General features: G+C 28.6%; 2 protein-coding genes across 2 annotated transcripts; one reads left to right on the top strand and one right to left on the bottom strand.

Moving 5' to 3' along the window:
* Positions 1-326: 326 nt before the first annotated feature.
* Positions 327-9623, top strand: LOC107451428 (putative GPI-anchor transamidase; the record flags this gene model as incomplete). Its single annotated transcript, XM_043043374.2, is given in 6 exon segments — positions 327-438; positions 1548-1644; positions 3577-3694; positions 4508-4618; positions 5720-5898; positions 6937-9623. Coding segments are annotated over 6 exon segments (678 nt in total), but the record flags the coding sequence as incomplete, so codon positions are not given.
* A 7912-nt stretch (positions 9624-17535) lies between these two features.
* Positions 17536-46225, bottom strand: LOC107451427 (glycerophosphocholine phosphodiesterase GPCPD1). The gene is made up of 14 exons (XM_043043372.2): positions 45859-46225; positions 41001-41197; positions 39166-39329; positions 38066-38137; positions 37199-37309; positions 33001-33151; positions 31844-31982; positions 31105-31159; positions 30934-31026; positions 30386-30463; positions 27145-27275; positions 25499-25634; positions 25258-25418; positions 17536-17700 (listed from the first exon to the last, which is right to left on the bottom strand). Exons 1-14 carry the CDS (start codon positions 46017-46019, stop codon positions 17574-17576), a joined length of 1776 nt encoding a protein of 591 aa, XP_042899306.2. The 5' UTR covers positions 46020-46225; the 3' UTR covers positions 17536-17573.
* Between the last annotated feature and the right edge of the window lie 25864 nt (positions 46226-72089).

Below are 72089 nucleotides of genomic sequence, written 5' to 3' on the forward strand. Positions count from 1 at the left end.
ATATTATCTATTTTAATTTTTTTTAAAAATAAGATCAACTTAAGAGTTATAAGTTAAAAATAATACTGGATTTCGAGCAAAATATTTAACTTGCATGTACTAAAAGAAAATTTTCAAAAATTGAGTAAAAATTAGTTATTACAGAAAAATTTACTGCACATTTTTTAAAATTATTATTAAAATAAATGGTTTTATGGTATGGAAACATCACTTAAGTTTTTATTAAAGCAATAAAGTTGAATTTATTCACAGCAAGTAAAAGAAGTAACAGAAATGTTGGCACATCAAAAGAGCTTCAAAATAATATGAATTTTCTTTAATTTTAGGTAACTGTTGAGAATTTTATACGAATTTTAACCGGAAGATTATCTCCTAGTACTCCCAGGTCCAAACGCTTGCTTTCTGACGAACACAGCAATATTTTGATTTACATGACAGGTGAAGAATAATAAAAATTTTGGATTTATTTACCATTTATATTATTGTGCATAACAACCATGATTTTATTATACACGAAGCAAAAATGAAATCAAGCTAAAACACGATATTATTTTTACAAAGTCACCGAATGGCATACTAAGACTGTTTTTGGATGACCTAATTGGTTTATTATATTTCATTATAGAATTGAAAGAAATGAAAAAAAAATTTTTTTTTTAGAATATTATTTTGCCTATTTATTAACCCACATTTAAAAAACATTTTAGAACATTGTCTTTTCTTTTGGTGGACAATTTTTTGATATACTGCGCTTTTGTTCCATGTAAAAAGTCTATATTTTATTCTTGAATAAATAAGTGTTATACCTTACAATCTTATGTAAATGATAAATATCAATAAAAATTTTTTTCTTCTTAGCTTTCACATTGTTATTTTCAATTCTCGGGAAAAGATGACCTCTCTTTGAAGTCAGTCTTGTCGTAAAAAGTATTCCATAACAATTAAAACCATCTATAAAACTTATATATTTTTGTTCAAATTTTGAATAATAAAATTTGTTCAGAAGCATAATAATCTTATTGATTTAGCTTTTTTTAAAAAAATTTTTAAAGAACCTTTTTAAATATTTTTTTAAGGAAATATATTGAGTTTCTAGGTTTTATTTTTAGGATATTTATTGAAATTCTAATATAGTGCGCTCAAGAGGGCTTCCTAATCACAACTCTTGATATATTTTTGTAGAATCCTTGTTAAATTTTATATATATATTTTAAGGACAGTCATTACAGAACATTTTGCTCTTTGTTTAGTTGTAATTTTATTTCTGTGAAGTCAATATTTTAGCCACTTTTATGTAGTAAGAGCCAAAATATCAAAATTTGGTATTTTCCTTGCAGTTTTGATGACTTTATAGTTGGAGTTGTATGTTAACTATATACTTAAGTTCACTCTTATTAAAGCTTTTTTTCCTTCAATGAAATTCTGATATTTTTTTTTCCTTTACTTAAACTACATTACATTTGTGTTTTACTTTTTTCAGAACCATCTTTTTCCTATAATTATATTGCAGTTAACAATTATTTATTAGCTTGATTTTATTTTTGCAGGTCATGGAGGTGAAGGTTTTTTGAAGTTTCAAGATTCTGAAGAAATCACAAATGTGGAACTTGCTGATGCTTTTGAACAAATGTGGGAAAAGAGGAGGTAAGAGTTATTTCTTTATCGTTTAAAATTAAATTTGCTTATGTTAATTTTATGAAAGTTTTTTAGATTAATGAAAGTATTAAAAATAAAAAAGGAATAATTCCTTTTTTAATTGTTTGAAAAGTTTTTTTTAAAAATTTCCTCTCTAATTTTATTTAATTTCTCTTTTTATTTAATTTTCATATTGTTGATAAACTTTGATGAAAGTGAATAATTCTATTAAAGTTCTTGTGAAATTTAAAAGCTACAATTAATCTTTTTATGTTATTCCTTTTCTGTAAATCCTTTTATTTTATTTTATTTTATTATTCTAATAGAAACACTTTCTCACACTTTTAAATTCTCATCCTATCCATAAATCTATTTTTGGCTCAAGTATGCATTAATTAAAAGTAAGACATTTTTCCTTTACTTTTTGTGGGATTTAACCTATTTAACTTTTGTGGGATCAACCTATTTAATAAATCAATTGTAATTATTAATGTTTCCCTTTTTCCCTAAAATATAATAAAATAGAGGGAAATTCATTTTCTACTTTCCCTAGGATAAAAACTTAAGCACACAGTTTTGGAGTGCGAATTTGAGCTCCGCCACTGATAGAAAATGTTTTGAATATACCATGTGAGGCTAAATAAAATATATTTACCTTCCAACTGCTATCTGTGTGGCTCAACAACACTCAATCATGACTGTCACCCTTTCATATATATATATATGTTTTAAATTTGACTCTTAGTTTAATATTTTTCATGTGATTTATCTGGAAAAAAAATTTGTTTACTCACTTTGAATGCATAAATCATATAGCTCTCAGACTTTTTTTTTAAAAATGTTATGAATTTTGCTTCAAACCACAAAAGTATTATACATATTTCTTTAATGAAAAACTGTTCCCATATTGTAGAACTAAATTATTGTTTCATGTTGTTGAATTTATTTGCTTTTTCAGTAGATTTTAATTTGAACAATACATTTTTGAGCCAAATAAGGGCTTAAAATATCTTGCTCAAACCAAAAATTGAAAATTTCATTTAACAATCGGAAATACTAGTGAATAGTTTTCTGTCAACTGTCACATACTTCTTAAAATTAATTAAAATATCTTGCATGAATCAAAAACTAAAAATTGCATTTGACAAGTTTTCATTTAACTATTAAATATAAAATACTAATAGAAAAAGCAAGCAAACAATTTGCTAAAAACGTGTTTTATGATGTGTAAATGATTTTAAGAGTGCACATTAAATATAAAATCTTATTTACTTAAAAAAAATTAATATTTACTTATTTAAGTATTAAAAACTTTATATATTTTATGCCATTGAAATTTGATTAAAATATCAGCACTCATCAACAAGTATCACAAATTGTAAAGTCTTACATATTGTAAATAGTACTATAATTTTTTTTTTTTGGAAACTGTAAATATATATCAAGAATTATTTTGCTAAAAAAATATTTGCTCAAAGAAATGATTCATAATTTGCTATGTTTTTAAACTCATAGTTAATTGATTTATTAAGAAATTAAACATTGAAGCATTGTCTTATGGTGAAGACAAATTACCCAACTTTGAGGTACCCTTGTTATACCTTATATTTCTATTTTATTTGTTTTTACATATGTACCAGATTAATTTTGTTACACTATTTGATTTTTTTTAATGTTAAGTAATTTATTATTTAATTATTGAATAATGTAGCTGCTTTCAGTTCATGTACTGTTGAACTTCATATTTATTTAATATTATAAACGTATCACAGTGAATTTATTTATTTACGAACAAAGTAATTTATAGTTTAAAGCATAGTTCTCTTTAATGTTGTTCAAACATATATTAGACCAAATTGTTAGTTAATTTCAATTTTATGTTAGATTTTGATAGTAGATTTGTCATGAAGTTTTTTTCCTTACATTTATATATTACTACAGATATCGCAACATCTTTTTCATGGTGGACACATGCCAAGCAGCCTCAATGTTTGCACTTTTTTACTCACCTAATATATTAGCTGTTGCAAGTAGCAAAGTTGGAGAAGATTCCCTTTCTGTAAGTACTACAGTTAATATTAAGTTATTGTTCTGTAATATTTTGTTTTCTTAACTTCTATGGGATCAATTCTTAAAACACAAATTTCAAAATTTCATTTTTTAAGATGTAAACATTTTTTTTCTTTCATTTTTGTTTTACTTGATTGTCTTATTTATTTGATTGCTTTTTACAGCATTGTCTCTCAAATCTGAAAAAAACTTCCCTGTGCACATTATACACAATCAGGGGTCTGTCCAGGCCAAATTTTCTACCATTTAGCGGTACCTTCCCAAATAAAACTTTAGGAAAATTCTTAAAATTTTATTTTTTGTATCCCGCAAAAAAGGATAAATCCTTATTTTTACCATATTTTTGAGTTGATTTTTTAATATAATTTTTAATTTTCACAAATTATGTTTAAATTTTCACAAAATAGGTATCTTTCAAAGAAACCTAGACAGACCACTGACAATATATTAAGAGAAAAAACTATTACTGTGCTCCTGTGTTAGCTATTTTGGGCTAACTATAACTTTATATATTAGGCTAACTTTTAATTGCTGGAAAAACTGCTGAACATACTTATAATGCCATAGTGAAATAATTTAGTATAGCTGAAATATCCTTAAATGTCCCTTAGATTGCACTTCGAATAATCATCATTTTTCTGAAGATTAAAGTAAGGAACATAATTCACTGTATTATCCCAGTTTGTAACGGAGATTTTTTTAAATTTCCCTGTATTTTCCAGGTTTTCCCAATTCTTCCTGTGGAGGGGCAACCCTATTTTAGATTTATTTGATTTTTTAAAAATTTATTTTTATTTTTTAGCATCATGGGGATCCAACAATTGGTGTGTATGTCATTGATAGATACACTTATTATGCTTTGGAATTCTTAGAAAAAGTCCAAAAAGGTAGCACAAAGACTATTGGGCAGTTTGTAAGTATTTTATGTTTGTATTTATGTTGCAATTTAATATTTTATTGATCAAAAATTAAATTTTGTATTGTAATATTAATTTTGTAATGTAATAATTGTGCATGGTGAACAGTATGCAGTTTTTTTTCAATTTATCTGATAAGAACAAAACATCTTTAAATGAATAATATATTTTCTGAAATTCTTTTCAAACTTGTGTTAGAGTAGTTCCATATGAGGTTGATAAATATAATCCTTCTATTGTTCAATAACAGAATTTTTTGTTGCCTAAAATAATTTAAATTCTTATTTTATTAAGATACTTTTTTATAATTTTTTTTAAGATGGTAAGATTGTCAAAAATGTTATTTATAATCTCTTTTTCTATGTGGATATGATTTTTTGTATAATCAGTCAAACATATCTATATATAATGAAAAAGATACAAACTGTAAATTTTTGTAATAATTAGAAATATAATTTTTTTTTATAATTTCTTATTATAATAACATATAATAAGAAATTTTAAATTTTTTTATTATATGTTATTATAATAAGAAGTATAGTTTTTATAATTTCTTGTAATAACTGTATATTAGAAATATTAATTTAAGCATCTGTATTTAATGTATTAATATTATTTACATAAACACATTACACAATAAATATTTTAGGACATAAATTTTTTTAAATTTAAATTGATATTATTTTTTCAAATCTTAAGGCATGGTAACTGTATATATCATAAATAATAAACTTATCATGTCACAACACATTAAGGAATTGGTTTTTAAAAATTTTATAACTTACTGCATCAAGTAGTTCAATAATAAAATTATTCTTTTTAAAATCATTACCTTGTGTTCATTTACCAATAATAAATGGAAAACTTGAATTATAACAGATATTGATTAAACAATTGGGGAGATAAAAAAAGAACTGAATTTAAGAAAAGATAAATGGAAATGAAATAAGTGGGGAATATCATGCAGTACTGCAATTTTCCTTTTTGTAATGATTATGAAAAAAAAAACAAAGAAAAAAACACCAGTTTAATTTATTTTTGTATTATACATATTAGTTATTGTATGTTTTTATTTATTTTTATATAATATTTCACAGCTCCAAGTTTGTCCAAAAAGAGTGTGCATTTCCACAGTAACTTCCAGGAAAGATTTATTTCCTGCTTCTCCTGATAAGGTTCTATTGACAGATTTCTTTGGTAGTGTCCGAAATGTGGAGTTAACTAAAAACCTGGTGGATCTCTGGCCTATGCCTAACAATACAGCTTATTCTCAAAAGTAAATTTTTATTGATTATAAATTTGACCTACTTGAATTTGTAAGATTTGTTAAACCTGACCATTTTAGGAGGTTTAGCCCGAAAACTTTTAATTCAAATTAACCTAAGATTGATAGAATATTTTTGAGACCAATCCCTTTCAAGGTGTGGTGCATCCGTTTAAAGTTTGTTATAAAAATATATAAAGCCGAAATTTGTTTACATGTAATACATAGTTGTGATCATGTATTTTCAGATAAAATATCTAAACTGTTTTAAACTTTACCTAATTATTTTTTATATTTAATGACTGAATGAACAAGTTTTTATGGAAAAGAAAGTTTAAAAGTAAAAAGAAAGTATGTAGAAGTTTTTGAAGGAACCCGAAAACTTTTTCTAGCCAATAAGCCTGTCTCTCTGGAACTGGTACTCCGCATGTTTCATGTCTATTGTGTATTTATTATAAGAACCAATCCAATTTGTTAGGGTCCTGTTTTTATATTTTGTGCAAAAATAGTTTAGAAATTAGTGAAAACTATTCATCAAATTATGGGGTACTATTTCTATAAAACTTATAATTTTATGAATAACGAGGGAACATAAAAAAATATTTTTAAAAATAAAAAAGATTTAAGCTATTATTCTTACCTATATTATCCATATTTATTTACCACACTGCAATTGTTTGTCTCATTTGTCTGTTGTTGCCCTCGAGGGAAATTGCATGAAATTCTTGTGGATCGTTAAAGTGTGTTATCGATAATTCACTTAAAAGTGCTAATTTTCCTGCTCATAAAATTTACTTTTTTAATTTTTTGAGTTGCAAGAGTACAAAGAAAACGAAATATTTGTTACATGTTTTATAAGAATAGGTAATTGTACTGGGAAATTTTACAAATTTCTCACAAGTAAACTCATTTTTTTTTTGTTCTTTTATAGTTCCTTATAATGTTTTTCTAGTGATTTGTATTATTTAAATTGCTACATTTCTGATTGCTAGAAGAATTAATCATAGTAAAATAGAGTAATAATCTGATAAATGTATATTTATTTTTCAGAAAAATAGTAACTCCAGAACCTCACAAATGGACTTATGTAAAACAATTTTCAGTGGAATGATCTAGTTATTCACACGTAATTTATTATTTTTATCCATTGTATATATTTCAATAATAACACAGTCAAACTCTGCTATAATGACTCCAATATAAAGTGAAACTCAGTTGTAATAAATGTTTTTAGTCTAAACTGATATTTAACTTAAGTTATTTATGTAATGAATGTTTTTAGTTTAATTGTTATGGTAAATAGCTATGAAATTAGTAGTTAAAAATTTTCTTTTTGCAGGTATTTAAATAAACATTTAAAAAATGTTTAGCTTATGCGATAATTTAAAACGTCATAGTTTTACAACTCGTAAGTTAATTAAGGATTTTAATTAAAAATGAAGTAATACATATTATAGATAAATATTTAAAACCGAGTCATTTTGTTATAATGATTAAAGAAGTGCAATTTTCTTCAAGTATGATGAAAATTAAAATAATAAACATCTAAAAAATTCCAAAATTTGGATAGATATTCTAAAAAAACCAGTTATAGAGACACAACTGCCTTGTTATAAAGAGAATATTTTAATTCTTATTTTACATTCCAATTGAAATTTAAAGAAATTCGCTATTAGGAAACTTAAAAAAACTTGATAAAGCTAAATAATTATTATTTTTAACCATACGACAGCATCTAGCTATTTATTTAAAGGTTTTGGATGTAGTGAACAATTGTTAATAGTGGACTTATTAATGGGATCCCATTATAATGGGGTTCGATTGTATTTAGAAGTCAATTAATAATAATAGGAAAGAAAAATTATGACTTGGAAATAGTTATTTTAAATTATTACTGAACGTTTTTTGGACCAACTTAATTTTATATTGTGTACAAACTTTGTGTTAATGTTATTATCGATACAATATAAAAAATTGAGCATGGTAGTTACTTTCAAAAACAAAGTTTAACCCAATATTTAAATTTTTTTATGTGCTATTTATAAGTAATGCATTATCGTGAATGAGTTTTTTGTACAAAGAAAAGACAATAGCATGCAATTTAGTTTTATTACTTGTTATAAATACAATTAAACAACATTAAACTATATTTTTACGAATATATATTTAAACATCATAAAGAATTAAGCAGGGTAGTTATTTTCAAATGCATTTACATTTGATTATTGACAATTCCTTTGTATCTCTTTGCAATAATTTATAAGCAATTGTGGAGTTAGACTCTTATTTTAGGTCATAATTAGGACATAGTCTTAATTTGTGAAAATCTGGTTAGTGGGGATTAAGTTATTCAGGGTGTTCCTCTTTTTTGTGCAGTGTACATATAATTTTCTTTTTAAATATCACTTGCTTAATTTCAACTTTTCTTAAATATATCCATATTTGATACCTATATTTATATTAAACACAAATCATTCAGGTATCAATAGGGCAGATTTCTTGGACGCTATTTCAGGGTACCATATTAGGTGGGCCAACCTTGCTCCCACAGTAAGGAGAGAGAATGTAAGAACATCTATGCCCTGTCCGGGATTCAAGCCCAGGACCTTTCTTATGCGAGGTCAGCTCCCTGATCCCTACACAGTCTGGTCAGCACACTGATTATTATAAATACAAGTGTTTTTTTATAAATATTTTTAATTGTAAAGAAACATTTGGAGGCTTAATAGTTAAAGTGACAGCATTGAGTGTTTTTAATCGAACTGTAAACATTAAAAATTGTTTATTTATCATTGAAATAAATCAGCTTTAATAAATATATAAAAACAAGAAAAAAATAGACAAATTATTAAACTTTTTCTAAAGGCAAACATATCTTTGTCAATTTAAAAATAAAAGATTTTCTAATTACTATAAATTGTTTCTTCAATATTTATCCATACACCTTTTACTTGAATTAGCAAGGTCTCATACTTACACCTGAATACGTCTGGCAACCGTTCATGCCAATTTAAGTATAAGCATGTGTCTAACTTAAAAAAAGTTTCGAAATACATTCCTTAGGCTGATTTGTATCAAAGTCCTACGAGAGATTTTCTGTTTATGTGAAATCAAAGTATACATCAACAAACGTATTACTACTAGAATGATCACAAAAAAAAGAATTTTTGATTAACATTATTTTTAAAGTAAAATTTCTGTGAAGAGTTTAATTGTTTTGATAACAAGTTGAGTTTTTAATGGAGAAGTAAGTAAAATAGTTAACACATTCTAGGTTTTATATGGCGCATAATGAAATTTAAATATTGTTAAAATTTGTTATATATACCGACCTAAAATGTTTTTCGAAATATCCCATGGCTGAGGTTTTATTTATTTTTCAACATTTATGCAAAATTCAAGTGTTTTTGTATGATTATTCAATTAAAAGAAGTAAGATTTTGGTGGGAAAAAAAAGAGAATTAGTTTATTTGTATTTTGTGAAGATATTTTTTTAATACATATTCAAAATGTTATTTATCGATAATTAATTGCATTGATATTCTCCATGAAATATTCAAAATTTTACGGATACTGATGTTTTAGTAAAAACTTTCATTAAAAAAATAAATTTGAAAGTAAGCAGTTTGAGTTCAATGCAATTTCTATGTGTATTTTGTAAATATAATTTTTTTAATGATGGCAATATAAATATGTATCTTTCAAGTTGCTTGTTGAAATAAATATGTAAAAAAGGAGGAACGTTTTTATTTTAAAGCATCAGATAAGCTTTATTGAGAGGTAAGTTCCAATAGAATTTTCTCACTTAATAGCATCAAAATCAGTTTAAACTGTCATAAACCTAAGAATCAGTTAATCATATTGCATGTTAAGTTATTTCTAGTATTTTATTGAATATATCATAAACAATAATTATATTAAATATGTTTTCGATATAGAATCAGTAANCACGTAATTTATTATTTTTTTATAATTTTTATCCATTGTATATATTTCAATCATAATACAGTCAAACTCTTCTATAATGACCCCAATATAAAGTGAAACTCAGTTGTAGTAAATGTTTTTAGTCTAAACTGATATTTAACTTAAGTTATTTATGTAATGAATGTTTTTAGTTTAATTGTTATGGTAAATAGCTATGAAATTAGTAGTTAAAAATTTTCTTTTTGCAGGTATTTAAATAAACATTTAAAAAATGTTTAGCTTATGCGATAATTTAAAACGTCATAGTTTTACAACTCGTAAGTTAATTAAGGATTTTAATTAAAAATGAAGTAATACATATTATAGATAAATATTTAAAACAGAGTCATTTTGTTATAATGACTAAAGTGCAATTTTCTTCAAGTATGATGAAAATTAAAATAATAAACATCTAAAAAATTCCAAAATTTGGATAGATATTCTAAAAAACCCGTTATAGAGACACAAAAACTTTGAATATTTTAATTCTTATATTACAGAGAATATTTTAATTCTTATTTTACATTCCAATTGAAATTTAAAGAAATTGAATTTTTATTAAAAGAAATTCGCTGTTAGGAAATTTAAAAAACTTGATAAAGCTAAATAATTATTACTTTTAACCATACGACAGCATCTAGCTATTTATTTAAAGGTTTTGGATGTTGTGAACAATTGTTTATAGTGGACTTATTAATGGGATAACATTATAGTGGGGTTCGATTGTATTTAGAAGTCAATTAATAATAATAGGAAAGAAAAATTATGACTTGAAAATAGTTATTTTAAATTAATATTACTGAACTTTTTTTAGACCAACTTAATTTTATATTGTGTACAAATTTTGTGTTAATGTTATTATCGATATAATATAAAAAACTGAGCATGCTAGTTTCTTTCAAACTGCAAAGTTTAACCCAATATTTAAATTTTTTTATGTGCAGTTCTTTGCTATTTATAAGTAATGCATAATCGTGAATGAGTTTTTTGTACAAAGAAAAGAATGGCATGTAATTTAGTTTTATTATTTGTTATAACTATATTAAACAACAATATTAAACTATATTTTTACGAATACATATTTAAACATCATAAAGAATTAAACAGGTTAGTTATTTTCAAATGTATTTACATTTGATTATTGACAATTCCTTTGTATCTCTTTGCAACAATTTACAAGTAATCGTGGAGCGAGACCCTTATTTTAGATCAGAATTAAGATAGTCTTAATTTGTGAAAATCTGGTTAGTGGGGATTAAGTTATTCACTGTGTTCCTCTTTTTTGTGCAGTGTACATAAATTTTCTTTTTAAATATTACTTGGTTAAATTCAACTTTTCTTAAATATATCCATTTTTGATACCTATATTTATATTAAACACAGATTATTTTTTTCCAATACACATCACTCACCATTCAGGTATCAGTAGGGCAGATTTCTTGGACGCTCTTTTAGGGCACCATATTAGGTGAGCCAACCTTGCTCCCACAGTAAGGACAGAGAATGTAAGAACATCTATGCCTTGTCCGGGATTTAAGCCCAGGACCTTTCTTATAAGAGTTCAGCACACTGATTATCATAGATACAAGTATTTGGCAGTGTTTTTTTATAAATATTTTTAATTGTAAACATTTGGAGGTTTAATAGTTAAAGTGACAGCATTGAATGTTTTTAACCGAACTGTGAACATTAAAAATTGTTTATTTATCATTGAAATGAAACTAGAATAAATCAGTTTTAAAAGATAGACAAATTATTAAACTTTTTCTAAAAGCAAACATATCTTTGTTAATTTAAAAATAAAATATTTTCTAATTACTATAAATTGTTTCTTCAATATTAATCCACACACCTCTTACTTGATTTAGCAAGGTCTCATACTTACACCTGAATACGTCAGGCAACCATTCATGCTAATTTATAAGCATGTGTCTAATTTATAAGCATGTTTCGATATACATTCCTTAGACTGATTTGCATCCAAGTCCTATGAGGGATTTTCTGTTTATGTGAAATCAAAACGTATTACAACTAGAATGTTCAAATAAAAGAATTTTTGATTAACATTATTTTTAAAGTAAAATTTCAGAAAATGGTTTAATTGTTTTCATAACAAGTTGAGTTTTTAATGGAGAAGTAAGTAACATAGTTAACACATTCTAGGTTTTATATGGCACATAATGAAATTTAAATATTGTTACAATTTGTTATATATACCGACATAAAATGTTTTTTGAAATATCCCACAGCTGAAGTTTTATTTATTTTTCAACATTTATGCAAAATGCAAGTGTTTTTGTATGACTTTTCAATTATGAGAAGTAAGATTTTGGTAAAAAAAAAAAGAATTAGTTTATTTGTATTATTTTGTAAAGACATTTTTTAATACATATTCAAAATGTTATTTATTTATCGATAATTAATTTATTGATATTCTCCATGAAATTGAAATATTCAAAAGTATGAACTGAATACTGACTTTCTTTAAAAACACTTAACTAAGAAAAACTAAATTTGAAAGTAAGCAGTTTGAGTTCAATGCAATTTCTATGAGACTAATGATTTAATTTCATGTCTATTGTTAACAATTTTAAAGTGTTGCATATTTTGTAAATATAATTTTTTGTAATGATGGCAACATGAATAATCGAATATGTATGTTTTAAGTTGCTTTTGACATATTTTGTTGAAATAAATATGTAAAAAAGGAACGATTTTATTTTAAATACTGACTTTTTAGTGCACCAGATAAGTTTTTTAGCTTTATTGAGAGGTACGTTACAATAGAATTTTCTCATCAGTCTTTAGTTTCTGACGTAACATAAAAATCTGGTTAAAACAGTTAGAAACCTAGGAGTCAGTTAATCATATTGCATGTTAAGTTATTTCTAGTATTTTAATGAATAAATATAAGCTAATATATCATAAACAATAATTGTATTAAATATGTTTTTGATATGGCATCAGTAAGATTTTACCTTTCAATTGATTTGATGTAAAAGGGCACGTTTAATAATTATTTAACAGTTGAAAAAAAGATTTGTTAGTCAGACAATTTCTAGTCTTTAAGTAAAATTGTTTAACCCGAGCAAGTACCACTAAAAAGATAATAACGGGAAAACCAGTTTTCTGGGCAGGTAAAGCTTACAATTAGAATCTTTGAAGTTGTGTTTGCATTGTTTTCCTGCTTAAAATTACACATAACAATTTAATATTAATATGAAATAACTCAAGAAAAACAATTTATTTATAATTTAATTCTATAATACAAAACAAATGTTATTATATGTACAGTTTCAGCAAAATTTACAAAGCAGTGAGAGCCAAGAAAATTTTTTGAAGGAATGGATAATAACAAGATGAGAAATGAGGAAAAAAAGGACCATAAGTTATTAAACTACTTAAACACCAAGAACACTTAGTTTCAACAATTAAACAAACAAAAAATGCAAATAAATTAGTTAGTAGAGTTTGATGACCAGGTGCTCATATTCTCAGTGCAACCAACTAATTCGAGAAATCCCATTCGAGCTTTAGTTTCCATAAGAAAAATATTTTCATGACTTGTAGTGAATTCATCAACCCTAAAAATAAAATACAAATTACCATTAAAAGTTTAAAAATGGAATTGAACAGTGGTCTTCATAACTTTTTAATGACTGTTTAAATAATTTTTTTAGAATGGAAATGAATTAACCTCAAACATGCTCGCCATCTTGTTTGTCTTGCTGTGCTACTAGTAAATTGCTATAGGGTAGGGGTAAGGGGGCAAATTAGACATCTTAAATAACTTTATTGGTATAATTTCTTCTTTGAGATATGGTTCGGCAACACTGATACACTTCCGAGTGCAGCTACATAATCACATATGTGAATACCACAATAGAAATTTGTAAAAAGACATTGATTTTTAAGGTGCAAAAGTAACTTTCAACTCTTTTATTGACATATTATACAGTTTCTTACCTACTTAGATAATTTTTGAAGCTGTATAGTTTCAATTAACCAGGATTAGGTAAGTTGATTTTAAGTTTTTATTTCCTTTTAAAATGTTTATAGTATTTTAATTTTTAGAATTAGACCTTTTTTATTTTTAAATTTTACTTGTCATATTTGTTCCATTCATTTTGCAATGTTTAAATTGTTTGGTCATTGTTAAATTATTTGCATACTAACTACTGTTGGATATAGACCACCACTGGTCAATGCATATATGTTGATTATTTTGACTTCAGTTTAAATTGTCTGGATGGAAAACATGCTCAATTTGTTTTATTTAAATCTGAGGTCTGAAAAGGCCCTAAGTGACATTCATAAAAATGTATAAGTTTCTCATGGAGAGATATTAGTGAAAATTTTTGTAAACACTTTTTGCCTTAAATTTCGCATTTTAGTCACAATTTCCCATGCCAAAAGTTATTAAACACCTCTAAACTTTTGAATTTCTCTCTCTTTCTTCTCAAATGGATTTTTCTTCTTCAAATTAATTCCTTTATTTTAATGATATTTAATATTAGTAAACAAACTATATAAAAATTGCTATTTTGACCTAAATAGGGTCTTTAATTGATTTTAAAAAAAAAAAAAAAATCTAGGTTTGCATAATATTTTAAAAAATATGTAGTACACTATCTACCTATGCAAATGACCATATCTGCGGTACTGAGATATGTCACGCCCGCCGCCGGTATATATCATGTAGGGAACAACATCAGCATTAGTCCTATGCAAGATGCCATGCAAATCGGAGCTCTCTGATTTCGTAAAAGGTATAATTGTCGGGTATCACAAAAATGGCCGATCCTTGAGGGACACATCCAACGAGCTGAATTACCCAAAATCGACAGTGGCTTATGTGATTAAGTGGAAGGTGAGCAGTGAGTGTCCCGAGTCGGAAGATCAACAAAACAGAGACCGACGGGTGTTGTCCAGAGAAATTTGGAACTGCACCCAACTGATGGCCCACATACTCCAGGAGTTTCAACAGGCATTCTGGAGTGTTGTTTCAATTAATACCATCCGTAAAAAAGGACATCTGCTTGGTTTTCATGGTCGTGCTGCTGCTCATAAGCCTTTGATCACATAGTCCAACTGCACTGCTTGATTAATGTGGTGCAAAGTACATCGAAATTGGACCGTAGATAAGTGGAAAGCGGTTCTTTGGAGCGCCAAATCAAGGTTCACCCTCTACCGTTCGGATGGCAGAGTCTGGTGTATGACTGGAGAACGTCTCCTGCCAGAATGCATTGTGCCAACAGTCAAGCTCGGTGGACGTGTTTCTACTGGTATGGATTGGGACCCTTGGTCCCCATTCATGGTAAGCTCAACGCCGATGCCTACTGCACTATTTTGGATGACAATGTGCTTCCTGCGTTGTGGCAGTTATATGGGGTGGACCCCGTTACTTCCAGGACGACAATGCCAGCTATCACGTTGCGAGGGTCACCAAGGCTTGGTATGGTGCCAATGCGGTTAATCGAATGGACTGGCCTGCCCAGACCTGAACCGTAGAGAACTTCTGGGATGAGTCGGGTCGCCGAATTAAGGGGTGTACTACTCGCCCAAAATCGATTAAGGATCTTACACGTCTTCTCCAAGCCGAGTGGAAGAAAATACCACTATCCTTGTAGCTCCGGAGGGTTCACGCTGTAATTGCCTCTCGTGGAGGCTCTACCTACTATTGATTATAAATAAAGTTTGTTTTTCTTTTCAATCATAACATAGTAATCTATCTTGTAACTAATCTTGTTCATAGCAACTGGTATATTTATCTTCTATTCTTAAATTTTGGGTTAAAATTAATTTCATATGAGAGAGGGAGGTTTGTGTGGATATTTTTTAATCACTTAAAAATAATAACTCCTGAGATTTTTTTAAACAATAATTTAGTCATTTACCTGCATTTTGGTTTATACCTGGAATTACACTTGTTTCATTTCTGCTCAATTTTTTTTAAAGCTTGTTTTCGTTCACATTATTTACACTTAATACAAGGTGGAGACGACAAATTTGATAAGTGGTCGTTTGTTACAACTCAGAGAGGCGTATCTAAAAACAATGAAATTAATTTCAATCCAACTCTTATTGGAGAACAAATATATACAAATTTGAGTTAGAACTATTAATTTGCAATAGAGTATTTCACTATATTGAGAAAGACAAACTGTGCATAAATCAGTGCATTTGAAAACCATTATTCGATTTGACTTCCTTGAAAGCACAGAACCAATTTCAATAATTATAGTCTTATTTTGATGATAAAACGGATAGACGGAATGGACAATGCTGGAAAAATGTAACCAGAGCTTCAGTGGTTTAATGTAAACAAGTCACAAAAAAGACAGGACTATTTACTGATGTTCTATTTTAGATTAATGTAGGGTAAAAAATATTTATTAAAAACAATGTTTACTTCTTTATATCATCTTTTAATAACTTTTGAATTTTCTTAAAACCTTTAAAAAATTAATTAATAATGAACTTTTTACAGGTTTTAAGAAAATTTAAAGTAAATATTAAAAGATGAACCAAAGAAATAAATATTTCTTTTTTTGCCTAATATTAAACTAAAATAGAATGACAATGAAAGTTCAGTCTTTTTTTTTCTTCCCTTTGTTTGCATTACTCCAGTGAAGCACTAGTAACATTTTTCCAGCTCTGTCCATTATGACCATGTTATTAAATTTGATTAAACTTAAAATTGATTCAGTGCTTTCAAATAAATCAGATTTAATAATGGTTCTCAAAGGTACTGATTTGTGTTCAAAATGTCTTTCTCAATATAGTGAAAAGTTCTATTAAAAATTAGTATTTTAACTCAAATTTGTCAAAATTCATTCACTAATAAGGCTTAGATTGAAATTTCAAATTCATTTTGGCTTTAAATATACCTATCTGAGTTATAATAAACAAACACATAATTCGTTATCAAATTTGCTCACACTAGCCCTACTAGATGGAGCATGAACAAAAACAACTTTTTAAAAAAAAAATTGTGGAAAAACTAAACAGGTTTAATTCTTGATACAAATCAAACTACAGTAAAATATCCAAATTATTTGATAATAAAAATTTAAGATATTGTAGAATTCAATAACTTAATATCTCCCCTCGAGAAATCTTAAAATTTATGTAAAATGTCACTTAGGGACTGTCCTTTGCAGACTGAACACCTCAAAATTAAATCTAACAAATTAAGCATTTTTCCAGCAGTCAAAATATATGCATTAACCAGTCGTGGTCAATATGCAAATAGTTAAATAATGATCAAAACATTGAATGGCAAAATAAAAGGAACAAATATGGTGCCAATTAAAAAAAAAATTCTAAAAATTAAAATACAGTCAAACCCCGCTATAGTGAACCTTCAAGGGACCGAAATTTCGGTTCACTATAACCGGGAGTTCACTATATCCGTTACGCAGGCAATTTAACTAATGGTTCCCAAACTCCTCCCTTTTATTACACATTAATCAAATAAATGAAAATATTATGTAGTGGCAAAAAATATGTTATTTTTCATTACTCTTCGTCTTGCGTACAAAAAAAATTAGTAATCTTTAGCTGATGAGCAATCCTCAACATCAGATATGGAAACACTTCCCGATTCTCATATAATTTTTCCCGAATTTCTTGCTTTTTAAACCTGTCTAACCTGCCATTCGAGCACATAAAAGTAGTNCTTTGTTTCAACAATTAAACAAACAAAAAATGCAAATAAATTAGTTAGTAGAGTTTGATGACCAGGTGCTCATATTCTCAGTGCAACCAACTAATTCGAGAAATCCCATTCGAGCTTTAGTTTCCATAAGAAAAATATTTTCATGACTTGTAGTGAATTCATCAACCCTAAAAATAAAATACAAATTACCATTAAAAGTTCTAAAATGGAATTGAACAGTGGTCTTCATAAGTTTTTAATGACTGTTTAAATAATTTTTTTAGAATGGAAATGAGATATTTAATAAGAATGAATTAATCTCAAACATGCTCGCCAACTTGTTAGTCTTGCTGTGATGCTAGTACATTGCTATAGGGTAGTGGTGAGGGGGTAAATTAGACATCTTAAATAACTTTATGTGTAAAATTTCCTCTTTGAGATATGGTTCGGCAACACTGATACACTTCCGAGTGCAGCTGCATAATCACATATGTGAATACCACAATAGAAATTTGTAAAAAGACATTGATAGTGCAAAAGTAACTTTCAACTCTTTTATTGACATATTATAAATTATACAGTTTCTTACCTACTTTGATAATTTTTGCAGCTGTATAGTTTCAATTAACCAGAATTAGGTAAGTTGATTTTAAGTTTTCATTTCCTTGTGTTTATAATATTTTAATTTTTAGAATTAGATCTTTTTTATTTTTAAATTTTACTTGTCATATTTGTACCTTTCATTTTGCCATGCAATGTTTAAATTGTTTGGTCATTGTTAAACTATTTGCATACTAACTACTGTTGGATATAGACCACCACTGGTCAATGCATATATGTTGATTATTTTGACTTCAGTTTAAATTGTCTGGATGGAAAACATGCTCAATTTGTTTTATTTAAATCTGAGGGCTGCCAAGTCCCTAAGTGACACGCGTAAAAATGTATAGATTTCTCATGGAGAGATAACACCTCTAAATTTTTGAATTTCTCTTTTTTTTCCTTCTTCTCAAATGAAACAATGCTTCTAAATGGATTTTTTTCAAATTAATTCCTTTACTTAAATGATATTTAATATTAGTAAACAAAACTGTATAAAAATTGCTATTTTGACCTAAATAGGGTCTTTAATTGATTTTTTAAAAAAAAATCTAGATTTGCATAATATTTAAAAAAATATGTAGTACACTATCTACCAATAAGTATTTGGACACCAATACAAATGACTATATCTGCGGCTGAGATACATAACTCTTTCCGCCGGTATATACCGTGTAGGGAACAACATCAGCATTAGTCCTATGCAAGATGCCACGTAGTTCGGAGCTCTCTGACTTCGAAAAAGGTATAATTGTCGGGTATCACAAAAATGGCCGATCCTTAAGGGACATATCTAGTAAGCTGAATTACCCAAAATCGACAGTGGCTTATGTGATTAAGAAGTGGAAGGTGTGCGGTGAGTGTCCCGAGTACGAAGACCAACGTAACTGGGAGATAGAGACCGATAGGTGTTGTCCAGAGAAAGTCGGAACAACTGCACCCAGCTGATGTCCCACATACTCCAAGAGTTTCAACAGGCATCCTGGAGTGTTGTTTCAATTAATACCATTCGTAAGGAAGGACATCTGCTTGGTTATCATGGTCGTGCTGCTGCCCATAAGCCTTTGATCACGAAGTCCAACCACACTGCTCGGTTAATGTGGTGCAAAGCACATAAAAATTGGACCGACAAATCAAGGTTCACCTTCTACCATTCGGATGGCAGAGTCTGGCGTATGACTGGATAACGTCTCCAGCCAGAATGCATTGTGCCAACAGTCAAGCTCGGTGGAGGTGGAATTATGGTCTGGGGGGGTGTTTCTACTGGTATAGATTGGGACCCTTGGTCCCCATTCATGGTAAGCTCAACGCTGACTGCACTGTTTTGCATGACAATGTTCTTCCTACGTTGTGGCAGTTTTACGGATCCCATCCAAATCGGTGAAGCAACTTACGTCTTCTCCAAGCCGAGTGGAAGAAAATACCACTAACCTTCATACAAGGACTAGTGGAAAATATGTTCCGGAGAGTTCACGCTGTAATTGCCTCTCGTGGAGGCTCAACCTATTATTGATTATAAATAATGTTTGTTTTTCTTTTCAATCACATGTGTCCAAATATTTATTGGTAGATAGTGTAGTAACTGGTATATTTTTCCATTAATGTAAATTACTAGTATTCATAAATTTTGGGTTCACATTGAATTTCATATAAGAGAGAGGGAAGTTCATGAGGATATTTTTTAAACATTTAAAAATAATAACTCCTGAGATTTTTTTTTAAACAATAATTTGGTCCCTTACCTGCATTTGGTTTTACCTGGAATTACACTTGTTTCAGATCTGCTCAATTTTTTTTAAAGCTTGTTTTTGTTCACACTATTTACACTTTATACAAGGTAGTGTCGACAAATTTGATAAGTTATTAAGTGGTCGTTTGTTACAACTCAGAAAGGCGTATCTAAAAACAATGAAATTAATTTCAATCCAAGTCTTATTGGAGAACAAATATAGACATATTTGAGTTAAAACTATTAATTTGTAATTGAGCATTTCACTATATTGAGAAAGACATTCTGTGCATAAATCAGTACATTTGAAAATCATTATTCAATTTGATTTATTTGAAAGCACAGAACCAATTTCAATAATTATAGTCTTATTTTGATGATGAAACGGTCAGAATGGACAATGCTGGAAAAATTTTACCAAAGCTCCACTGGATTAATGTAAACAAGTCACAAAAAAGACTGATGCTCTATTTTAGACTAATGTATGGTAAAAAATAAATATTTATTAAAAACAATGTTTACTTCTTTAAACCCTTAAAAAATGAATTGATACGAAGATTTTGTGGTAAATTTTTTCATTGAGATACAAGTCACTATTTCTAAGGAATATCATTCTAATTACGAAAATAAATGATATCAAGTGTGTTAAATTCCTATCGCTTCCATCGGATGTTGAATGCGGCTGTTTAGACAACTTCCATTGGAAAAAACATGAATCGGTTACAAATTTAACACATTTGATGTCATTCATTTTCTTAATTAGATATGATATACTTTACAAATGGTGATTTCAATCTGAAAAATTTACCATAAAACTTTTGTATTAATGAATTTTTTACAGGTTTTAAGAAAATTTAAAATACATATTAAAAGATATAAACATAGTTTTTAATAAATATTTCTTTTTATTTTTTTGCCTAACATTAAACTAAAATAGAATGACAATGACAGTCCAGTCTTTTTTTTTCTTCCCTTTGTTTACATTACTCCACCGAAGCACTAGTAACATTATTCCAGCGCTGTCCATTATGACCATTTTATCAAATTAAAATTGATTAAACTTAAAATTGGCGCAGTGTTTTCAAATAAATCAGATTTAATAACAGTTCTCAAAGGTACTGATTTGCGTTCAAAATGTCTTTCTCAATATAGTGAAAAACTCTATTAAAAATTAGTATTTTAACTCAAATTTGTCAGTATTCATTCACTAATAAGACTTAGATTGAAATTTCAAATTCATTTTGGCTTTAGATATACCTATCTGAGTTATAATAAACAATCACATAATTTGTTATCAAATTTGCTCACACTAGCCCTACTACATGGTGCATGAACAAAAACAACTTTAAAAAAATTTTTTGGAAAAAGTAAACAAGTTTAAAATTCTAGATACAAAGCCAAACTGCAGTAAAATGTCCAGATTACTGTTAATATAGCGGAAAGGAGGCTAGTGTATTATTATAAGTTCAATTTGCATATATGAATTAGTAATGGAGTATAAATAGTAATTTACAACTATGTAGGAAATATACGAGCTATTATTAGATATCTAAAAGACATGTAATAATATTGTTAATATGAATATAAATGAATGTGATGATGTATATAGATTGATGATTATATATTGATTGATGAATATTGTTAATATAAAGAGCTTGAAAATATAAAATCTCCAGATAAAAAAAGAAAATATCAATCGAAAACCCAATTCATATTCGAATGGCAATTTTTGTATAAATTCTTTTATTAATATTAAATATCATTAAAGGAAGGGATAACTTTAAAAAAAATTAAAATTTTTATTAATAATTTTTGGCATCTTGAATTACAATACAAAATTTTAGGGGCAAAAAGTATTTACTGGAATGTTTACTAATTGCAAATACATTTGATAATAAAAATTCAAGATATTGTACTATTCAATATCTACCCTCGAGAAGTCTTAAACTGTCACTTAGGGATTGACTTTTGCAGACTTAACACCTCAAAATTAAATCGAACAAATTAAGCATTTTTTCAGCAGTCAAAATATATGCATTAACCAGTCGTGGTCACTATGCAAATGGTTAAACAATGATCAAAACATTGAATGGCAAAATAAAAGGAACAAATATGGTGCAAATTAAAAAAATTCTAAAAATTAAAATATTAACATTTAAAAAAACAGGAAATGAAAACTTATAAAAAAGGAGAAGGATTTTTCATGTTGTGATTATATAAATGAATTAAAGGTATTATAACAAAATCTTAATAAAATAGAATAAAATGGTAGTGTTTTGAATACATTTTTAATACTATAAAACCAATGCGGAAGACCACTGTTAATTTTCAAAAAATTAATAACTAACCAATCTAGATCAAGTCATACTCTATGAAAGCTGTGATGCTTTAAATGAAGTGCATTCAAAGTAATGCATGCACATGCAGTTTAGAAAACTTTTATTAACGACATTAAATTAAAATTATTTTAGAAATATTTCCCACTCTTGAAGTATTATTTCTTATGCATTGTTGTTAATCACCAAATCTTTTACTCTTGACGAATTTTTTCCCTGAAAAAAAAAGCAGGGTTTTTACTGAAAATATAAAAATGCTCCACACTTGCTCAGGTTTTTCAAGAAAATTTCAACAAATAATTTAAAACTGGAAATTTTTTTTTTTGTTGGTAACTACCAATATTTTGAAATTGGAAAAATTGCACTTATTTATTCATTAATTTTGAATCTCATCGGCTACTTAGTGTCAATGTTTACTTAAAGATGAGTTTCCTTATATTTCTTCGTTATGGTAGCAAAACAAAAAGCAATATTTCTGCTTTAATTCTTTTGTACTCAAAATTTAATTAACAAGAAATTAAGTGATTTATCAGTTTCAACTTCTTAAACAAAAATTTGAATTGTCAAAACATTGACTATACGCAAAGATTTAAGATGATCATCATAATTATTGAACTATTTTTCTCTCCATACATTGGTATATTTAATTTAACTCATTGTTAATTAGTTAGTAGATTAGTTAAAATTCTAACATTCTAAAAAAATTCAGCTTTGTAGGACAAATAACAAAACAATTCTTTTGAATGAGGGAAAACTTCAAGCTTATTTTTAGCTTTCTTCTTTCAAAAAAACATCTTTTTAAATTTTAAAATATAATGTGAAATTATTTTGAAACTGTAACTAAATATGCAAAACCATGCATGAATTAGAATAAAGAATAGTTTATGAGAGAATAAATTAAAAGAAAAATGCTGTTTTCTAATTAAGATATATATTATATAGTTAAATGGTCAACTCAATATATAAATATTTTCAAATTAAATCTTGGTTTAATAGAGACTTTTCAAAATGGTACAGCTCTCCCTAAATCTAATATTAAATGCTATTTGAGTTTCACAACACCTACACAAAAATTTTCCGTACAAAGCACTACTACCACTAAGGGGTAAAAAAATAAGGTTACTGTTACAATTAACAAATGGCAAACTATGCAAAATCTCTCTATTTTCATCAGTTTAATTCTTTATTCACGGTCAAGAATAATAAATTCAACCAGATCCCCAACAAGTTCAGTATTTGGTTAATATAAACCACATTTATATTCAAAGCAATTTATAGTTCAAATTCATTCTTTTTGAAAAGAGGCCAACAGGAATTTTAACTGGTAAAAAGGTATATGTAGTTACTTCAATAGCTTTGTTATTCTAAAACAAATAATTTAATAGGAATAATAGTTTTGAATCATAGTCTACTGATGGGACAAATCAATTTTCATTCAATTCTTCAATGTTGGGATTGTACTATGAGCATATTTATGAAAAGACTTTGATGTACTACTATTAACTGCACAACAATATGTAACTTCTGTCTGTAGAATTGAAAATGCTCAAATAATAATTAATAATAGGATACAGAGATTAAAGGATACAGATTTACTTCAATGTGCAACATACACGATTAAAAGTATAATTCAAATCATGTTCTCTAAATGTGTCTCTAAGGTATAATCTGGTACTACACTCAATCGAATCAGTAAAATAAAATTTTTGTCAGCATTTTAAAGAAGTTTATCATGATTGACAACTTATAAGTTTAATAATTAAAAAGAAAAACAATTAAATTTGTAAGAGTTTTTTTGAGCAAAATAAGGAAAAAAGTTCTTAGGTAAAATATGGAGAAAAAGACATGCAAAAACAGTTACTAAAATGCGTGCAAAAATAGGAATGCCTAGAAATCATAGCTTTGTTTGTTAACCTGTTAAGCAGCTTAACTGAGGAAATTGGAACCCTGCATCAGCAGTTTGATTTGTCCTTAACTGGAGGTTTATTAAGTTTTGTGAAACTGTAAAAAGTATTACTTTGTTATAAATAAAAATGCAACAATAGAACTGAGCAGTTCAAAAGAATTTAAAAATGATACAAACACAAATAAAACTGGCTTTAGTATAAAATTATAATAAAAAGGCAAATTCTAAATTAGCAAAAGTTAGGAACATTGTTAACATATAATTAAATTAAAAAAAATAATTATAAACTATTTTAAAATTTGATATTTTTAATTTGTAATGTAAATTTTAATTAAGCGTAATTATTGGTCTTAATTAGATGAAGTGTACCTTTGTATTTTAATCATGATAATTTCATATAAGGCATGTAAAATAATTAGAAATAGATAATTTATAGTTTGGTTCAAGAACATAAATTTGCTATTTGCAAAATGAACTAAATTTTAATGGTGAAATTTACAAGAAAAAAAAATCTAGGACTCAAGTCGTTTGATTATAGTGTTTTAGCTTAAGCTTATGAACACAAAAGATTCATTATAATGTATATCTTAGTATGCTCATACAAACTTATTTGTATAAAGAACTTGCTAGATATTTTTGCTATTGTGTTAGGAAAACGCAAAGAAAACTAAAATCTTACAAAAAGAGGAAAGCACAACTGAGTACCATGTGTCCGAAATCTTGTAAAAGAAAGCAATTATTTACAACTAACTAAATTCATTATTAAATATATCAAGCATGTCAAAGGCATATTCAATGATATTTCGTAAATCAATACAAATTCTAAATTATTCACCAAAAATTGCAAAAATGAGTATAGTGTTAGTTGGGCGTCTTGAACTATTTATCATATATTACCACATGCAGTCCTAAACAACATAGAGTGTTAATTTGTATTTTTGTGTTATTATTTATATATCACCACATGCAATCACAATCTGAACTATGTGAGTTAGTTTAATTGAGTTATTCTTTATTTATCACCACATACAATATAAATAAAACCAGTAATGTTAGTAGTTTGGATTTTTGAGTAACTCTTTACATATAAATCAATCTAAATGATTCAATAGGAAAAACAATTAACAAGTATTGCATAATAAGACAAGAATTGAATAAAACTCTTAAAACTTACTTATCGTAAATAACTCCATCAACGCCTTGTTCTTTAAATTTTCTTATGACATCACCATTATTGATATCTTCTCCCCAACAAAACAGAATAAGATTTCGATCTTTTACAAACGGTATGTGTGATGGGTCTCTCATCAGATCTTCAGCATGGACATCAATACCCTAAAAGTAATATATATTTATTTTATAAAAATCAAACTCTCCAACTTGATAATATCAGGAAAGGAAATGAAAATACATACTAAAAGACCAGTGTTCAGGGCAAAATATGTAGCCATTGGTATATTTGAGGTTCTGGTATCCAAGTAAGGTGGGTATTTGTCTGTCTCCCCTTGTGTCAAAAACAACAATGGGTACTTGTTCTGTTTCAGTCTTACCCTATGTGAGAAAAACAAATGATAACAATGTAATTTAAATTTTGAAACAACTGCTCTTAAAACTATTTCAAAGAAAATAATTTAAGATATCAACATTAAATATGTAAATAAATAAGGGGGAAAAAAGAAAGAATTTTAATCAAGTGTGATTAAAGGGGTATTTAACTCAATTTATCACTTTTATAGCCAGGTTGAACTGTCAACAAATTTAATTTTATTTAAAAGTTCAAGCATATTTAATAAATATTTTGCAAGGAATCACAGGTTTTTTTTGTACAATTCTACAACAGCTTGGCAATTTACAAGTTTATACATTTTAAATTTGGTACAAAAAACACATGTTTTGTGACAGGTTCCTTCTTTGCAGTATGCTAGTTTAAAGTATACCTGAATAGTTAAAATTTTTCTTATCCTTTAGTGGATATATAACTTAAAAATTATTTTAAAGCATTATTAGAAATCTTCAACCATATTTAGAAGTAAAACTGCAGTAAGTTTCCAAATTATGATTCATAAATATGTTGAAAGAATACATTGAAATTTTTTTCCTCTTAAAATTCTACACAAGATTGGCCATTAACGGGTTAATGTATTTCATATTTCAAAGAGCCAACTAATGCATTGAGAATTATTTCTTCTTTGAACTATGTAATTAAAAAAGTTTGACAAAAAAAACTGAAATTAGATTTTAGATAATTTAACAGCACATACAAGACGAGTGGCATTAAGAATCCTTATATGTACTTAATGCAGAACATTTTTCTAGCATCATATTATTTTCTTCTATACAAAAATTAAATAAAAATATACATAAAAGAAAAATTTGCAAAACTTACAACATAATCAACTTTTTAACACATTTTTCAATGAATTTAATATGTTACGATGGGATAATGATTTGAACAGTTCTATGCCATTTAGATATCATGTTAATTCAGAGAATTCAATAGAACTAGTATCGTAAACAATAGTATGGAAATTATTAAAATTAGAAATTATAAAATTTAATTAGACCATATTATCAAACTCTTACATGTCAAGAAAGACAAATTAAGTTGAAAGTTATAGCCTCTCTTACCCCCAAAAAGTATCAGAAAAAAATTAAATTAGAACTGGGGATTTTAGACTAGAAATTAACTTATAGTAAGTTATTAAGATTTATCAGTTAGGGAACTATTTTAAATACTAAGTTACTCAATAAAATGTAACTTTAAATAACTTCATTAATCATTAAGATACATACGAACTCAAAACACTATACAAAATAGAAATTTTAAATAGATTATGATGAACTAGATTAGGGAATTATTATATCACTAAATAATTTTCCTAAGAGATGACATATACAAAAGTCAAAAGTTACTTTTCAAAAAAGAAGTATACATGCAATATTCAATTTGAACTGAAGATTTATCAATTAACGATTTATTTTAAAGTAATACTATTAAATAATTTATAAATGACTATATTGTTAAGATAAAGTATCTTTAAAACTATAGTTATAAACTTACATGGTACAAATATCTGGATGGAAACAAGATAGTACAATGTAGCGATTACCAGCATTCTCTAATATTTCTTTTAGAATCACATCAATGTATTTGTTCATTTCAAATCTAAGATCCAATTCCCATGTTCCATCCTAGAAGGATTAAAAACAGCTTTAATGCACATAATTATGAAAGAAAAAAAAACTGTGTCCGAGAAACAAAATACATTTTTATTAGAGATATGGTGTTATTAAAAATAATAGTCAAGAATGAGAAAAAGCAAACTTAACCAATTTTGGCCAAATGTTGGATTTTGCCATTTAAAATGAAATAAAAATATTTATAACTTACAGTTTAAATATTTCCCCCTTATTATAATAGTTAAATAATAAAAATAATTGAATAATCTAAAGTTCCATTTTTTTTTATAAAAAGGGGGGATCACATCATCATGGATGATCATCACATTTCACACAGCAGAGCGATTCGTGGGAGTTCCTTGGTCGAGCATTATTGGGAGGCTCGAGGCCGAATGAGACAATGACTTTTTTTTCCCTGTTCATGTCTTTTTTCCCTTTATGTCAAGTTCTCTGCCATTGGAAATAAAAAAAAAAAATATGTATATATAAAAATACTTTTGGATTAACGAGCTTTACAATTATTTGTAAAATTTTTTTTAAAATTAACTAAAATAATTCCAGAGACATGCTGAAATATATTAAAAGTTATATTAGCATTAAGAAGACAAAGCTTTTGACAGCTCTCCTGGTTCAACTATTGGACCATACTTTTTCAACCATGGCTAATCTCCATATTTTGAAGGTCAAGATTCTGAATCCATAAAAAAAGGTATATTAATACAAAGAAAACATGTTTTATGCCTGATTTCTTAAGTTAAATATCACCTGCATCTATTAATTGGCATATTACTTTCTTTATTCATTGATTGATTGATTGAATGTAGGGTTTAGTGGCACAAATGAGGACATGCTGTGCTAAACAATATGGTGAAACATTTCAAAAGCCTAAGTGCATATAAAAATTTAATAGTAGCACAATTATAACTGATAAAACAGTACTAGTAAGTGAATAAAACGTACCAGTAAGTGAATAAAACAAGATTAATAGTATGAATAAGTACAGTATAAAATGTACAAAGTAAGTAAAATGTCCGAAGGTGATAAATATTTATATACTGTTAAAAATATCAATAGCACGTAAATATGCTATAATGTCAGGATGATGAATGTCGACCAACAAATCTAGCATGCATAAAATAGAACTTTAAACGATGTTGGTTAAAACATGTACACATTANTAGTATTTCTGACGAGTGCGACACCCCAAAGCCCGAGGTTGCAGAGATGGGCGTTAGCCATTCAACGCCATGATATTGAGGCAAGTCACATCAAAGGATCGAAACTTAGTAATGCAGATGCATTGTCCAGACTGTAAATATAAACTAAAATAAGACTCTGAACATTTTTTCCTATTATTATTATTAGGTGATTAAAGTAAATACCTAGTGTTAAGTTAAACCTAAGATTCAGTGAATATTTGGGTGAATGTGAAACATAGTTTGTTTATGTGTAAAGTGTGACCCTTAAATTATTTGCCATATTCGATCTTTGGATCTAATATGACTCTGGGGGGAAGGTGTCAGGGTCACGTGATGTAATAACACGCATTTTCTGATGTTGCGAGCTAAAAGCTTGATATTATAGATATGATTTTTTTTCTATTTGTTTTTGGTTTTTTGGACAATGGATGAAAAAGAATAATAAAATGGTGAATTAGTTTTTGTAGAATTTTGCGTTATTTCTTTTGTAAAAGGTTACGACTGACAGCACACTTTTGCATAATACATGGCAAAAAACGAGACTTTTATTGAAAACACAAAACTAAGCAATTTTTAAATAACACCCAATGAAAAAAAGCTCCTTTAAGGGCTTTTAAAAATCGAAAATAAGCACTTCTTAAAAACATAATGTGAATGAGCCATGAAACCATGAATGGGCTTATGAAGTATGTGCCAAACTTCTATGGCTACAGGGAATGATTTTAAGAAGAGGTAGTGAAATAGGTAGGAAGAATTCTTCAAAAATTAATCTACTTTGAAATATTTAAAAGCATAACTAATTAACTAGTAGATCATATTTCAAATATGTTTTTGAATTATTGATTTGTTATTGAAGATGAAACATTTTTCTTAATGACTTTTAATGTTTGTTGTGAGAAAACAAAAAACTTGAAGTACATTAAACATTGTATACACGTAATTTTTTAAAAAAAAAATTGGTCAATAAACATCAAAAAAGGAAAATTATTTAAGGAATCTACTAAGTTTTTTTCCTCGCCACATTCTTTGTTTAGCCTTTAAGTAGTTCACATAATTACAATTTAAAGAAAGCATGAAGTGAATTTTTTAAAAAAAGATTCACAATATAGTATTATATGCACAATTTAAATTTAGCAATTTCAATGGATTTTTTTTAATGAATTCGTTATTTTTTTTATTTCAAATAAAATGTAATATTGCAAATTATTTTAGAATTGAATATCTTTATAAAATGAAATTTAATATAGTTTTGTTTTGTTAAGATTACTTTATTATTAAAGGGGTATTGAAAGTTACACAACCCTGTTATGATTTTTTGTGACTAAATTAATATTAAGTATAAGTCATTAAAATAGACACTAATTATTGCAAGAACATTTATGCATATTTTTATTTAGGTTATATATAATAATTAACATCCAAAAACATAAATTATTAAACAAAATTTTAGAATTTCTATGTAGGGGAAAAATCACAAGAAAATATTTAATTTAAAAATATAATTTGATACACTGTTGCTGATCAACAAGCAACAAATTAAATTACTGGATATTAATTTTACAGCCTTTGTAAATAACAATATAAATGATAAGAAAGAAATAAGTTTGCATAACATTTATAACTTCACAAAATAAAATTTATTAGTTTATTTCAAATCATTATTATATAGACTATTTAAAATTAAAGAGCAAAGAAGTTAATTATTATGAATAAATAGATGATTTTTTTTCATAAAGCTTTTTTTACAATAGAAAATTTTAAAAAAAGGCAACTAACTGGCATTGGATTGCAAATATGAACTGAAATTTCATACGATAAGTTCATAATAAAATAATTAAAAAAAATTAGCAAAACAATAAAAACACAAAGCAATGACTATGCAAACACAAGCTTCATAAAAAAGATTGATAAAAGTGCACATACTTTTAACAAACGCAACTGTTGAGCAGTAAGATCTTGTACAGCTAGTTTAAGTAATTCATCTTCATTAGGGGTTCTTTTCTGTAATAGACAATACATAATTAAAAAAAATATGTAATTGATCATTTTATTTATCATTGTTAACAGTTCAAATATTTCATGACTTAGTTTACTACACAGTAAAACCTACTTTTTTTTAATGTTAATAAAAAGTTAGCTAACCAGTATATATATACATCCATATCACAGAGCTTGATAGTTAAAAAATGTATGCTTAATAAATTCTAAACAAATGTACATTTAGCAAATAACAACCAATTTATCTTTCTAAATAAATAAATACTTCAGACTTGGCACTATTAAGAAAAACACAAAATTTTAATACCTTAGTACTAAAAAGCTTTTCAGAAAATAACATGTTCACCAGGTTAAATGTGAAAGAGTTAAAAACTAATTTTGAGTTTAAATCACAGAATAGAAAACAATGTTAAATTCAACTCATGTACCAAACACTGATATATTAACATAATGCACAAAAAAGACATGCTTACTTTTTTCATGGATATACAAATGTAGTAATCGTGATATATTACTGGGACCAGATCTTTGGACAATTGTACATCTAGCTCTACCATATCAGCTCCCTAGAATAAAAATTTTAATTGATAAATAATTACAAAATTAAAGTACTTTAATGAATACACAAAAGTAATCTAACTTACATGTTTTGCAGCATAATTAAAAGAAGCCACAGTATTTTCAAGAACATTTTCAACCCTAAAATTAAAGACAAACAAACAAGTTTTAATTCAATATAGTAGATTTAAATAAATGTAAGTTATTTTTGGATGGGTTTAAAATCTATTAAACTATTTCAGTAAAATTTTATTTTATTTTAGTAAAGTGTTATGTTAAGCAAAATGTAAATTTTTTTCAAAAAAAGCTTTCAAGATTACCAATTTAAATATAATCGGGGGAATAGTGAGGCCGAAAAGCCTTGGTACAACATTCCAGGCAGAAAGCCATTTTTGAACATGAAGCTTAATATTACTTTTAACTTCATAAATCTGCACTTTCTAAACAGAAATATAAGTAGGTTTTATAAATTTGTCGATAAATCAAGTTCTTGTTTTCAAAGCAACCAACTCAGCATTTAAGCAACAAATAAATATTGAACTCTTGATGAATTTGAACAAAAATAAATAAATGAAAAAATTTAAGATAAAAATAGTTACAACTTTAAGATTAGTACAAAAACTATACTACTAATTTAATCAGCATTGATTCCAAATAAAATTAATTATGAATGCATAAAAGGTGAGACTTATTTAAAACTCTAAGACAAATATTAGTTTTTTAAACTAAGTTATTTCAAAATAAAACTTGCTTCTATGGTTAAAAGTATGTATTTAAAGTAATTCAATAAAAGTAAGTTCAGAAAAAATTCAGTTTTTTGCTTACTTGTCATTTCTGCGAGCATTTCCAGCCCCTCTGTGCCCCACATCTAAGGAGCGTTTTTCACTTCTTTTCCAATGTTTTGCATAGGATACACTGAGATCACACACAAAGTCTTTCATAGGACGGATTATCAAATAATCCACTACAACATAACATTCAGAATTAAGTATTTGGCTGAATTAAGCAAGATTGGTAAAGATAAAAACAATTTTCAAAATAAGCAAAATTTTGAACATATATTAGTTAGTAGAGTGCAAGACAGTATCAATGCCTAAGGATAAGGTTTCAGTATAAAGCAATCAGCTTGTTTTTATATTAGACAAGGAATATAATTAGTAGTAGTAGTTGGTTTTTATTTACGTCACACAATATACTATTATGGTCTGGGAATTCTACGGCCTTATGGATGATCCCCTGCAAAGGGGATGGCTCCCCCGCTCTGGTTATTCAATGACCTGCGTGTGCAAAGTCGAGCACATTGTTGGAAATAGACTAATCAGCCGGCTCATCCTTTGTATGATGCTTTGTAATGTAAGATTAAAGTTCAAGGTTATGTTATATTTCTAGAGGAGTAACATACATTTTGTTTAACTTTAAGTATTAATTTAAGGATGCAGACAACTAAACTTGTTACAGTTTCCCCCCCCCACTGTAATGATATGCACAACACTTAGGACATTACGAATCAGTTCATGGCTCAACCGTACTATATATAAATACCTCGGATGTTGTAATATCATCTATAGTGTTCTGGTTATTGTTTATTATGTCAAGCTGCAGTGTGCTAGCTTGTCTACCTTTTCCACGATAAAGTTTCCTAGGTAACTATGTGCTCCAGCATGTATCTGCTTTTTCTCCTTTACAGTCATTTTCATATTTTGCGGAGATTTAGAAAGAGACAAATTTAAGAAACAATAAATCAATATGATACGAAATGGGACTCGTTAATAAGCCATCCAATTCAATCCATTGCCAGCCACATAAGTGATTACAGAATTATTGTGAGTGATTACAACACCCTCTTCTGGTTAGGGAGAAATTCGTAACAGTACATGCCTTACCGTGTCTTGAAATGGAAATGAGGTTAAAAATAGCATTTTCTCTTAATATCTTATTATAAGAAATTATATTTTAGAATTCCATTAAACAGTTAGAAATACCTGATAATTGCCCTATTGGCTGTTGCCTTTTGCCAGATATGGGCATGTTACACGTACCAGACGTGTCTCTCATATTACTGGGCAAAATGTAACAGAAGCCTATGTGTTCTGGAATGTCTGTTTCATGAACATAGAAATCTACCATATAAGCCTGCAACATAAGGTAATACAACAAATTAATAAAATTTAATATAAATAGATTTTATTTTACTACTTTTTAAAGAAGTTATTATTCCAAAAATTTAAGATCATAAATAATAGAACAGTTATTTAAATCTATAATATATTAAACTGACATTAATGATTGAAGTACAAAAGCAGACAGTTTATTTAATTTTGTATAAACAAAAGCTATGCCAATAAGTATAACAAGAGCAATCAATTTAAAGAACCTTAATGAATGAAAGATACTACAAAAATAAGAAGACTAAAATAGAAAAGAAAGTATAAACCAAAGAATTCAAACCGAAAAAATAGTATTGAATTTTAATAAAGGAAGACATTTTATCCTACCTTTTAAAACAACAATAATGGAGCGAAAAATCAAAATGAAACTCTCATGATACTTAATGGCAACGAGGAAAGACAATGCTAAAATGAAAGCAAAAATTATAACTGGAACAATTAGGAAAATAGATACTTTCAGGAAAGGATAAAAAATGAGCAGGGTAAATATTAAAATATCAAGAAAGGAGTAAACTTTTAGATATTTTTATTTTACAACCAGATTCTTGAACTCAGAAACATATTTAGAGATTTATTCCTTACAAGAATGACTTAGAACAGTCTTGACATAAAACAACTGATATAAATCCAAAGAAAGGCAACTAAAGCAAAGAAACAAAATGGATTAAAACAAAGGAAAATAAAAAGGGAGACAGTTAAACATCAAATGAAGGAATGGAACAAATAAACATCAAAGGAAGATAAAATAAAGCAAGTTAATATCTAAAAAGCCTAACAGAGAATTGTAAATAGAATATAAAACAATGACCAGTTGGCATGCTTGAATTTTAAAAACTAGCAGTGTAAAATATATGCATTTTAAACTCAAGATATACTACGTACTAAAAATATATTCAATAAATAGTCAAAAGAATATTCAATCTATTTTTAGTACAAATTGTATGCAATGATTTTGGAGAAATTATTATAAGTAGTAACAATAGTAAAACTAAATATATTGATGCTGAATGTAATAGTTAAAATGATATACTAATAATTATTTAATACTAAAATTCTTTCGAAGAGGAAGAACAGGGTAGTAATAATATATTTTCAATATTTATTAATAATTTTTTTTTTTTAACAGTCATAGGAAGTTTCCAGTTTTCTGGGTAAAATGGCTTTATAATAGAGTAAGGTAATATAGCTTTATAATGGAATAAGGTTGCTTTATAATAGAACAAGGTAAATTTACAAAAGTTAATCCAGTGTGCTTCACAAAAAATGCATAAACATTTGTTACATAAATATCAAAAAATATTTTGAATCAGAAAGAAAACATTAAAAAATAACTTTTAGACCAGCAAGATGCTTAGGTAAGAATAACTGTGAAAATGCAAAATAGTTTGAAAGGGCAATGAACCCATTGTAGGAGAGGGGAAAAAATGTGATTTTTGAGAAAATAATTTTAAGCACTCTCAGTGCATGCAAACAAAATTTTAATGAAAACTTAAAATCGCTAAAAATTGATAAATAACTAAAAATTAACGCTTTCTAGTAAATAAAATGATTTACATCATAAAACTTGCAACAACAAAAAATACAAAACCTGAATCTTAAATTTTATACAATCTTCAATATATTTCAGCAAAACTTTTGTTGATTATTATTTTTTTTAAATTTGACACACTGTAATCACTCCTTAATAAATCTTTTAAATTTTTTTTCACTTTCATATAATAAATTGCAAACAAAATTATTTCTCTTTAAATGAAAAAAAAAAAAAAAATTTAGATCTCAAGAACATGGTTGATGTAACAGATAAGAAATATAAAATATTCCATCAATAATTTCTGCAGCACAAAAGCAGACATAATTCACATTATCAGATTAAAATAAATCAATGAGTTTATATCCACTTAATGAAAATAAAAATACTTTTAAATAATAATTCATATTCAATCTTCAAGAACATTTTTCCAGTCACACTTTTAGTCATTACTAGTTTTAAAATAATGTCTTTCAAAAGATTTTTCTAAGTAATTACTAATAACACTAGAGTACCAAATAGATAAAAGTTAAATTGAGAGCATAAAAAATTTGACAGAACAGTCAACAAAAAACTAAACTAAACTCAGCGGCGCAACAGCCCAAAGAGGGCCAAGGCCTACTGTGCCCATCTCAGTTAACTTGACCTTTGGGCTCTGGGGTGCAGGAGCAGATATTCCGGTTAGGTGGTCAGCCGAACGCGAAACCCCCAGTGTTTAGTTCCCAAGCATGCTTGGTACTAATTTATCGACCCACTGAAGGGATGAAAGGCTGAGTCAACCTTGCCCGGCCCGAGGATAGAACCAGGGACCTGTGGCACGACAGCGCTACCGCTCAGCCACCGGGCGTCCAACAAAAACATTTTTAACTAATAACAAAAATGTACTTTCTTATATATTTTTTGACATTATAGGAGGAATTTTTATTTCAGACATTGAAAATCTTTTAATTAACACTGATTAAAAAAAATTGATATAAGTTTCATATATTTGATTCTAATTCTCTTTTATTGTACATTTTTTTAAAACTTAAAATTTTTTTAAAAAATTTTTACATAAAAAAAACTAATCTTTTTAGAGGTGTGAGAAGCAGCAACACAATTAAAAATCTCACAATCTATTAAAATCATTAAGTCATTAAATAAAAATAATAATAAGGCATGGTGCCTTCGAATATTTTTTCTAGCTATGTTTTGTTAACTGTTATTGAAAAGCATTTTGAAGCTGGAAAAATTACAGGGATATTTTTTTAATTAGCTTAAAATCTCATGAGTGATGTAGCGGAAGAAGTTGCTAAAAACATTCAATAGTAAATCTCTTGCACAATGTTAAAAAAAAAAAAAAAAAAAAAAAAAAAAAAAAAAANAAAAAAAAAAAAAAAAAAAAAAAAAAAAAAAAAAAAAAAAAAAAATTCACACACACACATGCACCAAAGAGTGAATAAAACTTTCTGAGAACTCAATTTTAATCATTATATAGTTAAAAAAATTTATTCTGAAAAGTTGATTCCTTTTCGATTTATGATTGGAATAATTAAAATAAAAGTTATATTAAGAAAATATCAAAAATTGCAATAAATAAATTGAAGCACTTATACAGAAAAATGTCTATTACATCAGCATCATAATTTTAAAATTAAGATAATTTTAATTTAATAAATTATTTTAAAACTATACTTTTAACAGAAATATTCGTAATGTTGGTTATCACTAAAGTAAAAACAAATGAGCAAATAATCCAGAAGTAGAAAAATTGCACAGAACACTTTAGAAAATAATCCATGAAAAAAACACAAGTTGAGAAAGATTAAAATATAATGGACTACTTACAAGGAATGAATTATCTTTCGAAGGATTAGAAAAAAAGTAAAATAAATTTCATTTATTTTTATATCTTTCACAACTTGGTAAAAACCATGGTTCTTCAACACCAAAAACACCTAGCTTTAAGCTAGATGCACCCAATCCTCTCTTCTTGCAACACTGGAAACATTTAAATCAAATAAGCAAGTCCAGTACAATTGAAAGTCCAGTTCCAATTCCAGGGGCAAAACTAAAAACAACAGATGTGCAGCTTGCTGAAGGAAGAAGACAGGTTAGTTGGTCGTGGCATAAGTAAGATGGCTGCAATTGATATTTTCTTCGTATGTCCATCTTTAGGGTGCGACAGGACAATTATGTCCCAGCACACCCCTTGTAAACCTTGGCCTGTGAATGACAATAAAATGCGAGAATATTAAATCATCAAATCTAAAGATAGAAGCCTGTACTGGAAAAAAGCCAGTTTATTATAAAAGCTGTTAAACTTTGATATGTAATATGAATGTTAAGTCAGTTACAAGTCCAGAGCTCCTAGACAGCAATTCAAACTTATTTCTTTTTAACTGAATAATAGAGTAGTTAACTGTTAACATTCATACAGCAATTGAACATTCATATATAATTTTAAAGGTTGAAAAGAAATGATGTTTTCATAATGTTACTTACAATAGTTTCTGGACTTAGCATCTGCACTTGAAAAATAGAGTAATCATTTGGGTCATAATTAATTCCGAACTGGCTTTGAGGATTGAATTGCCAACCTGTATCATTCATTTGCTGAAATAAATATGTTACAATCAATTGCTTATCTTTCACTGTCATAGCAGTGAAGAAATTTTTTTTAAAAGACAGATTACGAACATTACCCAATGCAATATTTATATACACAGAACTTTTGTTTCCTTGTACATCGAAATTTAATGAAATGAACAATGGATTCATAATATTTCGTGTTAGAAATTATTTTTTCTACTTGCAAAGAAATACATATTTTAAAAAGATATAATTACTACCAATTTACGAAAGTTAAAAAATAAAATTATTTAAGCTTACATTAATAGTGGACAGTTCTAATATACATTTCCCTTTAATTGTCTTTTTTGCAAACATAATTATCTTAGCATAACTATTAAGAATTTAATAACAAATTCAAGAGTCAAATTTTTTAAAATCTCCAGCTAATTATATTCTGATGTTTATGCATGTTTAACATTTATCTTTATGTTTGTAGGTATAAAGTGCAACCAGTGATTGTTTGTCAAGTTAAAAAATCTAAGATCTGAGAAGTAAAAAAAGATCTACAACTTTTTTTTAAACCCTATACTATTTTATAAATCAACCTGCTTACATTCCAAAAACCTAAGGAGTTATTCAATATAAAAACAAAGCATCAAGAAAAATAATCAATTCTATCAAAACTAAGAGAAAGAATGAGCTGTTTAAAATTTTGAAGGTATAACTTTGCAAGGGAAAAAAAAAAAAGGAAAATAGTTTTCTTATGAATAGAGAAGTTATAAAAAAAGAGAGACTTACAGCAACTTCAACAACAGGCCAACTTTGAACAAGAGTTTCTGTTAGAGTACTGTCTTCTTCGAATCCCAAAAGCTAAAATAAAAATATTAAAATAATTAAATTTACACAAGTAAATCTTAAAAGCAAAGAGGTACAAGGAGAATTTACAAAATTATTTGCTTATGTGGTTAGCTCTATATCCAACCAAATACTCACTGAAATTCTCACTCTAGGAAAATATTAATTACAAAAAAAAAAAAAAAAAAACGTTGTTGTTTATTCATTGTTATTCCGAGAAACTAATTTTAACCCAATTCAAAAATGTATTACTGCAGACTAGATTTTTGGGAAGTCTATCACATAAAAAAAAAAAATATATTTTTAGTTAATGACTCTTCTATCACACAAACTATTTTTCTTCAATATATTAAAGTCTTCTATTCTTTAACCTACCACCATTCTCTTTTTATGTTTAATGGTAGAAGACACTACAAGTGTGCTTTTTTCTGTATTGGTTTTTCCATTGTTTACTGATGGAACTACTGATGTATCTTTAAGACTTAACTCTCTTTTCCCCACAGACTGATTTAGTTTAGTTTCTTCTAGTCATTAATAACTACTTTTTTAATTTCTCTACATTTACTTTACAATGAGAATGATACTCAGCTATGCTATAGCACTGTAACTAATATGCTTTTTTGAATTATTTTAATATTACTTGTGATTTTTAATGATAGTTTTCGCCTTTTAATCATATGATCACAAAGTTCTTATTCTTACTGATATTTTAAGATTTGGCAGTATTAATAAGGCCATAGCAAGTATGTTTTTTAATAAATTAGCATTAACATAGTTGTGAGTGCAATTGGTAATACAAATAGTTTAATTCTGCAAAAGAAACATAGTACATTAGCCATAATAACAATAAATTTCTTTTCAAAATGCTACAGAAGTGAACACAGACAAATCATTTGTTAGTTAGGTTAAATTTCAATAAATAAAAAAAAAACATAGAAAATGTAGAAATCTGTTAAAAGTTAAATTGCATGGAGAAATTTTACATTTGAAGTTAATTTACACAAATTTAATGTTCCTAAATAATAAAAAAAAAATTAACTCACAGCAGCGGTAGAATCTTTTCTGGTAATATCAATCGTAGAAACATGAATAGATATTTGTTTTTCTTTATAGCGGCGTTTCCAGATGGTGACTGGATTATTGAACATTTTTAACTGAATTATGGTTTCTGCGGTGAGCCAGCCAGACGAAATGCTTTCAACATCATCTAAAAATAACATCAATATTGTTACAAAATCATTATATGTTTTAGCTAAAACTACTTAATTTTCTAAATTTAAGATAAGGTATTAGCTATTTTTATTGAACATTTTCTCTTTCTTCATTCTTCTTATAAACAGAAAAACCATCAAAAAGTAAAGTATGATCTGATTAAATTAAAGCCCTTTAATTGTAAGAGGAGAAATAGTTTTTATAGTTGATATCAGGGTTGGAGTTTTTATACAAGAGTAATTTTAATAAATGAAATAATTTTAATAATGAATAATAAATAAAATAAAACTGGCAGCTACTTTAACATAGATTAAGGTTTTTTAAACTTCTTTTCACAAGGAAAATATTAATGTAATCCATCATATACAAATAGTAAATTATACACAGACTTTATATTAAATAAATACACAATAAAAAATAAGTTACTAAACATGTATAGTCCTTCAGTTTTCAATAACAAAAGAACAGTTTATAGTGTTAAAATACATTCTTCATTAAACCTACCTGTTGCCTAGCAACTGTGGAAGAAAATCTGTCAATTTTGTGAGAATTTCAGGAAATGATAAACTGCCTTATTTCAAATATGAAATCACGTTGCAAGACTTTAATATCTGTAAGAGAGGACCATTAAACCGTTCTTTTTTGGTTTATTCTGCAACCACTGTTTCATACCTTCTGACTCTAACGAGTGTTTTACATGAGTGTGTATTACAATTGTTGAATGGTTATCTGTTTTGTATTGTATCAATGTATTTACATATCAAATTTCATTAAAATCGGTTCAGTAGTATTTGAGATAATCGCCCAAGTCTGCGAATTCTCTTAATTTCTTACACCAGTGTAGATTGGAAAGATATTAAGAAATTTTTTACTTTACATACAGTGATGAGATTCATATTATTCAAGAATGAGTACATTTAAATATAAAGTTTGACTTCCATCACCAGAGCTCATTCTAGGCACGGTAAACAGGGTGCAGCACCCTGCTGCCCTTTTAGTCAAAAGAATCAACTTTGTTGCCCCTGAAGTAAATTAGTGCCCTGATTTAATAGACTCCATATCCTTTTTGCCCTTTCTTTCCTCAACCCTTCTTTATTTCCCCCCCCCCCAAACTCTACAATGGATTTCTTAGACTTTTGTTATTTTCAACTTTTTTTTAGTTTGTCATTGCTGCCAATACATAGATTTATATGGGAAAGAAAAAATAGCCATCACACCCCCTTGCTGCACTTGTCTTTGTTACTTGTCTGAGTTTGCAGTTACTTCCACTATCATTAAATCATAATTATTATTAATCATTTTAATTATTAAATCATAACACACATTTATTATTTTATTAATATATGTATGCATTTTAAATAAATTACTAAGCTCATTAACTCGATATATATGTTAATTTATTTATGAAAATTAGTAATTAATATGATTGCTTTACTACTTTTAGTAAAGTAAAATTTTTTCCCCTTTCTTTTACTAATTGACAATGTTTTTTAATAGAATGTGTAAAGTCCATAGAAAGAAATTATTGCCAATATTAATAATAGGATATAGAACATAATAATAGCATATATATAACATAACAGACACTATTTGATTCAACAAGATTATCATTAAAATGGTGAAACTTAATTAACATTACAAAACTACCTGCATATTCATGACATACCTTTATATCCAAACACATCTAAGTCACATTTTCCATCTATATGATTAAGAGGAGTCAATAAACGAGGTCTTAAATGGCTCTCCCATTGCTGAACAATATTTTCTTGTTTCCCATCATTATCCACAACTGAGCAGATGAGATAACGGTATTGGACATTTTGAGTTTTAGGAACAGTAATAACGCCTGTCCATATGTTTCTAAAAGATTAAAAATAAAATAATGTCATTTTTTTCATTTAATTATTAATTCATAATTTTTTTAAAAACCTTTTCTCACCATACACGATAAATTTTTTAAACCATTTTTTTAAAAAAGTAAATTTGTGACAATTTCATGACCAATGGCAATGTGCAGATTCAAAGCCAGTCCTGAACAATGACAGTTCAGTGCCTTAACCATTTTAATGGTTAAGGCAGTGAACCATAACAGCTTAACCTTAATGTAAATAAAAATTTATGGAATCAGTTTTCTTGAAGTCATTTGTATGAATATCAAAATATTTATTCTTATAATGAATATATTAATAACCATAACCTTTACAGATTAGTTATTACTAAGGCCCGGATTTTGATGACATTTGCATTTTTTGTCCTTTTTTTGGCATTTTTTAAAAATTTTGGTGCATATTTTGCATTTTAAAGCATTTTTTAAGTTTTTTGTTAATTTTTTCCAATTTTTATTATTTTTTGGGGGCGTTTTCATTACATAAATGCAAGACTTGTCTTGATGCAGAAGATGCTGCATCAATTAAGATAGGGCAAAACGTGTTGGCCTCTGACAAAATCGAAGGAAACATATCATTTATCAAGTCTAACTTTGCTATTGTGTCCTCCACAATTACAAGATTGGAGAAATATGAATTGGAACTTTGCGATGCAATAAATTACATTGACGTAGTGAGTCAAGTGCTGCAAAAAGCAAGGGGAAAGATAGCACAAAGTGTAGCAGCTAAATTGAACAAATTTTTTGATAAGAACACTGGCTTCCAAACAATGAAGAAAATTTCTAGGATATTAACAGGTGAAGCAACATCTTTTCAAGTTGAAGAAGAATTGTCAGTAAGTGAGACTGTCTTTTTCAAGTAGGCACCAATAACATCACTAGACGTTGAAAGAAGCTTCTCCGGGTATAAGAATTTACTTTCAGACAAGAGACGCTCGTTTACATTTCAAAATATCAAAAATCATTTAATTCTGATATTTAGTAATATTATGAGATGGAAGTTGTTATATTATTTTAAGCTTCCATACAAAATGAAAATGTTTTGGAATCAATACATTTTCCTTTTTTTGTTGTTATTTTAGGATATAAAACATATTTTTCAAACTTTAATGACCGTAAAACACGTATTGCATTGCTTTATATTTTTTTAAATGACTCATAATAATTTTAAAGAGTAAAACATTGTTTTAGTTCAATATTTTTACTTCATTTAAGTCATTTCATAAGGCTTTTTAGCGCAATTTTTGTATTTTTAGCACTTTGTAAGGGGATTTTTTGTACTTTTTAAGGGCGTTAATTGAGATTTCGTAAGTCATCAAAATCCAGGCTCTAGCTATTACAGTACCTAATATTCATCAAGAAGTAATTCGATATTTTTTAAGAATNCAATTAATGAAGAAAATTTCTAGGATATTAACAGGTGAAGCAACATCTTTTCAAGTTGAAGAAGAATTGTCAGTAAGTGAGACCGTCTTTCTCAAGTACGCACCAATAACATCACTAGACGTTGAAAGAAGCTTCTCTGGGTATAAAAATTTACTTTCAGACAAGAGACGCTCGTTTACATTTCAAAATATCAAAAATCATTTAATAATCCAAGGTAATTCTGATATTTAGTAATATTATGAGATGGAAGTTGTTATATTATTTTAAGCTTCTATACAAAATGAAAATGTTTTGGAATCAATAAATTTTCCTTTTTTTTGTTGTTATTTTAGGATATAAAACATACTTTTCAAACTTTAATGAGCGTAGAACATGTGTTGCATTGCTTTATATTTTTTGAAATGACTCATAATAATTTTAAAGAGTAAAACATTGTTTTAGTTCAATATTTTTACTTCATTTAAGTCATTTCATAAGGCTTTTTAGCGCAATTTTTGTATTTTTAGCACTTTGTAAGGGGATTTTTTGTACTTTTTAAGGGCGTTAATTGAGATTTCTTAAGTCATCAAAATCCAGGCTCTAGCTATTACAGTACCTAATATTCAACAAGAAGTAATTCGATATTTTTTAAGAATAAAATATAGCTTAACAGTATTTTTTCTATTTATAGAATAACAAAGCTATTTCTTTAAATATGATTGATAAATATTGATATTGATAACTCTTTAAACAAATTAGAAACTTATTTTAATCTCATGTTGGTTAAATGAACAGACTTTTTAGTTTTAAATATGGTTTTGTAGACTTTCAAAGGCTTATTTTGCAGGTAACTAAGCTTCTGGCATTTGTTTGAATGATATTTCTAAATATAAGAATATTCTTTTACTAATTATCTTATTTTAATTCTAACTTATACATTCATAGGTTAGAATTGAATTTAGAATTATGAAAGCAGAAAAAACACAAATTTAATAAAAGAGAGATCTGAAACAGCATTTACATATTATCTACAACAAAAATTATACTTATATATTTAAGCAGTAGTCTGTAATTTGGCAACAAAATTAGATATAATAGGTAAAAAAAAGTTCTAACAGAGACTCTCTGAAAAATCCTAAATTTACAGAAACAGCATATTTACAGAAATTTAAAGAAAATGTATAGAAAAAGAATTAAATCAGAAAAAAAGTTTCCTCTAAGGTTTTTTCAATTTTCCTGTGAAAAGAAAAAGGATTTTGGCCTCTGTTTTTCCCAACCATGATCTGAAGTAATATTAAATCAAAATTCAGGAAATTTTCAAAAAAAAGATAGTATTTTATTTGAAATGTGATATAGAAGTGCATTTGAAAAATAGTACAGTAGGGAACCGATTATCCGGAACGGTCGGGACCATCGCTATTCCGGATAACTGATTTTTCCGGTTTTCTGAATCGCTACAAAAAGCCGTTTTTTTTACTGTTAAACCCTACTAAAAAAAAAAAATATTTGGAAATGATCTTAAAAATAAGAAAAAACGATGAAGTAATACATTAATGATTATTTCCATAATGATGGTAAGGTAAACATCTTTAAAAAAAGAAAGAAAAATCGTAAAATCTTAAGAGGAAAAAAAATTTTTTTTAAAAAAAATGGCGAGAAAATTTATCGAATTTCGTTCCGGTTTTTTGGTTTTCCGGTTTTCTGATTTCCGGATAACGGGTTCTGTACTGTATAAATAAAATATTGAAAGATTGTTGCATGCTAAGCAGTTTATTTAAATAAAAACTTAATAGTTTCGAGAATTAATACTGTCTAAAGTAAACTAAAATAATTATCATGAAAAGCAAATTAAAGTATACTTATTAACTGTATAATGGCAAAATATAGAATTTTACGAAAATTTATATTATACCAAATAATTTTTTAACACACAGAAAAATTTCCTTCTTATGACATATCAGGATATATGATAGGATATAAAATTAAAGCAAAAATTTTAAATAAATTTTTTACCAGTAATTTACCATCAGCATTTAAAGAAAGTTTCAGAGGCTTTAGTGTCTTAGAAAGTCAATAATTTGTTAGTAAAAAAGATAAATATAACAATATTTGCAATGGAAAATTCCATTATTAACAAATTGACATTTCAATTTGACCTAAAATACATATTATATAAAAATGCTTTTTTCAAGCAGCATATTGATAATTAAAAATATAATTTCTTTGATTATTGTCACTTTAACCCACTGGCAGTAAAGCAAAAGGGCAAAATTGGGAGTATGTTTCTCCATTGTACACTATTTTCTTATCTAATAACATGGAAATACTGGTTTTGCTATGTGGAGAAGACAGCAGGTTAAAATGTCGGTAACCAAAACTTTTCCCATAAATAATTCATTTTTAACTAAATTGAAGAGTAAGATCAGAAGAGTTTACTTAACAATTTTGACAAAGTTACTGTCATTCTGTAGAAATATAAAAATTAAATTAAAATTAGTTTTAATTATAAAGGGAAGACAATAATATTACTTTTTAATGACACTAAAGTGATTTAATGACATTATAATAGAGAAGAATAAGAATAATCTTAAGTAAACAGAAATCGGTGATTATAGTTTGAAATAAAGAGCTAGGAAGAAACAAAATGCTTACAAAGTACCTAAGCTTTGATGAATTTAACTTATTAGAAATATAAAAATTAAATTAATTTTTTTTAAATAAAAATAAATCTAGTTTGGAAACTATCGGCACTACTTAGTTACGCGAAAAGTTTTTGTAGCATTAATAATCATGAATATTTTTTGACTTTTAATTGATTAAATTATCTGACAAACATTAATAGTTAGAAGTATTTGTTTTTATTTAATTTCTCCTTACTAAGTCATATAGCTTTAAAAATACATTTTTAATAACGTAATACTATATTAAAATTAGTTTAATAAAAATAGTTTGCAATCAAACTTGCTCACAATTTAATTGCCTGTATATATTCATAATTTATTCGTCGGTCATAACCTTGCCCTCAATATGAGAAATTTCATTCAATAATATCATTCAATTTCCACACAACTTAAATGTTTTTAATTATATCTAACATATCATTTTCAAAAGGGGAAAAAAATGTATCAAGCACAATAACATTGCTATTATAAATCTCGTATCGGTCACAAAAAATTTGACATGCGAGCGAGCAAATCGTGTCAGACATCTTTTAAAATAATTTGTTCATACGTATTAAAATATTTTTTAAAAAAAAAATTTATTCACTTACCCTTCGGGCGATACTTTCATTAACATAACAGCATCTGATACTTTCCATGATCCTAATTCAGGTGAATTTCCTGAAATAAAAACTGTCTCGCCAGGTTTCGTTTCCGCTCTGACCAGCACCACAACATTTTGAAAACGAAGTTCACTATTTAAAGTCCGCATAGTTAGCGAAAAATAAGGCAACTTTGGTGAAAATTACAGAGAGATAATGTTTTAACTTCGACGAAAATTTCAGATGAGCATCAACTATCCATCTTCTAAATAAAGACAAGGAAAAACAAAGAAAAAGAGGAAAGTCAAGAAACTTCTTCTCTTGATAAAGTCGAACGATGTCTACCGTATCTTTTCTAGTTCAGTGCTTCAAGCTCGGTGGCGCTCTTTTCTGATAAAAAATAACAAAGCATTTCATTGGCTCGTTGATCTCACGTTACGTGTACGTACATAAGTTTCTTACGCAATTTTGCACCTCGTAACTTGAGGTAAATTAAAATAGTGTATTGTTTAATAAATGATGATAGATTTATAAATACTAAAAAAATTATTCTTCATCCACTATATTCATCTTCCCACGAAAAAAACTATTGTTCGCTGTCGTAAAGGTATCATTAATTCGCACAAATTAGTCACAATTTTTAATTTTTTCGTGGATTAATAACTTTATTACCATTTTAAATTTTTAAAAATGTTTTCCCATTTTTTTAAAGATAATTAAAAATTTTAATTTTATTTGATCCTTATTTTTTCCTTGAAACCAGTAAAAAATTGACGGTGAAACTTCACAAAAACGTCTTAACACATATTATATCATTTAAATACATATTCAGGGTCCTACTTAGCCTAATCGGGGCCCGGGGCAAAAACTTCTTTGGTGGCCCACCTCTACTTCACTACTTCAGTAATGAAGAAACGAACTTTATGGAAGTGTTTAAATTTTTCACCTCATTATAAATAACAAGAAGATTGACTAGAACCTAAAATAGCTATAAAGTCCCCTTCCTTCCAATGGTCAGACGAAATATCATTCAGTCCATTTTATTGATTTTCTGACAATTCTATGTCCATCAGGGCGGGTGCAGTTTTCTGCTTGTTAACTTAGTCATCTAGCTGCGGAAAATTCATATCCTACATAAGGGCGGAATTAGCTAAATTTTCACAATTACGATGGCTCAATCAAAGTTAATCAAAATTCTGTATATTTGTAAACAAATCGCATTTTGCGATATGTAAAAAAAAACAGGCTTTTGATTGGCCCAATGCGTTCATCGTGAGCCGCGATGGCTCAGGGGATAGAGCGTTCACCTTCCAATACGGCTAACCGGGTTCGAATCCCAGTCGATACGAATTCCGCATCAGGCTTGCACCGACTACAGTGCTGACGTGAAATAGCCTCAGTGGTAGACGGATCATAGGTTAGAGTGCCCTTGCCGTAAGGCTAACCGTGGGAGGTTCTCGTGGTCTTCCTCACCAAAACAAATGTCGAATTCTGCCTCAGAAAAGCCATGGATTTACGAAATATAGATTGTGTTCATACGATAGATTAATGAAGAAGCTAACATAAAACTGACGGATTCTACACTATATTGACATTTTGTTTAAAAGAAGTTCATTAAAGAAGGAAACGTAAAATGAACTTTCTATTCGATTTGTGGCCCCACTCTGATGTGGGGGCCCGGGGCAATTGCCCTGTATACCCCTGCCTTAGTCAGGCTCTGTACATATTGAATTCTTTTTATTGATGTATGTAATTCGGTAATGTTCAATAGAGTCGACATACTATAAAGATGGTATAAATGCTACTTTTTTATTTCCGTTTTCATTATACGAGTATTTTAATTTTGCTTGTATAATTCCATTATCAAGATCGGGACTGCACCATGTAAAAAACCCTGAATATTTGATGAATTTTAGTAATAAATTTAAAATTATTTATTTGCAGGGTTCCCACTGTCTGGAAATTTTTTTAAAGTGCTAGCGATAGTGATATATATATCTAGAGGTTTTAAGATATCAATAAATATTTAGCACAAAGCAAACATGTATGGGTGCAGAAAATAACTTGCGAATAATTTTGTAATTCGTGAATGAAAGATAAAAATTTTCAATAGTCTTGAAAAATCTTAGTTTCCGTTAATTTTTTTTTTTTTTCAGGTCGTGGGAATCCTGTTTTAGTTGTTGTAATCTTATGATAAGAGTTTCATTGAATGAATTAAAATACTTTTTGAAGTTATACTTCTTAAGCGACTTCCAACAAGGTTGCGTTAAACGTTTAACGCTACATTTTTATTGGCCGGGAAATCACGTGGTAAAGTTTTCATTGGCCATTNATTTAAGGTTATGTCAAGGTACGTCTCTTGTGAATATCAATTGATTGTTTCTCTTCTGAAATTACATTATGACGCATTCACATACATTATTAATACAAATACATTTTCCAGGGCGAGACGATGAGGCAACCACAAGCACTTCCACTGGTTCAAGTGGTCCACGAGGGAAAAATGCACAATATTACCGTGATTACAGAGCACGGAAGAGAGCGGAGCAGGAAAAAGAGTCGTTGAATAGAACTAGTGATCTTTCTACGACTGCTGATTCTTCTACAATTAACGTCGCAGGTTGCGAAGTTTAACTTCTTCCGCGAGGAGGGACTTCACGCACTATTTTTTTAATAATTAAGTATTGTTTCAATCCTTGACAGTATTTTATAGTCCATTTGTTATATAAGCATTTCAAGTTTTATTCAAAGTTACTATGGGCCTTAGAAAAATTTAATAGCGGTAACGGAAATGGGATGAACTTCGATCATTTGAAATATTTGTGACTACCACTATATATTATTTTGTAAGAAAAATATCTAAAAAATTTGCCTAACAGATCTCTAAATGTTAAAGTGTAGTCTTGAAAAAAGTGATTCCTTTTCCTTTCTGGATAAAACGTAAATTTATAAGCCCGCCTAAATTTTTTAAGCCTATCTAAATTCTGTTCATTGTTAATATAATTACTGCTCTACAAATAATTTTTCCTTTGTTATTTTTATAATTGAGACTCAAACTTTGTCTACACTAATGAATTAAATGTTTGTGCATATGGGTCATATGTTTTTCAGACATCATGATGCATATTTCTTCATGTGCAACATACATTTGTGCACAACCTACTTTAAAGATATATACTACTCCAACTAAAAGCTTCTTACCGAAATTAAGATACATAAAGAATGTAAGTCCTATTTTCAGAGCTCTCAAAGTTCGATCAAAAATATTGAAGTAGTAGAAATTTAATCCTCAAGGCCGTAATTTTTTGATTATGAAATTCATTTTACACAGTCCAGATCAGCCTTTTGATTTATAATTGTATAATGGTAGAAAATAATTCTGTCAAAGAGGTTAATCATTTCATGCAGAATTATTTGATTATGATGTCATTGTAAACATTGTAAGAGAACAAATGAAAAAAAAGAAGATAAGATATAAGAACTGGCAAAACAGTATATTTCGCTTTCTGTGAGGTTTGAAGAATCAGAAAGATTTTAAGTTAGCAAATATTTCATTGATTATTTATCTCAGGAATGTTATTTAGCAATGCGATATCTTATAACCGCTTTATCTTGCATACCACTTTCTAAAATAAATAGTTTTCTTCAAATGTAGAGCAATTTTTTTTAAATGTTATGAGAGAAAAAAAAACAGAAAAAAAAACGCACACGTATTTGAAAAACCAAAGCACAGAGCATTGAAATAAAATATGACGACTTTTAAAATGAAATTTCATTCTGATAATTTTTTTTTGCTACAATAATAGCTCCAATATATATAATAATACTTTTTAAAAATCAATGTTTTTGTTATTGGACTGGTACAAATAAAATTATTATCTTCGTTTTAGTTTACTTTAAAGAAATGGTTTTTAAAATTTTCGCTTCTATTTGTTCGTTTATGGCGGAAAGGTGATGGACTTTCGATTGATAAATTTTAATATAACAGTTGGACAGTTATACTTACTCGTACAAACAGTACGTGTGCTCAAATTCAAAATTTGAGCTCTCGACTTAGTCGGAAATTTCAGCTAATCATATAAATTGTGCATGGTGATAAAATCTGCGAGTAAAGGTAAGGAAATGACTGAAACACGCACTGTCATCCAGCGCTGTGCTTCATTTTAAATTTGAACATCATTAGTACGAAGTGAAATAATGCATTTATTTGTTAATTATTTAGTAATACAAAAAAAAAAAAAGATGTAACATTTCACATAACAAATGAATTTGTTCGTTCGTTTGTTTGGGAATATAAAAAAGTCGTGATGAGTAAATGACGGTTACAGCTAACGAGAGTTTTATTGGAAAAACTGTGTCAAACTGTGACACTTACTTCCAAACATATGATTGACGTTAAATTTCATATGACATTTATGAACAATTTAGAAATAAAATATATTTCTGAAAACGATCGTCAAATAAAGTGTGAACAACGCATTAAGCAAAGAAGATATTTATTCTATTTTTACTGAAATCTAATAAGACTTTAAGGATTTTATATGTGCCTTCTCCCTGTTTTATTCGGTATTTAGGTGGTTTTTACTCATTTTTACGATTTAGTGACTTTCAAAAATAATTAATTGTAATATAAAGCAGAAAAATTTAAATATTCGCGCATATGCGCGCTTGACAATTGGAACGCATTTCTTTCTCAACAAACGTAAAATGTTTGTTGTTGTTCCTTTTCCAAGCCGTTACTATGACAATGACTGAGTGGTGAATTAGAGCGGTTGCCACACAATCCTAAATTTTTTCTATTTATTTATAATGCGGCAGACGATACAGACTTCATCATAACGCTATTCAAAGATCAAATAAACAAGAAACGGAAACACAATAAAAATTTATAAAGCAAACAATCAAGAAGAGAAACTGCTTAAAAAAGCTTCTGGCTTTTATATCTTGGGAAAAGATAAATCCGAAATATTAAAAGTATTGAATTTTGATTTGATATTAATCGGTAGACATCTTTAAAGTTAAAAATTAACATTTTATTAATAATCTTGATTTTTCTAAATAAGAATGATGCTAAGTTTGAATTCGTGCTTAAGCTTAAAATAAATATAAATAGTACAACCTACTTTAACATATATTTTAAGAATTCTTGCAAAAAATAAATAAAATAATGAATATACTGGGGTCTTAAATTAGTATTAAAGAATCAAAATTAAAAAAAATCAAAATTAAGAAATCAATATTCAAAAATCATTATTAAGGAAAAAAAATCAATATCAAAATTAAGTGAAATATAACAATTAAGGCGATATTAGTTAAAATTAAAACCAGTTTGAAACAGTGAGGAAGTGAAACGTAAAATAAATAGAAAAACATTTGTTTTTCATCTAACAATCAAACTGGTTTTTATATTATTTTATCTCGCATTCCTCAATAGGGAGTCGTCAGAATTTACTATTGAATACTATTACAAAATCATAGAAATACGAAAACATTCTTTGTTTATATTCATTACTGATTTCTGTCTAAAATTTTTAAATTCATTTTTTACTTAATTTGCTTAATTCGTTTTAAAAATTTGTAAGATTTTATTTATTTTCATGTCTGGGACAAAAGACTCAATAAAACATTTTTCAAAATCACAAGTTTCTAAAGTTTTGAAAAATTATTTGAGTTTACAGGAAAACTCTTTTAACTGTATTCGAGCTCTAAACTATTACTCCTCATATAACTAACAATAATTCAACTGTTTTGCTACCACTAAAAAGAAAAGTGCCATTTACAGTTTGATTAAAACAAAGGAAACTTTAAATCTTGTAAAAAAACATTAATTTAAACTTTTGTAATTTTAGCCAAAGTTTTGATAGAACTGCAATGAAAAATTAAAATTATTCATCAGTGAAAAATAAAACAAGTTATTTTTTTTCCTTTTTAAAGAGATAGAATCTCAGATTTTGTTTCCTTTTAGACATCCTATCAGACATCCTATCCTTTAGAGAGGTTCTAAAAAAGGTTTATTTTAAAGACTTCTAACTCACTATCTACAGTGAAATATTTAAATTGCAACTTCAATTAAATTAGTTCAATACCTTGTTACTAATTTAATGAGAAAATAGAACTGTCTCGCTAGATTACAATGCCGAGGAAATTATCCCACATTTAATCTAAAATAATTATTGATTCTAAAGTTAAATAAAATGTGAAATAAAAATAGTCATTCATATGTTCTAGCTAATTTATTTATGTTTTTATAAACAGCATTGAAAGGAAGATAATTTATAATCCTTAATGGAATTTAGCGAAATCAATGATAATAGCAGCAGACATTACAATCGATTTTTTAATCGTTTGCGTCTGGAGGTCTGCAATTATTTGTCTGAAAAAACTTTTCTGATATCTCACATGTTAGGTATGAGTGGAGACTTTACGTACATAATTTCTAATCCAGACAAATCCAGTTTTGAAAATACTCACGTTCGAATCATTACGATTAAAAATGTGTAGTCATATGAATAATGAAAATAGGGTAGTAGTAAGATAAAAATAAAATGTTTGATTGTGCTTTCTTAATTTGCAATTCCATCAAATATGCATATAAGGAAAAGAAGAATAAGTCCAAAGTTTAAAGCTCTTATGAAATGTATTAACGCAAACGCATTGATTTTTACGTTCTTTCACTTTCATAAAAGTGTCTATCTGATATTTCGAGCTAATTTGCTTTTTTTTGTGCTAAACAGAATGAACTAATAATATTTCATGTCAACGCACAATAACAAATCAAATAAAAAAATATAGGTTAATTTGTAAACATTTGATATATGAACTATGGATTTGAATTATGGTAGCTGTTCGTTGGGCCATATTGGGGAGTTTGGTTGGTGTTAAAATTAGTTATGAATTATTAATACATATGAAATGAAAATTACGGTTTTAAATTACAGATATTTATTTTAGATATCAATTAAACTATTAATGATAAATTAGTATAAAGTAGTGATTAAATTAATAAAATTACGGTGTATTGATAAAAAGCATTGAGATTGCAAAAGGTTTGGGGTAGTTGGTTTCTCAATCAATGGCTGGGTGTTGTTTTGTTTGATGTTGTGCAGTTGTTGCAAATCAGCTGACTTGGAATAATTCTGTTGTTTGTAATGTCTCAACAGGAAGTGCTGGATTTTCTTAAAGCAATTATTTTACTTGAGAGTAAATTGAACAGTTTGATAGGGAAGAAGGTTACCGTTTGAAAAGTATTGCGGAGAAAGTGACAATATTGGAGTGTTTTTGGAGTGGAAGAAAATATCAAGCGAATTTGGCAACAACCAATCGACGATGAGTTAATTAAGCTTAATTTTTCGGTAGAATATGAAAACGAGCGTAACAAATGATTCTTATATACTTATATATTTTATCAATTGGAAGTTTACCAAATGAAAGTAAGGGATAAATTTTATTTTTTAATACAAAAATGAAATAAAATGTATACATTTCAAAGCTAATTTGCTTAAATTCATTAAAATCACACTTAGAAAATTATCTAATCAGCTCTTCTAATACACAGGGGAGGAATTTTTTTCTGTAGCATGATATTCTTACACGTATATCACTCAAATACATAAATCATTCGTATATCATTCAAATCTTTCAAGCTACAGTTTTTATGCAATTTAATATATTTTCTTTTATAACCGTCGTTGAACAGTCGACCCAATTTTGGGTTTACAACTACTAATGTTCAACTCCGTAATATTGTAATTTTGAACTCAATCCAGAAGACAAGGAGACTCCTGGATCAAGTATTGGGAGGAATATGCCTTAATGGAGGATTTAATAATGGAACCAACCCGCATTTGCGTTACATGGAGAGGAAACCACAAAACCTCCCACGTAGCCTGACGGCAAGGGGACTCTAGCTCATGATCCGTCAACCAATGAGGATATTATACATCAGCACTATGGTCGGTGTGAGCCGGGTGTGGAATTTGTGTCGACCAGGCATACCTGGGATTTGAACCTGGTTCACATCATTGGAAGGCAAACGCTCTATCCTCTGAGCCACTACTGCTCTGCTATTTATTATTTTTATCACTGTCATTAAACAGTCGGCCCAATTTTTTGGTTTTATGAGTAGTAATGGTGAACACCGTAATCTTGCAATTTGAAACCCAATCCAGAAGACAAGGGAATTCTGGATCAAGTATTGGGAGAAATTTGCCTTCGTGGAGGACTTTCTGATGGAACTAACCCGCATTTGCATTACATGAAAAGGAAAACCACGAAAACCTCCCACGGTTAACCTGACGACAAGGGGACTCTAATCCATGATCCACCTACCACTGAGGATATTTTACGTCAGCACTGTGATCGGTGCAAGCCAGATGCGCAATTCGTATTGAGCATCCATCGCTGGGATTCAAACCCAGTTCCACCTCATTGGAAAGCGAACGTTCTATAAACTGAGCCATCTCGGTTCTGATATTTAATATAGCCCAAATCAGTATTTTTTTTTAAAAATTCACTCGAGTGAATACTTAGTGTCCCCACTTTTCTGCTACTTAGGGTGTGGTAAAAATAAGGCAATAATACATTTCTGTTCATGATGTGATACTATGAGGTCACATGCTTTGTGTGTCAAGTGTTATATTCAAAGTAGACAAGTGTTATGCATACAAACCTATATGTTCTTTATAAACTTGTACATTCAGGACAATAAAAAACTAATAAAAGTACCATTTTGAAAAACAAAATGAATGAAATTAATGAATTTTTTTGTTATTATTTATGAGTGAAACAAATCTACGTGAAAAAAGGACACATAATGCTACATAGACGTACAGAACGAAAAAAAAAAAAAAAAAAAAACGGAATACCCAGAATAATTTTTTATCTAATGTTACCACGTTCTAGAACTCAATCTTAATGGCTCTAACAGGTGAACTCAAATATACTAATTAATAAGTGCAGACGATATTTTAAGTTACGAAAACGGGCACAAAAACGTATTTTCTCTGAATAAACATATCTTTTTTGCGATAGATTCGGATTCTTTGGGAAATATACTCCCAATAGTTTGGTCAGAGGAGCGGTCCAAGGTTTGAATCCCTTGATGTCTATTTCACATTTTGCGCCTTTCACTATATTTTAAAATTTTTTTAAGTGAATTGAAAAACTTTTGCACACAATTATAAAATTCGTTTATCCAAAGATAATTCGTATAAAATATAACTTTTAGTAAATATTTATTATTTTTTATTATTTTGCTTAAGAATGATTAAAAAATTTTAATTTGTAAGGTATGAAAATTTTGCACCATTGTATAGAATATAATTTTATACAGCAGAATACAAAATTTGTCTTAAAATGTCTCATGCAAGGCTGCTAACTTTCTAAGGTATGTGAAAAAGTTCTACTAGCTGTTAGTTCTTTACCGTTTTTTAAAATACTTTGTTGAATTCGGGCAGTTGAAATCTCTGCAAGACGAAGAAAATATATCAAATTAATAAATTCAAATATCAAATTAAAAAAAGAAAAACATCGGACTTGTAATTATTCAAAGTTTAGAAGTTATGAAAACTCGTCATTCATGCATTAATTCAATGAACATACATTAACTGAATAAATGTCTGTAAATAATAATAATAATAATAATAAGCAGATAACAGCAGCTAAAACGTTAAAATTCGTTCATATTTAATAATTTTTTCAATTTATGTAACTCAAAGAGCTTATAAGTTGCCAGTGATTAGTTGTATAATGATGCTAAGCATAAATGCAAAAATATTAATTCAAGGGATTTACGCTAGTGATTAAAATTAAACAATAGTAAAAAAATACAAAGTAAAAAGTAGTGTAATAAAGTTATTCCAAGTCAAATCGATACACTTTTAAATGACAAAAAAAATTTAATAAGAAAGCATTAAGTTTTAATGATATTGAAAAAAAAATGAAGAAATGAGATTAATATCATACTATGGCAGTATAATGGAACGTTAGTAGTTGACTCTATGAACACGTAAATAAAATAAAATCCCTGAATGTCCGGAAAGTTAGGGCCAATTTTTTGAATTGAATAGAATGAAGCACATTTATATTTTAATATATATTAATACAGTGGCAAAGCTTGATGTAATATAGTGATAAGTAACACTTTTTGAGCCGCGATGGCTCAGGGGATAGAGCGTTCGCCTTCCAATGAGGCGAACCGGGTTCGAGTCCCAGTCGATACGAATTCCGCATCCGTCTCGCACTGACTACAGTGCTGACGTGAAATATCCTCAGTGGTAGACGGATTATGGGTTAGAGTCCCCTTGCCGTCAGGCTAATCGTGGGAGGTTCTCGTGGTCTTCCTCTCCATGCAACGCAAATAAGGGTTAGCTCCATCAAAAAGTCCTCCACGAAAGCAAAATTTATCCCAATACTCGATCCAGGAGTTCCCTTGTCTTCTGGATTGGGTTCAAAATTACAAGGCTACGGAATTGAACATTAGTAGTCGTAAATCCATAAAATTAAGTGGGCTGTTCAACGACGGTTATAAAATAAAATATAAAGTAACACTTTTTCCAAACCGTAAGATTTTTACAACTAACTGTTCTTTAATATTGTTTCTTGATAGGTACTTTTCAAGTTTTTGGAATGTCCACTGGATGGTTTCACGTGGCATAGAAACATTTTGTTGTTGACAAGGAAATTGTGGTATTTTTCAAGCAAAAGAAATTAAAAGCAAAAACATATCTGAATCTTACTAAAATTCACAAAATGCGTTTGCAGAAGTGAATGCTAATACAGCAAAGTAAATATTACATAAACAGGGCTTGCAAGTGCTACGTTTTAAGCAAAATATTTTGTAGAGCGGTGCACAATCATAAACTAAATCTTTCAGAATTTTTGGTAATTTTGCCAACATTTTAAAATTTTCAGAGCGAGAAAGCAAGACAACAAAGTGGCGTTTCATATGAACTTTTAAATAATCTACACGTAAAATGTGCAGAAAGTAACTTTAAATCAAATTTACAAAACAAAGAATAATATGTTAAACCATAAACTCAGCTGAAACAAGAAATTTTTTTTCTCAAAAACCGTGTACCAATATGAACTTGAAAAAAAAAATCTGGTGCAGACATAAATTTTCAAAACGTCTTTAAAACGCATTTTATCATATCTAAAGAAAGTAATCTCTTTCTTTCTTTTTTTGCAGCAGAACAAAGCGGTATTAACTGATATGGGCATTACCTAACAGGGAATACCCATATCAGAATTTCTTATCTACTGTCTTAAAGTCATATTCTATCTTAATGATAAGTATTTTTTCCCCTTGAAATATTAAATACACTGTAGATAATATTCTAGATAACCACTCTAAGTGACGTTGTTGATTCATATTTAACAGAAGGGAAATAAAAATATTCTACTACACTTGATTATAATAACGCTAATCTGACGCACATCGAAAGGATGTCAAACTTGAATTGCGTCATTAACATTATCGAAATCTTTTAAATGTTTTTATTATCGGTGAATTAAATACTTGTGATCTATTAAAAGAAATCGCGATACTTTTTATGGATAAAAAATGTGAAGAATTGTATCGTTTTGATCTAGGTTATTCTATTCAATATCTATTAACAGAATTTTCAGTTTATTTTAATTAAATATAGTGTTACTGTTTCAACTGCATTCGATTAGGATCTAGAACAAGTAAAAAAAATATGAGAAAAATAATCTAAAAGTAATATGAAATGTAAGTGTTTTACAATGGTACATTTACTGAAAATTTTAAATTATTAATTTGTGTTAGCAAAATTATTTCCTGAGTTTTTACATTTATGAGTCCTACAGTGTACTGGTTGTAAGACACGGTTCCCCGTAGATGGCGTCCCGTCGTAGCTGATTGTACAGAAACGGTTCCCAGTAGAACACCAAGTCAAACATCTCTGGCTGCGGTCAGTAAGCGGGTGGGTGACCACATTGGTCAGCCTGCGTAGGGACCGAGGGTGCGCTGCAACGGTCCTCGTTAAACTGTTCTACCGTAAAGTGTTCGACTTCATGCTCAGATCATCGGGCTACCAAAGCAGGAGAGACCTCCCCTCTGCAGAGGATCAAAATTGCGATGGCATGTCTTCGGATCATCCTCAGGGATGTTTCCCAGACCGTCACCATTACCCCATAGTGCACCTCTAGTGCGACGTGAATAAAGTACCTACCTGTAAGACACAGTTACCGGTAGATGATCGAAGTCAAGCATAAGTGGCTGCGGTCAGTGAGTGGGTGGGTGAGCACTTTGATCAGCTTGAAAATGAAACCGATAATTGGTGGAATCGCTTCCTCAGTAAACTGCTCGATTTCACTGCTCGATTTGGGCAAACCAAATCGAGGGAGTCATCCCCTCTGCAGAGGATCAAAACTGTGATGGCGTGTCTTTGAATCATTCGCAGAGAAGTTTCCAGGACAGTCGCTAATAGCCCATTGAGCAATTCTTGGCGATGTAAATAAAGTACAATTAAATTTATGCATTTGAATTACTAATATTTTTAGAACGAATCCTGTACAAAATCAATTAAGATTTTAGTTAAGATTACAAGACAAAGTTTTTATGTACTGCTATACGCAATTTGTGCTTTTACTAAATGAATTAAAATTGACTAAATCTAAATTAGATTTAAAATTATTGAATATAAAAAAAGAATTACAAATAACTGGAAGAAGTTTAAAATTAATGAATAACTAAAATCATTGAATCACGCACTCAACATATTAGTTTCAAGACTAATATGCTGAACATAATTTGGTTACTAATTGTTATTAAGGTATGAAATTTTTTAATTTTAGTGTGGTGTCTGTTTGTAGTACGTCAGAGTGCAAGCATCGAAGTGCAAAAAGGTTAAAGGAGTCAAGCTATTGAAACTTTTTTTTTTCAAAAACGGCAGGTACTGAACTTTTGTTCCTCACCTCGGAAGATGCCGGAAGTGTTGCTCATTTAACGTTACCCAGTGGGCACCTGTGAACCTAAGTCATGGAGGCGAGCAACATTACCCACGCCACACTGCAACAAATACCCATTCATAGGGCGGGCTACATTCACATATCACACACAACAGAGGACAACACATAGAGAGAAACATCCATGCCCAGAGCGGAATTCGAACCCGCAGCCATTGGAATCGCAGTCAGGCATGCTAACAGCTCGGGCGCTATTGAAACTGTTATGGCCATATTTCTCAGATAGCGGTTATTCTCATATTTTGAAACTCGGAAATCCAAAATCTGTCAATTAATTATTTCGTAATCTAATACATTGAATGCACTCATTAACCTAATGATGCTTTCACTTTTAAATTTCCTCACCAATTATTTCGTGAAATCACTTTTTGCATCATCCTGGTATCACGTCCGGGTCACCAATGTGGGGACGGAGTTATCGACCAAGCCAACCTTCATCTATTAAAAGGTACCTCGTAATTGAATCAAGTTAGTATGTCTTATATACCAGCGAATTGATGTTTAATATTGGTAGTGGTAGTTACGCTACAATCGCAATACTAACGAATTAATGAAGTTTTTACTTCACTTCAATGCCATTGAAAAGCAATTTTCACAGAAGATCGAGAATTTCGTACTCCGGAAACGAGTAAACCCTTGTAGTAAAAATATTTCCTTTCTCATGTATTTATGCATGAAATAAATGTCCGTTAAAATTAACTCCATGATAATGTTCGTGATAATTATCAACTGTAATTTTCTATGCAAGAAAACAGTTTTGTGAATACGTTATAACTTTTAATAAGTCATGGCAGCCTATGTTCTTTATTTCCCCCAAAATATGTATAGATATGAATTGGTTTTACTACCAGCTTTTTCTTCTTTCTGGGGCCTAAACAACCTTTCCAGAGGCTTAAAGCTGGCGGCTGTGAAGTTATCACAATAATCAGAGTTATTGACAAATTTATTAACAGCAGTTTTCTAAATAAGAAAACAGTCTTGTGAATACATTATAACTTTTAATAAGTCATGGTAGTGTAGTGTCACAACTGACAGAAAATACGACGAGAGTTCTATAATTTATTTCAAAACTTAATACACAAATCCACAAATTCTTAAATGTGGAATAAAGAACAAACTTTCACTTTTTAAAAAAATCAGAAGAGAAAAAAAAACAAACAAAACATGATAGATCGTGCTTAACTTGATCAAGATCTATACTATATTTAACTATATCTCGAGACATTTTTTAAGAAAACCTGCTCTTAGCTCTGTTTTGTTAAAATATGCTCATTACGTAACAGTGGCCTACGTTTTATATTTCTACCAAAATTAATATGAATATGAAACAGTTTTACTACCAGCTTCTTTTTTCTGGGGAACAAACAGTCTTGTCGAAGGCATAAAGTTGGCGCCGTGAAGTTATCACAATAATCAGACTTACTAATAGTAATTTTTTTAATGTAAGAAAACAGTCTTGACAACACGTTTTCTTTTGATAAGTCTCTGTATCCTAAGTTTTTATTTTATTTTTTCCAAAATTAACATAGATATGAGATGATTTTACTACCAGTTTTTTATCTTTTCCAAAGTACAAACAGCCCTGAAAGGCTTAAAGTAAGCGAGTGTGAAGTAATAATCTTCAATATTATCATCACGTCTTTATCATACAAAAATTATTTTTATCTTCTCAGACATATTTATAGTTTGCTATTGCTTACTACTTGACTACTCACAGCAACAATATTTTTACTTTATCAATAACTGAGTTTTTCACACTTTGCTCCGTTTCTCTCAGCAAGAAAATGGAGAAAAAAAGAAGAAGCAATTGTTTCAAGTGTTCTAAGGAGAAGAAGAAAGATTGACCATCATAGAGTGATGCTTGTCAATCGGTGTCAATTAATTCACTGTTGTTATCATAGTATTTTCAAACTGATTGTACTATCAATTTTTCATTCAGGGTAGTTTTTATCTCATCTATGATTGCAAAATCAAATTTTAAACATGGTCCTATCTAGTGGACTTTTGATAAAGAAGTAGTTTGCTAAGAGAGTCATGCTCATGATTATTCTGAGTTATCTTAACACTAGAAAGACGGAAAATTAGTATATACCTATAGTGCCCAAAAGCAGTCAAAATGACTGAATTGTGAATGCGTAAATAAATTTGTTTAAAATTAATTTTTAACATTTTTTATATTATTTACAGTTATATAACAAGTTATTAGTAAATATTAACAATAAAAAAATTATATGTTGTACAGAAAGTCACAAAATTCTGAGAAACTGTGTCATTATATCCTTAGGCAATCTAGTGTTAAAGAGTCATTACCATTTGAGAATATCCTTAAAAATAATTATTGTATTTTATATGGTAGAACATTACTCATTCTAAGAATAATAATTTTGATATTTTATTCGTAAGAATAAAATGCTATAGCATTTTCTGGATAAATAAAACATTTTGCGAATCAGCTAAATTTTCACCTTTTTGACTTCACAGACATAATTATAGCTTGCTATTGATTAATACTTGATTACAGAGAATTGACATATGGCACGGGATGCATTTTTTATATGCTAAAAAAGGTTTTTTTTTCACACAGTTAAAATATTATGTAAATCACTTTAGTTAGTTGAATTTCGCTCTAATTTTTGCTTAAGACTTAAAAATTTCTTATTTTAAGCTTAAAAAAACAGTCGTCTCAAATTTCCATCTATCTATTTTTTTAGTTTTTAAAGGAAGCATCGTTTATTGTCATGCTACTTTTTCATTTGCATCTGGAAAAAATGTACTTAAATTTTTAATTTAAATGAAAATATTTTGTAGATAATGTCAAGCTGTTACATTTGTTTATTACTGAAGTTGTTTGTCTTTTACAACGTATGTTTGAAAAGCGATATGATTACAAAGCATTTGAAGCAATTCTGCTGAAAGCTGCACAATAATTTAAAACGTATATATATATATATATATATAATTTTTTTCAATGCCCACCTTATTAACACTCATCTTTCAGGTATCAGTGGGGCAGATTTGTTGGCCACTCTTTCAGGGAAACCCTCTTAGGTGGGCCAACGGTGCTCCCACAGTAAGGACATATAGTACAAAGAATGAAAGAACAATCCATGTTATGTCTAGAATTCGAACCCAGGACCTATCTGATGTGAAGTCAGCTGCCTGATCTCTACACAGTCTGGTTGGCTTTCTATTGTTACCTTAAAATTAAAAACAGTAAACCGGGGATTTTCTGACTAAATATATTCATTTGAGAATATGAAGAGTTGTGGTGATACAAAGTTATAAAAATACATGTTATTTTCTCAATGCTAACATTTTTTAAATTTTTTAAGGACTGTTTGAACTTTGTGAGAGGTTAACCTGGTTGTGCATGGAGCTTATTAAAAAAATGGTGCCAATCGTGTCATGCGTAAGTTTCAAGTTTTCTATTATTAGCTTTCATTTTTTAATTTAAATATCAAGATTTTAGACTCAGCATAGTAAGTTTATGTTTTGTTAACTAGTAAACTACTTCAATGCTTAAGAACAAGATCAAATAGTCAGAATTATCATTCTTTTTCAAATTTCTTTCTCTGTGTTTAAAATCTAAAACTGTAAATTGGATATTAAATACTTGTGCATTTAATACTGCAAGTACATTTTTAACAATTCTAAACTTTTAAAAATTTATGTTTGATCTTCAACCGTTTCTAAAAATCGGTCTGTGAATTTTCAGCTGTCTTAAGTTCTGTTCTTCACTTAGCAAAGAGAGTTTTGGACGTGTTTCAAGTATTATGCGGCTACCGCGCAAAAAAAGGGGAAGCAATTCTATGTCAAGCTTGATTCTGAAGACGGCAGATTGGATATTTGCCCAATACTTTATGATGTCATCGAGAATTGTCTATCTAAGGAGAGGAAAAAAAAGAATAAAAAGAAAAGAGCGAAAGTATATGCGTCTCAATTTAAATTTATAGACCATTGAACCTACAGTTTAAAACTGGAATTGCTAATAATATCTAGTTGAAGATTCTTTTTATTTTATTCTCTTTCCTTTCTTATTAAAAAAGAAAAGAAAAAAAGGGTTTTAAATGCACGTAAGTTATGTAATCAAAACAAAAATATTGTTAGTGATGATTCTTACGACGCATTATGCATTCAAGGTGGGAAAATTGAAAAACAGGAACATCTGGTAACATTTCGAATGATCCCTGTGTACTTAAATTACGTAGTAAAAAAAAAAAATCAACACCAGCGATGAATAGTTAATTCTTACAGTGCATTTTAAATTTCAGCAACAATGAAAATAAATGGTTGCCAAATTATTTCGTTACTAATTTGTTAGTTGGTGGGTTAAAAATTCTTCAACTTATTTTATTCATCACTGTTTATTTCAAAATGAAAATTATTTCCATTTACTTAAAACTTATATGAATCAGATATGTTGGAATTAAAGTGAAAATAAAAACGATTCTGTTAGTAATATGTCTGTTAAACACTGTCTTGTTAAAAAGAAATCATGCAATGTACGTGCTCGTAAAATCTGTGGATTCAAAAGTCCTGTGGTCGGTCACTGAGCAGTACTATGGTTACGGTGATCTGGAGAAAATTTCCTTCCTCTTCAGATCTATGTCTAAAATTACCTCACGAACGACTGGTGCCGCAATTTATCCGTGGGGTTCTGAGCTAAGACGTACTTTCACCCATGCGGTGCTCTCTTGTCAAATGAAAGGCGTACCTTCCTTAAATAATTCGCAAAAGGCCAATGGGTGGAGCTTCTCTTCTCCACATGTCATTAGAAAAAACAACTACAATAGTTCGAAAAAAATGAGAATATTTTTCTTATATTATTGAGATGTTCATTATCTGCTTAAGTATTAATTTAGTATTACATTTTATGTCAAATGATTAAAACAGCGATTCATCATAGAAAGAAGGAAATAAAGCCAAAAAACAAACTATTAAGAATACAGTAAGAACTTGATTATCCGAAGCAATTGCGAGTGAACTTTCTTCGGAAAACTTAAACATTCGAATCATAGAAATATCGCCTCTCTCTGGTTTCTTAATTTATTTTCCTTAATAAATTGAAGATTTATATTTCTTACTTTACTTTTATTTACAAAAATTGGGCACCTGGGCCTCTAAGATTGATATTTCGCCCCAATGATTGTATTATAGAGCATTTAAATTTAATTTTAATGTGATTGTTTATTACGGGCGTTTTTTGTCAAATAGGCATGAAAATATTTGTCTTAAACATAGTTAGCCCTATTTCCTCAGATAGCGGTAGTCTATCATTACTTTTATTTTTGTACAAAACAGCATCTAATTCTGAATCGTTATCTGATTTTAATAATTTTTGAAATTGATTTCATTGATTTATGTTCCGACGATTCGTGCTTTGTAAGGCCTTCAATCGATTCCATTTGAACTCAGATATTTCAGTTTTTCTTGCACAAACAACATAATAAGCTTCCTTCGAGCAGAAGTGAAAGCTACAGAAGGAGAGTCGCAGTAATCATGAAAAAATATACGAAAGTGGTAGCAAAAATATGGGTCTAACTAATGCATAAAAATATTTTTGATTTAAGTTTAATTCTATCATGTTAATTATCCAATTACTACAGAATTCCTCTAGATTAAAAAAGTATTTTCTTAGTCGCTGTTTAGGCAATATAATAATATTTTAATAAATTAGAATAGAAAAATTTTGTGCTTTCCACTTCATATAAATAATTTAAACACATATACATAAATAAAGTGAGATAGTTAAATGCAGGGGATGTTTGGTGATGGATTCCAGAATTTGAACATTTGGAATCGTTCGAGTCATTATTATAAATTATATATATAAAAATACCGAAGGATGTATTTTAAATATTTTAGGGCTCAGATTAGTTCAAACAGCATTTTAAGGTGTTCGGAGTGCAAAGCGTTAAAAAAATAATAATAATTGGAAAAAAAAATACCAGCTACGCAGAAATGTTTACAAAATTTGTTCTGCATCGATCACTTAAAAGCATTATTAATGAAGATAATGGAAATAAAAAAATGTTAACCAACTCATACAACAAGAAAAAATGAACGAGGGTCAAATCTTTTGGTGAAATGTTAGATATTAAGTGCTTGATTGAAATAATTCGACTATGGAATGTGACTTTGAAGTAGATTTTTGATTAAAATATGTCGACACTCGCCCAATTCCAATCTGAAATGTGCAAGGTTATGATGAAGAAATTACTTAATGAAGTCATTCGGACAGAGAATGTTTTTACATACCATTCATACCAATCACCACTCTTCTTTGGAAGTTGATTTGTTTGTAAACAGAATTACAATTTAACTCTTTGCAAACCAATGATTTCACGTCTAAATGATGAGTTACCCAAAGTCACTGCTGTGTAATTTAAAATTTTTATATATTTAGTAACCATATTATTTTTTTGATTGTTAATTAATATATAAAAATACTTTTTTTTTGTAATTTAGATGATTTAGCGTTTACATTAGTGTTAATGGATGATTGACAGAATGTAAACAATAACAAGTTTCCGAAAACCGGAAGAAATTTAGTATACTTCCGGTGTATCATGCCGCTTATGTTATGCTTACGAAGCGATGTGTAAACAGGCTTAATATTCTACCCAGAAAGCATGTAACCTTACAACAACCTTGCTTCGGAATTTTCTTTTTATTGTCACGAAAATGTTTATACTAAAAACCTTTTTTCAATAAAGCAAAAATATTGCAGTTTCAATCCTTTCATCCTAAAAGGATTAAAAATTACTTTTTAAAAAAAGTATTGTCACTTAGGTCCAAAATGACGTTTTAGCTGACGTCACACTAGCGATAGAATCAAATTGCTTTGTCCATTAAAATTTCATAGCAAGGTAGATTTTAGTTGAGCATACAAGACTTTGCGAAAAGAAACCTTATAATTACCTAGATTTAAGATTATTTTCACCTTGAGACTAGCTTTAGTAAGAGATTTTTTCACGCTTGAAAACCCTGAGACAACCTCGATTTAAGGTTTTTAAATAGTAGGTTTATTTCCAAGGTTTTGGATAAGGGTAATGTGCGTAGAATAGAGCAGATTGTCGCAGATCTCGTTTTAAGGTTAGAAGGTTTACACGTAAACCGCATGACAAACCTTTTTAGGTTTACATGAAAAGGTTTCTGCTGAGTTAAAATAAACCTTATTTTACTATCTGGGCTAGGAAGTTTTATTATTGTGATTGGTGTTTAAATTTACGCGTAATTTTACCATTTAGAAGAGTTTATTTATAAATTCTAACAAATCGGGAGCCTAATACAAATTTAACAAAATTAATGTCACCGCGTTAAAAAAAAGTTTTGAGTGTTATCAACCCATGTTTTGACATCATAAAGTCAAAACATGGGTTGTCGAAACACGTAAAGTCAAAACACCATAAAGTCAAAACCCATGTTTTGAGTGTTATGCCTGATTTGGTCATATTTGTGTAAAACAGCACATTTGTTATTTTTCAGGTAGCATCATAGCAAGATCGCGGAATCTTCAGAATTTATTTTTTGTTTGTTTCGTTGAAAGTTAGATTTAAAGAACTCGTTTTATTGAAAATACTACAAGTATACGTAAAAATTAGTCGGAAGTCGTAACCCGGAAGTCTTTATGACGGATTTTAACTCATAGCGCCATTTGCGCTTAGCTTTACTCGGTCAACCATCCGTAGGAATTTTAAAGACATGCAGTGCAAAGAGTTGAACCTCATGTGTCCGCAAACTTTTTCGGTTTGAAACTTTTTTTATAAATTTTTTATTCGAATATACTTAGATACAGGGCGCGATAAAGTGACGGCTTTAAAATATTTATAACAGGGAAATAAATCTTACAAAAACTTCATGTGTCAACGTATAAACTTTTTCTTCTCGAGTTCCTGATTTTTTAGTCATAAATTTTGTGGCAGAGGGCGTCACAAATCTCTAGCACCGTTTCTCCAATACGATAGAATAGATTTGAGCTTTTATGTATGCAATGCAATTACGACACGTGATAGTGGTTAACATTTTGATAAATATCGATGTGGTATTTTTCCTTCGTTGGAAGATGACGTAAGCTTGTGTTGTGATTGTCAATTATTTTCTTTTGATCTATAGGTTTTATACTTGCAGGTCTATCTATCTAAAATGTTTTGGATTAAAAACAATAACTCAGGGAGAACACATGCCTAGCATGAATTTACTGTTAGAACTTATTTTTTTTAACCATAACCCTTTTTATGTTAGATATTTTTAAAAACAGTCAGTATAATTTAAGATACATTGCTAATGTATGTTATATTGGGCTGTTGAGAAAGTTCCGGCTAATTTCCAAAAGGTGGCTTATATGGTCAGACCTGAATAGATCGGAATAATTGAAAGCTAAAGATTTGTGAATATTCTATTGGATAGAATTCGGAAAAATATTGCTTTTAAGTAAATTAAGACAAAAATTAAACAAAAGCGTATGAAGATAACAAATTGAAAAGGTGTTTGACAACTCAAGAATTTCTTTTTTTTTTCCTGGACTGTTCTACCATATCCACTACATTCTCAAGTTTTCGTACTCTTCGATTTCTATTTATTTTGGTCATTACAAAATTCGTTTAGTGACAAAAAAGTACTTCGGCTCACAAGTGAATATAAAAATTCATAAATAAACCTTTTTCACTAAAAAACTGAATGGTAATAATTTAGCTTAAAAATTGGAGCGAATTTCAACAGGGTTTTACGCACCTCAAAAATTCAAAAAGTATTAGTAATGTGCAATTAGAATAATGTGTTTTATAATGTTTGTTAGAATATTTTAATAACTTTTACATACTCTGTAACATTTGAGTTTCGCATGATGTATATTTATCATTGGTAGCGAACTAAAACCAAATTTTTTTTTAAAAACAGATATAATTTTCATAAAACTTTTTTCAAAAGACTTCAGAGCTCACACAAATCTTAGGTCTCCGAATTGTCTGATAAAAATTTTCTAGGTTTACTAACCTAGTCTTCAAAGCAAGCTAAAATTTTCCAAACTTTACAACCACTTCATTTTAAATAAATTTTAATCTTTGCATACCATACTTTTATTAATGTAATAAGATTTTGAATTTTTGGGGTGATCAAGAACATTTAATGATACAATTTAAAAATCAAGAAGCATCTTTTACGTTATAAATTTTGCTACCTATTACAATTTGGCAGACCTTAGGCAGCTTTGAGTTCTCAGTCCAATATGTCTGTTTAAATTAAAGCCTTTTAATTCTTATTGATTAAAATATTATTACTTAGTATTACTTTTACTATACTATGTACTGTATGTACAGTGCGCAAAATGAAAAACGTATTATCCTGAATAACTTTTAATCTAAAGTTTTCACGTTCCAGGACTCACTCTTAATGGTTCTAGGAGGTGACCTCACATATGCTAATTAATAAGTGCATGCGATATTTTAAGTTATGAAATCAGACACAGAAACATAATTTCTCTGAATAAACATACCTTTTTTTCGATGGATTCAGATTTCTGACCCCCAAAATATAGGGGGTAGCAGCAACCTGGAAAATCTGGTCCCAATAATTTGGTCAGGAGAGCTGTCCAAATTTTGGAGAATTTAAAGTTAATTTTACATTTCGCTTATTTCGCCATATCTCGAGAACATTTAAATCGAATTGAAAAGTTTTGTAAAATTCGTTTATCCGAAGATAGTTCCATGTAAAAGATAAATGTTAATAAATATTTATCACTTTTTATCATTTTATTTAATATTAGAGTTATAAAATATAAAAATATTAAATTGAAAAAAATTATAAAATTAATAAATAAATAAAAAATTACATAATAAAAATTAAAAAATTAATAAATTGTAATTTGAATTATAAAATTTTGTTAAGTAATTTATTTGTATGGTTTTGTATACTACACAATTTTTAACATCATTTTAAAGAACATAATTTTACAATGCAGAATATGAAATCGTTTGAAGAGCTCCTGAGAAATCGAAGTTTTGAAATACGCCTTTTTTTCGCTTAAGAATTTCTCGAGATAAGGCAAAAAGTAAAATTAACATTAAAAGGTCCGAAATTTGGACAGCTCTCTTGACCGTACTATTGGGACCATATTTCCTAGATTGTGGCTAGTATTTTGGGGGTCAGAAATCTGAATCCGTTGGAAAAAGAAAGTACTTTTTTGCGTCTGATTTTGCAATTTAAAATATCGTCTACCACTACTTAATTAGCATATTTAAGATCACACCTTCAAATCATTAGAATGAGTCCTAGAACGTGAAGATCTGATCATTAGAACAGAAGTAATTAAGAGTGGTACGTTTTTTATTTTGGACACTGTTCTATAATGATACCACTAGAAAAAACTATTTTTTTATGCTACGGAAATGTCGCAGCAGTTGAAGGGTAGGCTTAAGTGCATAAATCAATAGACGAGCAAGAATTTTTGTTTCTTAAGCAATAGCTATTACTAAGAATTTTTATCGTGTACTTAATAAAAATAAAATTGATAATAGTTAAAATATTTTTCCAGGAAAATACTTAGCTTTCCAAGGAAGACATTTTTATTATGACATTTATGTTCAAAATTTATGTTGTTAAGGTTGAATAAAAACATAATTTTATTCACTTATTCCATTTGTCAATCTTTGTCTCCAGGATGTTTTTACATTTCACTGAAAGCGGGAAAAATAAATTCTGATCTGAATTTCAACAGTAACACAATGGATAAAAGGAATTAAAAATTGAAATATTGGCCACAATTGGCAAATATTTCAAAGTTGGTTGAAGAAGATTGAAAACACGAATTGTTTGTACTAATTTATGTTTATCGAAAAAAAAAGCGTCCCGCAGTGGACTGATCGTTAAGACACGGTTCCCAGCAGATCACCGAAGTCAAGCATCACTGGCTACGGTCAGTGTGCGGGTGGGTGACCACTTGGATCAGTCTTCGTAGGGACCGAGGGTGTGCGGTATTGGTCCTCGTTAAAGTGTTCTACCGTGAAGTGCTCAACTTCACGTGCAGGTCGTCGGGCTACCGAAGCGGGGGTGCCATCCCCTCTGCAGAGGATCAAAATTATGATGGCATGTCTTCGGATCATTCTCAGGGGCGTTTCCCAGACCGTCGCCAATAGCCCATCGTCAGCTCTAGTGCGACGTAAATTAACTACAACAACAACCAAAAAAAAAACAAAAAACAAATTAAGCGAAATATATTTTGATGTTAGAATTGACCAACATGATCTCTAAAATTACAGCGAAATTGAAATCTTTAGTTTTCGAGTCTTATGAAACACTTTTTTTAAATTTTTTTTTCGCTTTTGGCTATCAAGAAATTAAAAAAAAAACTTTATCTTTCTATAATATGTTTTTTTGGGGTAAAAAAATGCTAAACCGTAAAAAAGGAAATGATTCTAATGTAAAAAAATCGGAGAGAAGGTAGCTAAGTTTCTTTATTTGTAATGAGTTTTTGACGAAGTAACTGTGCTGCATAATAATAATTTTAACTTAATTAGAATGTATGATTTAGGTTCGATATTATCTCGATATCATTATCAACACGCTGCCGAATCACGCGATTACGCTAGACGAAGTCCTTTCCTAAAGTTTGAGTTAATAAACCTGATGAAGTGTATAAACAGTTTGTAACCTATTTTAATTTTTTCGCTTACAGCGCCATCTGTGAAGCAAAATGCATAAACCTATAGGTCCGAATTTGCAATTAGTAATCCGAGGAGAATCCGAATTTGCTATAAAAAAGAAACGGGGTTCATATTTAAGATTTCAAAGTTGTTCTATACCCTGCCGCTAAGGGTTGCGGGTGGGAGATCGAGTTTGGTGTCATTATATAGCTTTAAAAATTATTGAATGCATATATTTTCATTTTTTCGATCAGATGTATATTTTTCGAGATATTTAATCTTCCCCAAACTTTTTTTACATCCTCAAATATTTTCAGTAACTGAAAACGCGAGTTAAATCAATAAAGAAAACAGAAAATAAAAATTCAAAATAAAATAGCAAATTCGTACTTCATAAGAAATAATTTGACGTATTACTTTTTTCAATTTAAGTCTGAAAAATATTTCTCTCCATACATTTTATTTTCATATATTTTATTTTTTAAATTCCATTAAATGCAATTTTTATGCATGGAAACTGAATTTTATTTTATAATTTTACGGTTTAGACTAGCAAATTTTAACATGCTGATTCTAGAACAGGCAATCTGAAATGACTTTATCTTGAATTTCATGGTAATATCGGAAATTGAGCAATTTATTTGAATAGATGGATTGAATTTGTTAGAAAATATTATTCGGCGAACTACTTTTTAATGTGACAGATGGTGCAATGTCTGCTACTCAAACGATTTATAACTTTTCTGTCATGTCATTCAATGTCACTTTAGAGGTCAAAATGACACACCTCCAACAGTTCAGCTACGTCACAAGTGAATAAGCATTTCTCTTATGATGTAATACTTACATTATTTTATTTATTTATTTATTTTTTTAACTCTAAGGTTTAGGGGAAATAACGAACTAATCTGTTATGCAATTTTCGTTTTTATCTATTATTAGATTACAACAATATGTAATGTTTTTAAATACGATGAATAACAAACACAAATGATGCAGCATTGTTTGATACATTGTAATGAGATATTTGATATATTGCTTCAGATATATTGCAATGAGATTAAAGACAGTTGTGAAAACTTTTTATTCCTTAAAATTGCTCATTGCTACTGGCAAGAAAAATATTTTCTGAAACTACAGAAATTCTCTACTAGTTGGAAAAAAAGTATTACAAAGATTAAAAAGAATTGTGACACAATAAAAATAAATGTGACACAACAGGGTTTTCCTCGTGTTTTACAAATTTAAAATGGCGATTGAATGTTATGTGATGGCTTGAAAACTTTCTTCGTTAAAATTTCCTTATGCTGCCATCAAGAAAATTATACTCCACAATTAAAAATAATTGTGACACAACATGGTTTTCGCGAATTTTACAAATTTAAAATGGCGACTGTTGTGATGTGCTGGTGTGAAAACTTTTTTCCGTTAAAATTTCCCTTTGTTACCACCAAGAAAAATATTTTCTGAAACTACAGAAATTCCATACTAGTTGGAAGAAAGGTATTAAAAAGACTAAAAAGAACTGTGACACAACAGGGTTTTCGTGAGTTTTACAAATTTAAAATGGTGGTAATAGATTTACGTTAGTATTAGGAGAAATTCCATTTT

This window comes from Parasteatoda tepidariorum, chromosome 8, assembly GCF_043381705.1.
Source record: "Parasteatoda tepidariorum isolate YZ-2023 chromosome 8, CAS_Ptep_4.0, whole genome shotgun sequence".
Taxonomy (NCBI): Eukaryota; Metazoa; Arthropoda; class Arachnida; order Araneae; family Theridiidae; genus Parasteatoda; species Parasteatoda tepidariorum.

What these genes read in the sequence shown, in the direction of transcription:
- LOC107451427 (XM_043043372.2), bottom strand. Translation starts at nt 46,019, where the DNA reads ATGCGGACTTTAAATAGTGAACTTCGTTTTCAAAATGTTGTGGTGCTG. An exon ending in GGCCTGTTGTTGAAGTTGCT is followed by an intron (nt 37,310 to 38,065) that starts GTAAGTCTCTCT and finishes TATTTATTTCAG; the next exon opens with CAAATGAATGATACAGGTTG. An exon ending in TTAATTATGCTGCAAAACAT is followed by an intron (nt 31,027 to 31,104) that starts GTAAGTTAGATT and finishes TTTTTATTCTAG; the next exon opens with GGAGCTGATATGGTAGAGCT.